The 65,107-nt window shown below is 49.6% G+C and overlaps 5 protein-coding genes and 1 long non-coding RNA gene across 11 annotated transcripts; 1 reads left to right on the top strand and 5 right to left on the bottom strand.

The window, feature by feature from the left end:
• Positions 1-7,025: 7,025 nt before the first annotated feature.
• On the bottom strand, positions 7,026-45,173 carry Hoxc4 (homeobox C4). 4 transcript variants are annotated; one of them, XM_063254872.1, is made up of 5 exons: positions 45,150-45,173; positions 44,637-44,743; positions 9,753-9,869; positions 8,675-9,634; positions 7,026-8,183 (listed from the first exon to the last, which is right to left on the bottom strand). In XM_063254872.1, exons 4-5 carry the CDS (start codon positions 9,111-9,113, stop codon positions 7,828-7,830), a joined length of 795 nt encoding a protein of 264 aa, XP_063110942.1. In that variant the 5' UTR covers positions 9,114-9,634; positions 9,753-9,869; positions 44,637-44,743; positions 45,150-45,173; the 3' UTR covers positions 7,026-7,827. The 4 variants fall into 4 exon arrangements, with proteins under 4 accessions (XP_063110942.1, XP_063110941.1, XP_063110943.1 ...); XM_063254871.1 differs by lacking the exon at positions 45,150-45,173 and having other exon boundaries at positions 44,637-44,763; XM_063254873.1 differs by lacking the exon at positions 45,150-45,173 and having other exon boundaries at positions 8,675-9,604; positions 44,637-44,763.
• Hoxc5 (homeobox C5) lies at positions 27,038-30,200 on the bottom strand. The gene is made up of 2 exons (XM_003476242.4): positions 28,800-30,200; positions 27,038-28,102 (listed from the first exon to the last, which is right to left on the bottom strand). The coding sequence occupies exons 1-2, from the start codon at positions 29,251-29,253 to the stop codon at positions 27,888-27,890; spliced, it is 669 nt and encodes a 222-aa protein (XP_003476290.1). The 5' UTR covers positions 29,254-30,200; the 3' UTR covers positions 27,038-27,887.
• Positions 31,606-44,743, bottom strand: Hoxc6 (homeobox C6). Of its 3 annotated transcripts, none has more exons than XM_063254875.1 (3): positions 44,637-44,743; positions 33,467-33,812; positions 31,606-32,743 (listed from the first exon to the last, which is right to left on the bottom strand). In XM_063254875.1, the coding sequence occupies exons 2-3, from the start codon at positions 33,618-33,620 to the stop codon at positions 32,436-32,438; spliced, it is 462 nt and encodes a 153-aa protein (XP_063110945.1). In that variant the 5' UTR covers positions 33,621-33,812; positions 44,637-44,743; the 3' UTR covers positions 31,606-32,435. The 3 variants fall into 3 exon arrangements, with proteins under 3 accessions (XP_063110945.1, XP_063110946.1, XP_003476291.1); XM_063254876.1 differs by having other exon boundaries at positions 33,467-33,629; XM_003476243.4 differs by lacking the exon at positions 44,637-44,743 and having other exon boundaries at positions 33,467-42,941.
• LOC134477324 (uncharacterized) lies at positions 43,023-46,297 on the top strand. The gene is made up of 3 exons (XR_010049299.1): positions 43,023-43,265; positions 45,142-45,250; positions 45,568-46,297. It is a non-coding gene; the product is annotated as an uncharacterized LOC134477324 (long non-coding RNA).
• A 2,827-nt stretch (positions 46,298-49,124) lies between these two features.
• On the bottom strand, positions 49,125-52,903 carry Hoxc8 (homeobox C8). Its single transcript, XM_005008372.4, has 2 exons — positions 52,138-52,903; positions 49,125-50,803 (listed from the first exon to the last, which is right to left on the bottom strand). The coding sequence occupies exons 1-2, from the start codon at positions 52,571-52,573 to the stop codon at positions 50,511-50,513; spliced, it is 729 nt and encodes a 242-aa protein (XP_005008429.3). The 5' UTR covers positions 52,574-52,903; the 3' UTR covers positions 49,125-50,510.
• A 5,404-nt stretch (positions 52,904-58,307) lies between these two features.
• On the bottom strand, positions 58,308-61,617 carry Hoxc9 (homeobox C9). Its single transcript, XM_063254870.1, has 2 exons — positions 60,968-61,617; positions 58,308-59,325 (listed from the first exon to the last, which is right to left on the bottom strand). Exons 1-2 carry the CDS (start codon positions 61,503-61,505, stop codon positions 59,081-59,083), a joined length of 783 nt encoding a protein of 260 aa, XP_063110940.1. The 5' UTR covers positions 61,506-61,617; the 3' UTR covers positions 58,308-59,080.
• Between the last annotated feature and the right edge of the window lie 3,490 nt (positions 61,618-65,107).

The raw sequence follows: 65,107 nt of genomic DNA, 5'->3' as shown, positions 1-65,107 counted from the left end.
TTTGGGAAAATTTGGGGCAGGCTCTTGGCCAACTTCTGCTCTTCTAGGAGAGAGGAGGACAGGATACCAGGATGAAGCTGAAGGGAGTGGAGTGACAGAGTCACTCTTTTCCCCAAGTGTTCACCTGAAGTCACTCAAACAAGGGCCTTGGGATTCTTCTTGACTGGACCCACAGATGTAAAGTGGGTTTTTGGTACAGACAAATCTAACAAGCAGTGTTCACGAGGTTTGGGCCTGAATTATCTGGTTGCAGACTCAACTGAATTAATTTAGAAAGAAAAGGCAGACTATGTCTACCTTGATTGGGTTTATCATACTCTCCTTCAGTCTTTGAAAACCATGAATTCCCTGGGAATACATGAAAGAAAGGAGACCATGAGGAAGTCATTTCAGGGGTTCTTTTATAGTTTTTGCAAAACACAAAAAAAGAAGTCCCCCAATGTGCAGAATATAGATGCTGCCTTAATTTCTTTAGTTTAGATTAGGAAATTCCAGGAGGCACTAGAGGCCTTTCTGATTGGTCAGAAAATGACTTTGCAATCAAGGGAGGGATAAGAAGGAGTGATAAGACATGGCCAAGCAGAGAAGTTCAGAAAGGCCATCTCTAGCTGAGTGTGGTAGTACCCACTTGTGCTACTTGAAAGACTGAGGAAGGAAGATTACAAATTCAAGACTAGCCTGGGCAACTTAACAAGATCCTGCCTCAGAAAGTAAAAAGGATGATAATGTAGTTCAATGGCAGAGCACCTCTGGGTTCAATTCCTGGTACACAAAAAATTTTTTTTAATTAAAAAAATTAGTGAGCTATCTTGTCTCTGAGGCATGTAATAGTTGCCTCAATTCCGTGGCTGAAAAAAAAAGTCCTGCAGAGGAATGAGGGCAGTTACCTTAATAATTTAGCATCAAACCCTTTAACCTTACATTCCTTGTTTTTACCTGTATTTAATAAATCAATTATCCCAGTAGAAGAAGAGACATTGGCCCTGGGGGCCAAGATGCAAACTGTGCAATTCCAGGACCCTCTCCAGCTGGGAGACTTGAATAAAAGAGACCATGTGATTGGGAGAGGGTTTCAAGGGTTGGCATCTAAGATATCTGGATATTGGTGTATCAGAATAGGCAGTGCAAGAGGCCTTTCATTTGGGGCTTTGTTTTTTGACTGCTTAAGGTGGAGGGAGGAAGAAAAAGGAGGGAAGAAGACTAAGGGGAGGGGCAGACAGGAACAGATGCTTCCAGATCTAAAGAAACAATTGGGTGGGGGGCAGGATCAAACAGAGGAAGAGAAGAGGGAGGTGGGAAAGGAATGAGAACAAAGCTACAGTGGAGACAGGAGTCTCTGCAGTGGATGAGAGATAAAGGAGAGTCTGGTGAGATGGCTGAACTAACATCTGTCCTGGCTATAAAATCTTGTTCTCTTTGCTGCCGGCCCAGGGGCCACTCCGGAGTGGTCAGATCCGCCATGAGGTAGCTAGGCCTGGGGGCCCAGCCAGGAATCTTTGAACCCCAGCTGCCCTCCAAAATTTCCACCCCCACCTTTTGGTTCTTTTTCCTCTGCTTTTACAGTTGGAGGGAAGTCTTAGGAGGGGCACTCGACCTAGGGATTGTCCAGAAGGTTATTGCAGGATGAGATGGGAAGAGGAGTAGGGACATAGGGAAATATGGAGCACAGGAGGCAGCAGAAACACTAGACACAGACCCACAAACAGACAGACAGACAGACAGCTGGAGACACCTACATTCCAGAATTGGCTGAAATCATCAGGGAGACTGAGCCGGTGAGGAGAGAGAGACTCATGTCCCCCATCATACTTGAGCCAGGTCAGGTGGATAGGGATGAGGTAGGAGGAAGTCAGCTCAAGACAAAGCAAGGAAGGTCTTCCATTCGCACCCATTTTCTCCTCTCCCCAGACTAACTAGCTGCTTTTTTGTTTTTCTCCCTAGAACTCAAGCTCTATTCCTTCTATAACCTTATTTCCCAAAATCAGTTCTAGGTTAGTGGAAAGTTTCTACATGTACAAAGTTACAGACACAGGGCTACCCGAAGAGGCAGAGTCACAAGTAAGAGCCAGGGTATTATCATGATGGGGAGACTGCACCTCAACAAGAATAAACCAGTTTGGAAGAGTTCTCTCAAGTGACTCACCTCCCACTCCTGCAATGGCTCAGTCTTGTCCCTGTCCTTTGGATTTGAGGTATTTTCCTTTTCATAAAAGCCCTAATCTTAGGCAGGCATCTGTGGGGGGAATAAATCTAGGTGACAGAGTAAGGTAATTCTACCTATGATTGGGGCATGAAGTAGGCATTCTTGGTTTAGAATCCTTTCTAGGAGGGGATGATTGCTTTGTCCCTCTGGGACCTTTCAGGGAAGTCCTGGGTGCAGCCTGGCCCTCAGGCAGGATATTTCTATTAACAACTACATCTGACTTCTTCCCCACAAAGGTCTTGAGAGGGTCCCATTTCCTGTTTTTGTAACTGGGAAAAAACTATCCTTTCAGTTCTAAGGAAAATGAAATCTAATTTGATGATAGCAATGAGAGCATTGGTCAAGGCACAATTGAGAGTCCTCTCAATTTTCAAAAAACAAACAAGAAAAATTTGGAAGGTGAATTAGGGAAAGAAAAGGCAGGTTGGGATCTAAGATTCAGACCCCCAGGCCCAGCAGAGTTCACCGCGCGGTGAACCCGCTCAGCCGGCCACGCAGCCCTCCTTCCCCACCCTGCACCCTATTGGCCCTATTGTCCGCCTTCTGAGCCCTGGGTCTTGACCCAGCGAAGACGACTAGGAGCCCAGCGCGTCATAGAATGCATGGAACACAGAGGAGCTGGGCCGCTGCCTCTCCAACCTTGTCTTTACCCAGTTGGCCCAAATTTATGATCCTGGAGACCTCTGCTCTGCAGGAGCAGAGACATCCCGCACCCACAACACGCATACACCAGACAGAAGAAAACTGCGGAGTTTGCCCCATTCTTTTGTGCTCCGGCTTTCCAAGAAGCCAGAGGTTGGGAGCCAGAACCTAAGGTTTAGGTTTGGCAATGACTCCTCCATGCTCCCTTTCAAGGTTTCTGCCCTCTGAAATTCAAATATACTTTCTTCCCCTAATCTTTGATACCATGAATAGAGAAGGTAAAAAAATGAATAACAAGTAGAGATGACAATTTCTTTGGCTTCACCCACATCTCTCAGGTAGGCTGAACAGACACTAGGAGACTCCATATTAGAGAACCGGCAATGGTTGGTAGAGACTGAAAATTTAAAACAATCCCTTGCCCTTTATTAGGCTTTATAAACCTTTGCACCCTAAAATGCACTGTGAGACCTTCCCTACCCAGCTTCATCTTTTCTTTTCTCTTGATTCATTCCTGGGCCTAGCAGGATGGAGACGCAGGAACTGGAGCTGCAGAGGCCTTTTTCCCTGTTTGCCACAGAGTGGGCTCTGCTGGATCAGTTTGCACTGTGTTGCAAGAAGCTACAGAACTGACACCAGAGAGAAGAAAAAGCCCCAAGGAGTGGAAGGACAGCCAGCTCTGAGGAGGGGCTCCTGGTATTGGTGTGCAGATGAGCAAACCTCCCCACTGGCTTAAGGCTTCTGTTTCAGTACCCCAAGTCCAAAAGGAGATGGAGCTCCCTGAGCTGAAGAAGGTCTTAAGATTTCTAAGGGAGCCTTGCAGATCTCTGGTTTAAATAAGCATCCTACCATTTTTAATTCTCAAGAGGCAGCTAAAACTTGTACATTGGAGCAGTGACACACTACAGGAGAAAAATAAAAATACAGCTAGATATGGAGTCCAGAAAAAGCAGGCCAAGAGCAGTGGTCAGTTCTATGAGAAAGTTGGTCAAAGGCAGACTTTTTTCTCCCCACCAAATTCCCCCAAATGTTTATTTTGGGCTTCTGCCCATCCAGATAAATCAAGTGAACAGATTAGGAAGTTCATAAAATTGTATTCTTAGGTAATGACATCCAGAGAAGTAATAAATATTCCCTCTCCTCTGGTGGCCACTGGAGTTGGGGAATCCTCCATTTCTTTTTCCAAACCTAAAAGTCTCTTGAGAGGTGAGCATTTGAATTACAATTGGTTCTCTAAAAGTGAGGTGCCTAGAGAAAATGCAGAAAACTCAGAGAAGTGGCTTGGCCAGTACAGCACTAAGCTCCTTCAGGGCCTAGAAAAAAGCTGACCAAAGATGGAACTGCAGCATGGCACTCTCAATCTTAGGAGCCTCTTCCAGTCAGCTTCTCCAAATCCTAGGAGAAACCATGGTTTCTGGCCTCAAGATTTACTAGACATTCTTCTCCCAAATACACAATACATACACCCGAATACAAACACACACACACACACACACACATACACCACACTAACACGGAAGACATCTCTGGAGTTCAATCTGTCAAGTAAATCCACAAAGAAAGAAAGTGGACGCATGACTGCAGAGAAAACTTTGCGGGAAACTTAGTACAAACAGCAGCAAGAGACACTGAGAAAAACAAAGTGTTCCAGTTTTTACCCCTAGTCTGTCTTCCCCAGGTACTCAGCACAGAAACTCCATTTTCCCCAAGCAGATTCTTTCCATCCACAATGGGACTCCTGACCTCTCTCCCTAACACCAGGAGTCAAGACAAAAATCAAGTGGCAGAGACAGTTTCAACTTTTGTGCTCCTCACCCCAGAGCAAATGAGTGCTAACTACTTACATGCCAAGGGAACTTGGGCATGTGGGGGTCTCCGGATTCTTGAAGAGAAGGACTTGAAAGACTGGTGTCGCCTTCACCCCTTCTTTGAAACTTAGCCATTGAAGATAGAGATACAAAGCTGCGCTAGAGGCAGCGTTCGTGTGCCCTGCCTCTCCCAGGGCTCTGGGGAAGAAATCCTCAGTCCTACAAAAGCAGTGGTATCCTATCTGGAGACCAGGGCTGAACAAGCCTGGCTTGGGAGGGTAGGAGATGGGGGTGGGGGAGAGGTCAGAGGCGCTGCTGCCGAATATAAAGGCAATGGGACAGAAAATGCTGTGTCCTCCCCGTGAACCTGGGCTGCATCCTCCCCCTCAGCCTTTCTCCACCGCTCAGCTCAACTTCAATAAAAGCCTTCCCAGTGAAGCTGCAGCAGCACCGGTTGGAGCAGTGAGACCAAAACCGCTGGCACTTGGGGCCCCCACAACACACCTCTGCCTGTGAGCTGGACCCCATTCTGGGTGGTCAGGTCCAAGGCACAGGAGAGCTTTAGTAAAAGTGGAGAAAATTGGAATCACTAGTGAGAAGGCCAGAGGCCAAAATTTTCAAAAATTCAAGTTAAAGGATTTTAATGCATTTGTCAAAAATTATGGATTTCTAATGTTTGCCTTTTGCAGACCAAGACAGAAAGAGACAACAGATACTACGTGTGTGTGACAAAAGAAATAAATACGAAGCTGATAAAGGAGAAATAAATACCCCAATCTTTGAAAAGTTGGTATTCCTGAATTAAATAGTATCTTTTAGTAAGTTCAGGAACAAAATAAATATATATAGTGATTTCCCCCACCTAGTTCTTATCTCTCCAAGTGAGCAAACTTAGGAAAGAATAGTAGATCTCAAGTCATCCCAAACTTCCTTTCCATCTCAGCTTCTTTATGGCTTACAAAGACACCGTGGTCCAGCTCTCAAACTTTCCTTCTCTTTTCCCAAGCACAGTTACACCTTCCCAGCCTTCTCCTTCCCAAAGGCAACTGGCCTCAAGATGATAGCGGTTACAGTCAAATCAGCCCCTAATTCTCATAATCTCATAAAATAACTCCAGATAATTGCTGGCCCTGCTTCTCACACTATAGGCAGCATGTTTTGCTGTCTCTAGGGCACCATTGCGGGAGAAGAAAGTAAACCTAAGGAACTAAGTGATTCTCCCAAACACATAAGCATGTTTGTACGCCCCCCCCCACACCCTACTCCAAGTATCAGTCAGCAACTAGTTTAAGAAGAAATGAATTTAAAATATATCAAGCAGGTTTTCATAACTTGGTTCCACTATTGCCTTTCACTCTAGAATGTGGGATAGAGGAAAGAGGTAAGGATGTGTACCCCAGACTGCTTCTCCCTCTCCTACTGCTGATAACTGCATTCTGAAATTTGGTTAATCTGCCTGAGAAAAGGTTCACCATCTTCTAACTAACAGCAAAAACTGAGCACGCCTAGTTTAGGGCCTGATCTGCAGGACCAGATTTATGTTGGAGCCTTTGGCTTGAAATAATTCTTCAGTTTGTCTTTCCCTTCTTTCTTCTTAGCACACAAGGACAAACACACACACACACACACACACACACACACACACACCCCTCATTCCCATATACTGGGAGGTTGTGGGAAAAGGGTTGTTCCTTGCCTCTTTCTGTTCTCAACACCTGACTGGCCCAAGATAAAAGTTTCAAGAAAATGTAAAAGTCCTTCATTATCTCTAAGCCTCGGTCTTCGGAGGCCTACCCATGGGTGGGGGATGAGGGAAGCCTCTGGCCTCCACTTCACCCTTTTCCTCAAGTTTAAACAAAAAAGAGAAGCCAATCCTGATAGGTTACTTTGCTGCTTCAGGATCATCAGTTCAAAACTTGTCGTCTTCTAAGGAGACTAGATTTCCAGGGAATGTGCATTCCAAAGAAACCCAAAAAGATGAAAACTTTTCTGCTTCCCACTCCATAAACTTGCCTTCTAGTCCTTAGATTAGGCAGACCTACTTGATAGAAGGAGGAGGAAAAAAAGAGGAAAGAGGAGCAAACAAAAAGGGACTGTTTCTAACTATAGAAAAGTGGCTCCTCCACTTCTCCTTAAGTACCATAGGTCTGGCTCTTCTGCAGACTCAAAAAGAAGAGGACAGGATAAATCAGTCACACTCTTCCATATTCCTTATCCCAACCCCCTTGGGGGTTCTTCTAAGCCACTGGAAAATTGGGAGTTGAGAGTTAAGGTTTGTGTGTTTGCTTAGAGTAAACTTTCAAAACTATAGGGAAGGGAGGATGTTAACAGGCCAGGAGGAGGGGATGAAAAGAAACCATCAGACATTGAGGTAAAACTAATTCACATCCACTGGTTTATTATTGATCACGGGGCATTTCACACGGACACTAAAATTCTTTATTGCAAGTTTTACAATAATCAAGTAAATTCAGTCCAAAAACACAATAACCATGATGGGAGGTGAGGGGAGATTCTACCTATAGACTGCCTCTGTGAACCTAAAGTTCATTTTGATTTTCTTTTGGCTCCTGAAACTGAGCAGCTCTGCGAAGCTCTTCAGAAGCATTTAGCTTTGTCTGCTGTCCTCCCCCCTCCTCCAACCCCCCCCCACAATAATACAAAAGAACTTCATAGCTTTGTTCTCCTTAAAATGACTTCCCCCTCACTAACCTCCCCTGGTGCATTTTCAATGCAAAAGGCCCAAGGAAAGAGGGGGGAAGGAGGAAGAGAATGATGAGAATTAGCTTAAAAATCTCCCTTTCCTTTTTTCTTTCCTCATTTCCCCTGAAATTTACCCAAACCAGACTATCGCACCTTGCAATATATAATTCTTTCAACATTTCTCTTAAAAAATAAATTACCCCCCAAAAAATGGCCTTTAAAAAAAACCCAGCAGGTACCATGCTAAGAAGACATCACATGCTTAAAAGGGTCCTTAACAGTGGGAAGGGAGAGAAGGGAAGGGGGCTTGTTTATCTGTTTTGTCTGTTTGCACTTGATGAGGGAGGAAGCGGGAGGAAGAGAGAAAAGAACCAAAATATATATATATATATATTAAATTCTATAAATAAGAGTCAATTTGTGTGTGAAGGAGGATGGGGTGTGGGTGGGGGCAGGGGTGTGAGTTATGTTTTATAACCTGGTAATGTCCTCTGCCCGTTGCTGCTCCGGCGGCGTGGCGCTCTGGGAGTGGTCTTCAGAAGTGCCCGGGGTGGCTGCCGAGAGGGTGCTGGGCCCAGCGCCGGCCGGGGGCGCTGACCTGACTTTGGTGTTGGGGAGTCGGTGGTCCTTCTTCCATTTCATGCGACGGTTTTGGAACCAGATTTTGATCTGCCTCTCAGAGAGGCACAGCGAGTGGGCGATCTCGATCCTTCTCCTTCGGGTCAGGTAGCGGTTGTAATGAAACTCTTTCTCTAATTCCAGGACTTGCTGCCGGGTGTAGGCTGTCCTCGAACGCTTGGGCTCCCCTCCGTTATAATTGGGGTTCACTGGGAGGATGAGGAGGGAAAAGCAAATAGTGGGGTTCAGAGGCAGCAGGCTCCCCGCCCCCCACCCTCACCCCATCCTCAGCTTTGAGGAACAGGAGGAGGGAGTGGTGGAAATAAAGTCATCAAGCTAAATGGGTTATAAAGAAGTTGAAGGAAGCTAGAGACTTTGTAGTGTAATAAGAGGGGAATCCTCATTGTAACGACACTGAATTATTTATGCGCCCTTAGAAAGCGAGCATAGTTTTCACACATACATAACAGATCGTAGCACATGGCTCGGACTGCCCAGAGTAGCTAAGCCATAAAATTTATGGGGGATGTAATTACCCATTCTCGCTCGTAAATCCAGTTCAATTGTGCTAACCCAGAGTCGCTCCTGGAGAGAGAGAGGGGGAAGGAGAGAAAGGAAGACCGGGCCGGAGGGGGCCGGGGAGGGTGGGGAGCGCCGGGGAAGAGGGGAGGGAGGGGGAGCAAAAAGCAAAGTTGCCTACCCGTGCTAACGTGAATTTTTTTCATCCATGGGTAGACTATGGGTTGCTTGCTGGCGGCGCTGGAGGGATGGTCTGGGGCTGGCTGGCTGCAGGCTGGCGGGGCTGGGGACGGGGAAGCAGAGGCGCCTGAGAGAGGCGCCGGCTCGCAGAGCGGCTGCGATTTCTCGGGGTGGTGGTGGCCCGCCTGGGCCGGCCCGTGGCCTCGCGAATTGCCCGGCCCCTGGAGACTGGTGCAGCTATACTGGCGCTCAGGGTAGCTAGGGCGCGGAGGCGGTGGTGGGTACAGCTCCTGGTGATGATGCTGGAATCCCGATTCCCTGGTCCGGCCGTAATATTCCGGACTGTGTTCAGGGATGTAGCTATTTTGCGAATATTCTTCGCATGGAGGAAATTTCGGATCGATGTAGTTAGAGTCCATCAAATACGAGCTCATGATCATTAATTTCTGGAGTGGAAAATAATTTTTCTCGCTTTGTCGTTTTTCTGCTCCATAAAGCCCTCCTACTAGCTAGCGACCCTGTAAAGTTACTTTCACCATGTGACTCCGCCGGCCAATCACACAGAGCAACCCAGTCCCCGGATAAGGAACCGAATCGCTTTATTCAAAATGTATCCAATTTTTTGTGTGTGTGGTGGTGCTGCTGCTGGGGGGAGATGATGGGGGCATGGCTGGCAGAGACTGGGGTGCCCCCCCAGTGCACACCCCGCTAGACTGACAACCCTCCCCTGCAAGAGGAGATGGGAAGCTCCTAGCTTCCCTGCCACAGCCTGGGCGCTGGAGGGCTGTCGGAAGTGTGTGCTTTAGCCCCCGCCCAGGGTCTCCTCTTCGGCCTGGAATGAACCCTTGGGCCTCGGCTCCAGAGCTTTTCCAACGGTCTCCATTCATGGTGATCGTGTTTCAGGCTGCATAGGTCAACGGGCAGCGCCCCTCTTTCGCAGGAAGAGGAAGTTGAATGAGGACTGGAGTGGAGATTGGATGGGGAGGGGCCCCAGCTAAGCTGAGAGAGCTAGAGAGCCTGGGGTGCTCCCCCCATCCAAGGATCCCAAAGTCCAGCCCCCCTGTCCCCTACACACTCACCCAACCCTCTGGCCATGGGGCAGGCGAGGCAGGGTCCCAGCTGGACCGGGCAAGTAGAGGCAGCAGGATGCAAATGATTCTGACGTCATTTCTGGAGGTCTGGGGGTTGAGCCCCCGCTGAAGAGAGACAGGAAGCGGTTGGCAAAGCAGAGTTTAGTCTTGCCCTCCCCTCTACCCACTGGCCCTCCCTGTCCCAGCCCCAAAGCAGAAGATCTCTTCTACTGCTGGCTCAGCTTTCCATTCTCCATGCTGCCTGGCCTGCTGGCTTCAGACAAGGACCTCCCAGCCTGGCTCCTAAGGAGTTCTGGCAAAGAGGAGAGCTCTCTGCCCTGAGTAGTGCCTTGTGATGTTGCCCAGCCAAGACCCTGGGAGATCGTTTTCCCATTCTTACAGAGGATGGACCTAGCCCAGAGGAAGGCTTGCTTAAGGTCAGATACTGTATCCATGTAACACGTGTGTTTACATGTAAACATATACTCCCAAGAGCCAGCTCCAGGCTGCCTTCCAAAAAGGAGGGGTGAGGTCACCAAGCTGGGGAGGCTGGGGAGGCCTTGGGGGTCTCCAGTGCCTTCCTTTCTCTCCTCTCCCTTTGCAACCCATTCACAGGCAAACCTTGATGGGGGGGTGGGGGGGCAGCTTTCCCAGTCCCCCCTCCCTCAGCTAGAGATGACCACGTCATGCTACCAATTCCAATTAACTGATCTCTCATAACTCAGAGCTGGGGAGGGTAGCAGAAGGGAAAGCCCAGGGAGGGAGCCGGGTCCCCTTGTTGTACTTGATAACAATTATAGTTTAAAATCATAGCTTGCCAGGGCTCGGCTATATTTTACTTGATAACAATAAAAGTGACACATAAAGTTAACTGTTTATGTTTTATTTATTAGACTAAATCTGCCAGCGGTGGTAGGAGCGCTTGCCTCGTCGCTACAGCTTTTATAGGGCTGTAAAACGTCATAAATCAGTCTCGTGGAATCGCCCGCACTCTTTGTGTCGGCGGCGGCGGCGGCGCAGGGCTGGCGGCCGCTGGCTGCCTGCTCCCTCCTTTCCACGAAAAGTCGTAATGTGATTTTTCCCCTCTGATTTTATTATTATGATCGCCGCCGTGATTAGTCAATCTACCTTTAATTCGCCGCCCTACACTGCCTCCTCCCAGCCCAGCCTGGTTGACACTTGAATAAGTACCTTTTAAAACGGCATAACAACTATTTGAGGGTTTAATTAGAACATCTGCAATTAAGGGAATGAGGAGGGGAACGGGAAAAAATAAAGCCCTTGTGAAAGGGAGAAGGCAGGCAGGAGGAGATTCCCAACCTTCTCTCACCACCTTTGGGATACGGAAGTGAGTCCCCACTTCCAAATTATGCTCACCCTGAGGGCTGGAATAAGAGGGAACCTGGGCCAGGGGAAATGCCCAAAGAGACCAACTCCCCACCTGCAAGCCTGCCTTCCTATCCTGCTCCAGTGCTTAGGCTTCTAGCCACCCCAGGCTCACCAGGGCCACTGCTCGGTCTCACAGGGCCCTGCCCCGCTCTCAGTACCTCCAGCAGTTGGGGGAACAGGGGTGCCCTGGAAGATAGTCATCTCTTATAGAAGGTCCCCAAATGCCCAGAGTTAGTAGACAACCCTTGCTCCCTTGGACCTGTACCCTTTTAACGTGAGAACTGGCTGTTTGGTGGGAAGAGAAACTTGTGGCTGTGAGGGAGAGCAGTTGTTTGGTTGGTGGTGGTGAGGAGGTTTTTTTGTGTCTTTGTTTTGTAATTTAATTGGTGAGGGTAGGTTATTGCAAGTTGCTGGGGGAAAGCAAGGAGAAACCAGTACCGAATCCTGAACTATAGAAGTTTGGACTGTGGCCCCAGGATGCCCCATGGGGAGGTCCAAATCTCCAAAGAACTTTGGTAAAGTGAGGATAGAGTTGGTAGAGGAGGCAAAGCTCTTCCAGACCTACCCTCAGTCTTCCTTCTGAGTCAGGCACCTGGCTTTGGCTGCCCCACTCTAGACCCACTGAGAATATTCTCTTCCACACCTGGGAAGGTGGGCTATTACCTAGCTCTTCTTCTAGACTTTATATCTGCCTTTACCAACCCTGCTCCCCATCTAAACCCTCTTTTATTAATCTTCACCTTCATGGACTTGTTAAGGTGCCTTTCCATCATACTATCCCCCATTCCAAGTTTTTGAACTCCTGCAGGTGGGTTGAAAATACCTTCTAGGGCCAGTATGAGAGAGTAGACACAGACGGTGCAGTTGCATCCCATTGAATGTCAGGTCTAGCTTTGACTACTAGGGTTAACAAATACATATGCACATATGCTATTAATATTTATTAAAATATTATGCTCCTTATACATCTATAAATATGTGGAGTTCTTGTTCCAGGCTAGTTCAAAATGAATATCCAGAAAGTGACATCTAGGAGATTCCCCTAAATGTGTCTACACTCATCTACTCATTTGCAAAAAACCCAAAACAAAAAGCCAAAAACCCAAAACAAAAAAGAAAAACCCTCTGGGCTCCTATAGCTTAACAGCAAGAAAGTTGCCTGTCATACGGATAAAATACCTTACCACACATACACATGCAAATATTTTTACCTGGATATTATTATAAACACAGAAATAAAATCCTTTCAGAGGGCTCCTGCACTTAGCAATGTCTTACTTGAGATGGGGAGAGGGTACTAAAGCGGCTCTGGCCTGTGATGAATCCTTGTATCTGGTCCTGTCTTCTTTTGTGCGTTCTCCTCCTGCCTTGCCAGCCCAAGGACTTCCACCTCTGCTCTGTCCTTCACCTTGCTCTGCTCAATTTTATTTTATATTTTTCCTGACCATCTTTCCTGCATTCAAACGCTCTCTGAATGCTGCCCCACACCCCATCTCCTTTCTAAATCTCGATCTGGTTTCTCTTTCGGAAACATGTTTCAGCACAAAGCGCTTCCCTTCTGACACCACTGAAGAAAAATATGTGTCCATTGTGTGTGAGGCCTTATTGTGCCCAGATTACCATACTGACCGTTGGATAACCCATATTCCTCCCCTCCTCAGTAACAAGCTGCTGGCTGAGATCTCAGCGGCTCCACGGATTCTGTGCTGCATTAAAATCTCACCTCTCACACTCTCTGGGTTTTCTAAGGGAGAAAAATAAATGGGAAAACCAATTCAGGATTTGGAGAGCACAGGGAAGGATATAAATAAGGATTATTCCATTTCCCACTCTCTCAAGTGCAGGGTTTTTTTTTTTTTGTACAAGCATGTGTATGTGTTTTATGTTTTGTTGTTATTGTTGTTGTTTTAGGGATTAAAACTGCAGTGTATCTCCTTTTTTCCCTCAAATAAATTGACTTTTAGATGATATGTAATCAGGCAATTCATTTCATTTTGATTTTTTCTCCCCTAGGCAATTTGAAAACCCCAAAGTAAAACAATACTTTCATACCATTTTTTCTTTTGTGTATGTATATGTGTGAACATAGATATAAGTGTGTTTTTGTCCCTTTTAATGCCAGCAGGCAGGGCTAATGTATGCAAAAGAATATGCAAATGCTTAATTGATTTTTTCTTAAATCTCTTGTCAGTAAAAGTAATGAATTGGTCTAAAATGATTTTAATAACCTGGACGTGTCACCAGAAAATACTCAACCCTTTTTTTTCCTCCTGGAATCACTTATAGTTTCAAAAAAAAGCAATCATGGAATGTTAATTTGCCCCCCTTTAAAATATTAAAGATGAATTTCTCTTGTTTGTTCAGAGACCATAGGCAAGGTCCGCTTGTGGATTTCCCCCACCTTGCCTTGCCTTCCTTGGAATTCAATTTTCCTCAAATCTTGTTTAAAGTGGCTTTTTAAAAAGTGGCTGCATTTTAATATTGGTTAGACAGAGTGACCTGCATTTCACCTCGGGTGTTTGACTTGTTCCAATAGGTCACTGCCATGGGGTTATTGATGGGGAAACTCCATTGAAATTTGTCTCTTCGCAAATGGCCTTTAGATCTTCCAGCGAGTTCAATAACTAGTTATAATGTGGAAGGGGAAAAATGAAGGCCCTGGGCTAACGAATTTGATGTTTCATTTTTATGCTGGAGAAATTGTTAGTTAGACATTGGGTTCCCCACCCCCTCCTTCGCTCATCCCAGCCTCACTTCCCCAACATTCCCATCCAGTGCTGTTGGGTTACTATCCCCTTTAAAACTTGGACTGAGGTGTCTTTTTCTTTCTTTGACACAAGCTTTCCTTCTTCTTATGAATACTGTTGTTGTTATTGTTGCTGAAAATTCTGACATGTGGATGCTGGAAGCTTGCTGTGCTAAAGGTTTGAAACCTGAAATTTCTTTTCTGGAGGAAGACTTCTTACTTTAAAAGAACCTTTCATAGCTTCAAAATAACCTAAAAATTAGGCTGGCCTTAGTTTATGGAGGGTTTCCTGGCCTGGGCTTCCAGAATTGAGGAGAGGAAAAGAGACTGCAAACACTTACTTGGAGGTCAGTGAGGGTATCTCAGGGTCCCCTAATCTGTTCTTGGCCTGCGAGCTGCCAAAGACATATGGAATTAGGTACCCAGGACCAAGGAAGGCAGAGGCTGAGAAAGGGAAAATTCACAGAGGAGGGAAGGGAAGCTTGGGTCTCCTCTAGGGTCAGAGTCACAATACACACCAGAAATGTTGGGCAACCACTTGCCCAACTCTGAACTCTGCTCCTTCACAAGGTCTCTGTCTGCTCCCAGGCAGCTCATTGCCCTACATCTGCCTTTTAGTAAACTGGAGGGAACAGAGGAAAATGGGGAGAAATGCAGGTAGCATAAGGACCCTCCTTTTTTAGAGTTCTCAAGGAGTGGGAAAGGAAGAAACAAGGAAGAGGGGAAGATATTTGTTTTGTCCTTGTAAGCCACAGCCAAGTTGGGGAGTCCTTGACTTCTCTAGAGAAGACTCTGTGAGAAGGGACTGCAGATTGCAGCCCTTACCATTACCTGCAGATCATTACCATTATTAACCTCAGTAATAAAAACACCTTCCACTCACAGAGCGACCTGTGCACCTTATTTTTTCTTCTTCCTGGAGCTGTGCCTTCTTCTTTGCCTACAAGGGTCTCCTTGCTCAGCCCAAAGTTCCCCCTTTAATTAATCAGCTCACCAGTTCATCCCCTTCTAAGCCTGGCTCACAGGTCAGAATCATTCCTGCTTGCCTAGAATCCTGGTGTGTGTGTGTGCGCGCGCGTGCGCGCGTGCGTGTGTAAAAATCAAAAGAAACCTATAAGAGCCTGAAACTAGGGTGCTCCTTCCCTCCCTCCCTCCCTCAGTCCCCTCAAACCCAGAAGCAGCATCTTGGAGCCACCTGGGTTGTAGACAAACTTGCCTCGGCATGGCAAATCCGTGGCACCACTGGGAACTGGGGAGCTGCCTTCACCTGCGACTCTCAACCCCATAAAAAAGAAGCCGTTGGAGAACCCGCTGTGGGTGCCTGGGAGGGGGCACAGGGTCTGCTCCTCCCAGCCGAGCGGGAATTCACAGCCTCTGTCACAAACTTGCCGGCAGCCCTGCCGCGCGCTCCGGCCGGCCGAGCCCGATCCCCATGCCGCTCTCCCGCCTCGGCCGGCCGCACCCTGGCCGCCTCGCCTCCTCCGCACCCGGGACCCCCAGCCTCGGGCCTCGCCCCCTCCCTGTTTTAATTACGTGATTGATTTTCGCTTGGGCCGCTTCGGGATGCCTCTGCTTCCGAATGTTTAAGTCTTTCCGTTCCCTTTTTGTATTTCAAGTCCTCTTGATGCGCTGATTCAAAGACGCCCTCGGGGCGCGCGGCCTGGGTCGAGGTCCCGGCAGCCTCGCCCTGCTCCCCCACGAAATGGCCTCGCCACGGAATCCGACACTCACGCGGCGCGGCCGGGACGGCAGCCGCCCCTCGGCGCGGGACTCCGAAACTGTGGTCCTGCCCGTTCGCTTTCTGAATTATGTCGTGCTCCATTATTCTTTGATCGAAAGAATGTCCCCTCTTTGGGTTATCACTTCATGCCTGGTCTCGGAGCTGGGCTCTGTGGCTTTTTATGTTTTTTTGTCTTCACCCAAATAAACTGTGTATTTGAAAGTGGACTGAGACCCCAGGAAAGCCGGCGCCTGGCTGCAGGCTTGCAGGCTGCACAGGCCCGGTCCCCTAGACACCTGGGCCTTGCGCTGGAGGCCAGAAGCACAGCAGAAGCAAATTTGGCCACAACTTTACGTCACTAAGGGCCAGTGGAACTGGAGGTTCCAGCGGGTCCCTACCCCGCAGGGGACAGCGGGATCCAATTTTCACCCCACAACCTCGGACAGAGGCCCCCTCACCTTGGCAGCCCCTTCAAGCACCAAGCACCTACACCCAGGAATGTGACAACGACGACAACGTTCAATCCCCTCCACAGCAGGGACAGGTGAGGCAAAGGAGGAGTTGTTTACTTTATGAAAAAAGAAAATTTGGGGTAAGGGGAGGTAGGGAAGACAAGAATAAAGAATGGGAACCCCTCCTCCCACCGTGGCTGACCTCTTTCCCTTTCGCTCATCTGGAAGGAGAAACTCTTTTCCTCCCCAAACCGCTGGTTTGATGCTTAAACTCCCATTTATTTGTACCTAATAAATACGTCTCTGCTTATTCGCTCATGTTTGTTTATTTATTTTTGATTGTTTCTAAGGAAGTAGTAATGAGTTACTAATATCTAGATATAGATGTAGACATATGTATAATATCTACTCCTCAAGGATAAGGTTGCAAAGTCCCTTTCACTGAGGAAGTTCGGCACAGCTCCTGTTAGTCACAACCTTCTCCCTGTCCCTTGTCCTACCACACCCCAATTCCTGTCCCTCAACCCCTTCCCCCATGGCAATGTTGTTGAGTAAATAAGCGTCCCCCTGTCTTGTTATTAGGATTCTGGAGACGTTGGCATCTGTAGCAATCATTAGTCAAAGCCGCAGAAGCCAAAGGAGCTGAGGAGTTGGACAGAAAAAATCTTGGAAATGATATACAGGAGCTGAGGAGGCATCAATCCCAGCCGATAAGAGCAGGGCTGCCATGAGGGAGGCAGCCAGCTTAATTGGGCCCTGGGCACCAAGAACAACTGGGAAAGGGGCACCTACCAGTTGTGCCATGACTCTGGTATCATTGGGCCCCACAGAAATAGGACTTAAACACCCTTTTCTCTAAATTTCAAAAACCCTGTTATATGTACTGGTGTGTATGTGTGTGTGTGTCTGGGTCTGTGTCTGGGTCTGGGTCTGTGTCTGTGTATGTGTGTATAGACCTACAAGCCTCTGCCCTGAGAGCCCTGGTAGTGGACTCTCCCCTTTCTTCTTCGCCCCTTCTCTTCCATGGCTGTCTTGGCAAGTACTGTCAGATGGGGAGTTTGGGCTGGGATTCCTAGAGTGCGTTTTCAGGGAGCAAGTGACTTGGTTAGACTACAGTTGGAGACAGTCTTGGAGTAGTGATAGAATCACTTACTTTAATAGGCAAAACATCCAAAATATATTTGTTTCCTGTCCCAACTCACTGGATATTTTTATAGGTCGGAGAGACAGAAGGAGACAGAGAGGTACAGTAAGTTTAATTTCTTCTAGAGGGGGATTTATGCCCCTACACACAGATTTCACATTGTGAAATCTCTCTAAATATATCTCTAAACTTCAAGTTTGTAGAAAGCCTGCAGCAACAACAATAAACATCTCCAAATAGGTAGCACCAACACATGGCTATTTTATAGGGTAGGACCCCTGAATAAATCTAGATAAAATAGAGATTGAGCAACACATGCTTAGTTCTTTCCAACTGAGAAGAAAAAAACTCAAACATTCATTTAGATGTTTAGAGAGAGCATTACCAATATACCCCAGCATATATGCAACTATTATAGAAGGATTGGTAATGTACATACAAGAACCAGAGCTCTGTTAAGTTCACTATGGATCTATAAATCTGAAGATCAATAAATCTGCATTTAAATGTGGAGCAGAAAGGGTGTGAATCATATATCCTGATATAGACATAGAATGATCTATAAAAACATTTTCACATATACAACTATAAAGCTCTCTATAAAGATGCATGTGTTTGCTTGGCATCTTAGGAATGGAGAGGATTCTCTGGTGTTTGTGGGTTTGAGGTGTTCCAGTCCAGACCCATAGCTCAGCAGGGAGTGATCTGGGGTTCTTAGGATATCTTTTGGGAGGAGAATAAAGCTCACTATTTACAAAATGGAGCCATTTAGGTAAAATATATTTGGTTTGGAAACAGTTTGGTAGACAAGGTGTGAAAAGCCTGTAAGCTTTAACAAACACTTGCACCCTTCTTTATGGTATGAAACCCAGACACAGACTGTAGTTTCCTCCATTCTCATGGAGCTAGATGAGGTTTCTTGTATACCTCACTTCTATCTCGTTTAGTTCGTGGTTTTCATAAGTTCTCTCTCTCTCTGTCTCTCTCTCTCTCTCTCTCTCTCTCTCTCTCTGTGTGTGTGTGTGTGTGTCTCTCTCTCTCTCTCTCTCTCTCACACACACACACACACACACACACACACACACACACCATTCTTGCATGTCAAGAAGCTTGGGAAAGACGTTACAAGGAGAAATCAGTCCCAGAAGACAGGAGAGCCTATAAGAATCATAATACCTACAGTCAGACTCTGAAGCTGTTTGTCTTTGAAATTAATTCCTTTCTGATTAAAGAGATGGAGGGAAAAATAAATAAATAAATAAATAAATAAGAGTTGGAGGGCCAGAGTCTGCATGGCAAAATATGAAAAATTGCACTTTTAATATCTGGAACTTGGTACAGGATCACCAACTGACTCTTCTTATTGGAGCCAGAGGACTCAGGGGGTTCTGAAAGAGCTCCTTATCCCTTAAAAAATTTCCTTAAAAAAGTCTCCTTTGGGAAGGTAGGCAGTAGTAGTTTCAGATGGGCTTGGGGAAATGCAATCCAATCTAGCTGGCCAGATTGGGGGAGAGTGATTTACAAACCAAAACCTCAGATGCTACTTCCTGAGAAGCCTCCAGATCAAAACAGCCTCCTCTAGGCGTTTATGACCCCATCTCTACTCCCAACAGGAATAGCATCCTCAATAAAACCTTGGCCCACACCCCCATTCTCTACCCAGAGGAGGGGTAAGACATACAGTCTGAAATGAGGGATCTGACCCTTTCCTTGTTCTCTTGTTCACACATGAATACACACACACACACGCACACGCACACGCACACGCACACAGAGTTTTCCTACCAGAAAGTTGACTGTATTAATGAAGAATTTTCTAGAAAAAATTTCCCCTATGTCTGAACAAAGAAGAAGTCTTAAGGGGTTTAAGAGTTTAAACCTGGAACAGCAGAAAAGTGGATTCAATCACATAAGGATCTTCCTTTCTGGCTCTCCAACTCTACACAATTCAATCTGAGCAGAACACTGAGTATTACCAAAGGCTTGGAGTCAACTATCCATAGAGGCTGCTCTAGGTTTTAAGCTCAGGGCTGAAAGAGTGAGGGTGGAGTGGAGAGGACAAAAGGCTTCTATTCTAGCCTGCACTGATGAGAAGAATGGAGTGGGACAAGACTGGGAAGTTGGTTGGAGGCTGGTTTACTGTTTGCAGCCCAGTTGTCTCATCCCTTCAAATCTCATGTGGATACCTATAGATCTCTTTTCACCTTCAAGTATCCTGGTATTCAGAGACAGTGAGTGAGAGACCAAAGATCTTTAAAGGGACAAACCAGACTGCTTCTTCTCTCTGGGGTCTGTGGCACAATAGGAAAAAATTCTAGGAAGTGAGCCCATATTTCCATTGGCCCCATTCCATTCATGGAGCCACAGAGGACAGAACTAGGAGAGTTCTACTATCTGCCCCCCATACTGCTCTCCCGCTGACTCACCAGCATGCCCTCTATACAACTCTGTTATAGCTTGTAGAGATGTTCTTAGAGTTCTGAGCAAGGTCCTGGGTGACTTGGTTCAACTCTCCTGGGTCTCACTGTATATGTATACACACACACACACACACACACACACACACACACACACACACACAAAATCCCCTTTTACCCCCCACTAAACCTCAGGAATGGGGGAAGGAGATGGATCCCAGAGTTTCATAGAGCTTAAGGACAAAGATCTCTGTCACTAAAATTCTTAGGCCCAGACCCTTCTTGGCTTTTCCTTTAACTCCATGAAAGCAGCCAGGGAGATTTTATCAGAATAGACACATCATTAAAGGTTACAAGGATCCAATAAAGGGTGTTTCTGTGTGACTTTCTTGGCCCTCTTAACAGCAGAGCCTTCTTCTTATGTGGAACCCCTAACTCTAAAAGCCCTAAATTGACACATTAATTACAAGTTTTCTTTCTTCTCCACTTCCAAAGCCTTTAGAGGCTGTAGCTGTCCCACCACATTGCAGGTTTAGAGGGATGGTGCCTGTTCTCCCAGCAAAAAAGACAGACTTAAACACAGGATAATGATATTTCAGCACTCTCACCCCCAAAATAGCTCAAAGCCAACATTGAGGGACACAGAAATACTTTACTTGGGTACTGGAAGGAATTAAGGCATTCTGAATATCTCTTCCCAGTGCCCATGTGGACAGAACCAATTCAATCCCAGCCCATCTGTCTTTCTTTCCTCACCCATGATGGGATCTGGGAAGTCCAGAGTGAAATGTCTCATCAAAAGGGAGAGTTGGTCTCAGACAGTGCTATCAACCATACCTTCCACTATCGAAAAATGAGTGTGTGCCTAAATTCTAACTCATAAAGGAGGCAATTGGAGCGGTGTGGTTGAAGGTGACTTAGGAAGTGGGGCTCAGTGATTTCTGAGAAGACCTGTTCTCTTTCTGGCTTTTCATCCTAATCCTTCCCAACTAGCCTGTGGTATTGTCCCCAAACTACTCGAATACAAACAAGCAGGTGAGTATTTACAAAGCCTAGCTCAAACCTAGCTATTTCTTTAACTACTATAGCCTATCTTAATGCCTTCACATGCAGGTTTACAGGTGTAAGCAACATAGGCCATCAGAACTCGTGCTCCTTTGGTTAAGGAGTGAAGATCAGGAGAAGGGGTAGGCAGGGACTAGGGGCATCTAACCAGAAAACTACCCTGGAAAAAGCTCTGGAGATGAAGGTGGGGGAGAGAATTCCTGGGTCTGGATTAACTGGGTTACTGGCTCAGGCCTCCCCAAGTATTCAGGATATACAAGTATTTCTGGCACACATGTAAACACTCGATGGTATCAGAAGCTTTTGCTCAGAAAAAATTTCTTTCCCATACTCAAGTAAATATAACACCAAAATCTATACTTTCAGTGGCTGTGTCTTTGATAAGTTTTTTTTTTTTTTTTGGTCTTTTTTGAAAGAGGATTTTACTCACTGTGTAACCCAGGCTGGCTTTGAACTCGCAGGGATCATCCTGCATCAGCTTCCTGAGTGCTGGGATGACAGGCGTGTGCCACTGAACATGGCCAGTCTTTGATAACTCTTGAGCAAAACACAGTATCATCACCAGTCTATCATACTACTCATATAAATGGAAGGTGAGAAAGCTGGGCATGGTGGTTCATGCCTGTAATCTCAGTACTTGGGAGGCTGAGACACAAGTTTTGCTGTGAGTTGGAGGGCAATCTGAGCAACATAGTGAGTTCAAGGCTGACCTGAACTACATAGACAGATCTTGTCTCACAAAATAAAATAAAGCAAAATTAAAAAGAAATAATTTAGAAGATGAAGAGGGTCTTGATTCTTTGTGTGTATTCTTCTCTCTCTCTTTTTTTTTTTTAAGTTTTTATCGTTACCAGGATTCGAACTCACGACTGCTTGCTTGCAAGACAGGTGCTTATGCCACTGAGCTAAATCCCCAGCTCCCTGTGTGTATTCTTCTCTTAACTGGCTCAAAATTATTTGACAAACTAGAAAGTACCAAACATGACTATTAAAAACAACTTCTACTTTGGTTTCCTTCCTGTATCATGCTTGAGACAGTTTGATAAAGCTAATGGTTCCTGAAGAATTTCCAGAAAAATAAACCAAAAGAGATCTCTAATTGCCTGGTTTGTTCCCATGAGGATCAGAATGAACACTTCTTAAAGGTAAGTATATGAGGGTACTGTCAATCAGAATTTGAATTCAAGGCTGACATTCACATTTGCACTGTAGCCTAATTTAGAGTTCACCTCTTAAAAGTGCAGAGAATTGGACAGGATTGCAGAGGCAAACATGAGAATACTCTAGATGATGTTCCTATAAGTTCAGATCCCTGTACAATTGAGATTGACCTTGATATACAACTTTGTTGGAAAACAAGGCCACAAGCCAAAAATGACTCACAGCTGGTTCAAGGGAAGAGGGAGGGGGCTAGAATATGCTCAATATCACCCACTCTGAATCTGAGGTAGGGCAATAGGGTGGACCCAGGAGGTAAAGGGCTACAGAGAAGGGAGGAAAAAAGAAGAATAAAATAGAAGGGAAAATCAAGACACAGAGACCCAAACAATTTTTGCTGATTGGTTGATGGGAGTCATGTGACCTTATATACAGAGCATTCCTGATTGGTTGTTTGACTTCTAAATTAAAAACCTAGGAGTAAAATTAAGATTTCTGGGTAGGCTGGGGCACAGTTGGCACCTGATTGTCTGCCCATTCCCCTCTTCTGAAGATTAGGTGGTGGTGATGATCAAGAATCTCATGCCCCTTTTGTATTTGTCCTGTCCCCAGGTGAAACCTGGAAAACAGTAAAAAATTGACCTGACTGCAAGGCAAATCATTTGAGAGGAAGGAAGCTCTATTGTCCCAGGAAGAGAAGGTGGTATTTAAAAGGAACTTTTAAGCCCAAAGAAAAGAGAGGGACCAGGAATTCATTGAATGCCTCAAGAGACACTGTGAGAATTTGTAAAACACACTCACACAGCCTCCACACAGAGAGAAAGGAAATGGGACTGAGGTTTGGCTGGGGTCAGCAAGAGCGAGCATGGTGGAGTCTTGCTAGGGTGTGGGACTTTGGCTCTGACTAATTCTTGGTTAAAGACCACCTGATTTTGCTAGGGCCCTGGAGAGGCTAGAGGAAGTAGAAGAGTGAAGTTATAGACCAAAGGAAATGCCCATCTCCTTGATGCTTGGATTGATAGGAAAGTTTCTAGAACTCTTTATAAGATCACAGACTGGTGGCTGAAAGAGAGCTGAGGAGGGCAGGTAAAGGTGTGTGTGGGGGAACCTGAGAGTTAATTTTTTGAATGGGTTCTTGGAGAAAATCAACAGGGACTAGGGCTTCTGAGGGAAATGAGGAAGTCTGGGGGAGGGGGAGGGAGGCCAAATCTTGCCAGGGGACTGAGGCTCTGAGATCAGGCATCAGTGGGCACCTACATTCCTTACAAAGGAGTTTGGCTTAAGTGCCCTTTATCTTTTTTTGGGCCTCTATCTTTCCTGAGTGGGTCGCATCTATCTTTCTCTACTTGATTCTGTTTTCTTCTTTGGTGCTTGGGTTTCAGAGGCCTGAGTGAAGCTTCTAGGATGACATCTTCATTCCTCAATGTGCACCTTTCCACAAATCATACACCAAGACCTTCTTACCCCAAGACCCTCTTATCCCAAGGAAGCCTCCTCTTCAGAAAAATTTCCCCTTCACTCCCTCCCCCCCTCCAGCCCTGCTGAATCCCTCCCAGTTCCCAGGAGCCTGAATTCACCTGTTAGTTTCCTGGCTTATCTCCCTGTGAAGGTGATGCACAAAGGGAGTGTGCACTCAGAGGTGTGGAGGTCACATGCCTCCCACGATCAATGCCCCTCCTATGCTTACCTAGAAACCCAAAAAGAGCTCCCCCAACTGCTTCCCCTTACAGTGCCCGCATTGAACCCTGCTAACTCCATCCCTTAGAGGCCACACGGTTCTCTGCTTGGGGAGCTTTTCTAGCCTAGCAAAGACACTCTCTCCCGCCATGTCCAATACACAGAACATCATACTCACAGAAAGAGTCCTGTAGGCCTCCTGGGGCCTACTTTTACCTGAGATAAGGAAGACTCCAGCAGCTAGAGGGAGAGGGAAGCAAAAACCACACTGGCCTCTGACAGACTAAGACCTCAGATTTTGCATACTAGGAAACTACACACCAAAGCCAACTTAATAGTGAAGAGGGAGGAGATTAATTTGGAGCCAGTCCAGGCAGCAGACTGTGGACTCTGTAGTTCCAGAGCTCTCCTTCCCTGTCTTTCTCCTCAGCTTCCTCCCCTACCTGGACTCTGGGCCACTGGCCAAGGGCCGAATTGTTCCCCTCCCTGAAACAGGGACCCCAGAGGCACTTTGCACTGGTCTAGAGTTTACACGTTTTTACAAACACCAAACATGTATGTCCCTGCCTCAGGCTTTCTTCCCACGGAGAGAATGTCTCCCAGAGTTCTAAAGAGCCCAGGCTTCCTCCTCCTCAAGCTGACTTGCAGCTGGAGGGAATGAGGAGGAAAAAGAGAGGGGAGGCTTGGTCTGAGGAGTCAGTTCCCCCATCTTCCTGCTTCTCAGCAGCTTTCTCTCTTCTCCCACCGCTGAATGGGGAGGCCTGGAGAAGCCTTCCTCTTTCACCTTAATGAGTGGGAATTACCTTCTTTCAAGAGGTGGGAAGGGAGTTAGGCAAATGGAAAGAAAGGTCTCAGAAGGGGAGAGAATTAACTTACAGCGTTCGTTCGTTTGCCTGGGATTCATTTTCGAAGATGTAACCTCTCTCACCATCATCCCCAGCGCCGTAATCCCCTCTAACTGCCAGGCCTTCTGTCCTAGCATTAAACCTCACCAGCAGCTGCGTGGCTGGACAGTTAAGATTATATATGATGTAAATATATTGTGGGTTTGTCAGCTCTCCCTACACCATAAAACTTGGTTTAATGACATCACGTGGTCCCCCAAGAGCCACTCACAGGCTTGCCTTCAGGCCATTCACATAAATAACCTCCAAAAGTTTCAAACTCCTAAATTCACATAGAAGCTATGCCTATTTCTCTAATGCTCAGTTACAGTAAAAAGCCCTCGTGCTGCTCCTTTGCCCCACCCCTACATCCCCTTACAGGGTGGGGAGGAAGGAGAGGATGGATCTTTATTTATTTACTTACTTATTTCCATAAGGACCTGTCGCCTTCAAGGTTGTGTTATTTTTTCTATTTTTTTTCCTCCTCTCTCCTCTAATTGCTCAGAGTGGGCCGTGTCCCCTCTTCCCACTCCCCCGGGAAGGTAAGTCATGCTTCATCCCCTTCTTTCTTGCTGCCAGAGTGGGTGGGTTCCAGGGCGAAGTGGAGAGGCAAGGTCCCAGGTCTCCTTTGGGACCCAAAAGCCCCTCCACTTACTGCCCCAGTGCAATGCCAAACTCTGGTTCTTGGAAATTGTGCCAAGAGGCTGGCTGGTGGGACAACTACCCCTAGATACTAAGCAGAAGCTTCCATTCAGGGAGAGATCAAGGGGCTGGGCCTCACCCACTCCCAGCGCAGGGGAGTATTTCTGAGGCCTCTGGCGTGGGTGCCGCTGCAGGTTCCACTGAAGCTCAGTGGAGGCCGAGCTTGGGCGGGCATAGGCCTGCACACTGTGACAGGAGGGAGGAGAGCAGGAAGGCACAGCAGTGTTTTCCCCAAGCGTGACCCAGCTGAGTCAGTTTTTCAGCAACTCTGGGGAAGGAGAGGCCCAAATCCTGCTAGGGGAAAGCAGTCAGTGCCCAGCGGGGGCTGCTTCACTGGCCTGGCAGGTCTGGTCGGCATTGCTCCTTCCTGGGTAAAAGCCCTTGGTTCTCTTCCTTGGTCTGGCCCCTGGGGAAGAAGCAGACTTGGGAGGCTGGAGCCAGTGCATGTGGTGACACAGCCCCTTTCTTATTTAACTGTTACCCACTGGAGACGCCAGTGCTTCTTCATGCTTCACTGCTTACCCAATAGTTTTACTCAGCATGGAGAAAAAATTAAAATAACTCCCTGAAGAAAATTACACATTTTATTTCAGGGAGGGAGGGGGAGAGAGATTGAAAGTTGGTGCCGGTGGGATGGACTGACCAGCTTTGTGCAAGTTGAAGAGAGACATTACCCATGCCCTAAACTGGCCAGAGTCCAATGTGAAAGGGTGAGGGTGGTAGTCATGAGTGCAGCTCAATAAACATTTGCTGAGATCGCCTATGTGCTAAGTATGGGGCAAGAAAAGGCTCTTGGGTCTTCTAAAAAATGATAGGCAGATGGGTAGCTTAGGCAGCAGGATAAGGACAAAGTTAGCCCTTATAATAAATCCAAGGAACATCAGCATTAATAATCATAAATACTCTCCCTGCCCCTCCCCAGAACTACTCTGCTCCCTTCCTCTCTTGGCTGCTGGAGCAGCTCCTAGCCCAGCAATAGACCCCCATCCCAACAGTGTGGGGGGCCTAGGCTAGGCTCCAGGAAATCATCCCTTTGTGGGAGGAGGCAGAGGAAATGCAGTAAAGTTTTATGGACCCTTCCCACATTTGTTTCTCCTACAAAGTGCTTCCTCCCTCAGCCCATCCCAGCAGCAGGAGCTGAGCAGAGCAGAGTGGGCCTAGGCCAGCCTTAAGGTACCACCTGAATTAGCTGCCTTTCTTTATTCCCTGTAAGTCACCCTCTCTCTCCAAACAAAATCTCAGAGATTGAGATAAATGATGGCGAACAGACATGACTCTGGCCCTGATCTATACAGTTCCCAACCCAGTTAATTTTCCTAGCTCTAGGAAACAGTCTGAACATTTCTGGCCATGCAAGTACATCTAACATATTGCTCTCCCTGCTTCCTTCTCCCCTGATATCTTAGAAAGCTGAAGTAAAACTTGCCAACTCCTTCAGCATGATACCTCTCTACCAAGCAGTACAACTTTCTCTAGGGGGTCCTTCTATGGCTAAATGGGTTTCTAGATTGTGGCTTCACACTCCCTCTGCCCAGTAAAGCCCCTTCAAGGACCACCTTGGAGACCCAGGAGAGATTTTCAGAGGCCCAAAGGGCTCAGTCTGAGCATGCACCATGCACGGCGGAGCCACTGGTCCCTGCCCGTTAGATGTGGCATGGAGTGAAGCTACTGCCAGTGTAGAAACTTCAGTACAGATGGAAAAGCAAATACAAGAGGCCTGTGCCTTTCTCTTTCTCCAGAAGTCATTTTTGGAGCCAAGAATCAGAAAAGGAACTCAGTTTCAACTCCTTCTCTTGCAGCCCCTAGAAACAACTTAAAACATTTCTTTTAAAGGAGAGGTTTAAAGATTTTGGGCCTTATGCTATACTTTACAACCCATTTAGACACTTTTACGCAAACATGCCCTAAACAGACAGGAGCCGCCGAATCTTTAATTCTGTTCTCTCTTTGTCTTTATTTAATATGACAAAATATAGTTTCAGGAAGGACCTGGAGTCAATAAATAGTTGGGGAACAGCGATGGGGTAGCAGGGCAAGAAAGTCATGGCAGGAACTGGGACAGCAAGGAGCCTCTAGGACCACTCACCAGGGTCCAAATGGCAGAAAGCCCCAATAGTTGAGCTAGCTAGCGGCTGGGGCTGCGGGCCTGAGAGGGCATGCAGCAGGCGAGGGCTGGGGAGGTTCCCCGACTTTGGGGTAGGGGAAGAAAATGTGGAGAGGATAGGGCAACCTATCAGTCTTCTCCCCCTTTCATATGCAAACATTAATAAGTGAAGACTAAACTTAGTCACCATGAAGAAGTACCCCAGGCTGACAATGGACTCTGTCAGTAACAAGCACCTGCCAGCCTGAGGTCTGGGGTCCTCTGGTTCACCTAGCTGGAAACAAAAGAGGAAAGGAGGTTGGGGTGAGGGGCCTGCAGCAGACTGGGCCCACTTTAATTCAGGTGGGCCTCGCAGGGGTTTGGGGACCAGAGAGGTGGTCCAGGTTGAGTTTAGTTTAGCACTAGCCTATGAAATGACTCTGCAGAGATAGCCCTGGGCCCTAGATGCCCTGCAGAGCTAAATGAACTTTGCTGAGCCGAAGGGAGACAGGCAGAGCAGGCAGCCCCTGGGAAACCCAGTCAGTGGGGATGCAGAATACCAAGGAAGAGCGCTTATGTCTGTGAGGCTCAGAAGCCAAAGCTCCAGCTCCTGCCCCCCACCCCAAAACACACAGAGAAAAACCGGAAAAGGAAAGTTGCAGGGACCAAGCCGGTTGGGGTGCTCTCCGCGGGCTTTCCCGCTGCCTCTAAAGAGCCTCTTTGCTTTTCATTTTGGAATCTTTCTTCCACTTCATCCTGCGGTTCTGGAACCAAATCTTGATCTGTCTCTCGTTGAGACATAAGTTGTTGGCGATCTCTATGCGCCTACGGCGAGTGAGGTAGCGGTTAAAGTGGAATTCTTTCTCGAGTTCCAGAGTCTGGTAGCGCGTGTAACTGGTTCGGGACCGCTTGCCATCCGTCTCTGGAACATAAATCCCCCCACGCCAGGAAGGGGTGAATAGTGTGCAGTGCCCCAGCGCCCCATCCCTGTCCCCAGCCCCCACCCGCAGCCGGAGAGAGAGGCAGCGCCGCGAGCCAGGCCCGGCGGGCCGCAGCGGACAGGCCCGGCCCAGCCGAGCCCCGGGAAAGGCGCCTCCGCCCGGGCAGGAAACTTTCCACCGCGGCCTTCACTCCGCAGCCGGAGGGCTGAGGGGGGTGTGGGGGGAAGAGGGAGACCCAGGCTCGGACCGAACAATAAGCACTCTCGAGATCCGAGCACCGGGGACCCCCCTCCCGCCCCTCCCGAGTCGCTGGGATCCTCCGGAGCCGCGAGCGCCGGCCGAGCCGGCTCCGCAGGGGAGGGAGGAGGGAGCCGCGGGGGGATCCCCGCTCTGGAGCCCCGCGCTCCTCACCCTTCAGATCCCTCTATTTTTTTAACTCCCTCCCTCTCCCCCAAAAATTGAATATTGCCTTTTATACACGTTTTGTTCCTATGATCCAATTATGTCGTCGTAAATTTGGGCGCACACAGCCTCTAAGCCTTTTAGTGGACAGTTTTACGAGCCATTGATGCCTGGATCGTAAAATTTATGGCCGCAGGTTTTTTTTCTTTATTTGCCCCGCATGGCCTATAAAACCCAGGCGGACCCGAGCGCGCAAAATGAAGTCCTAAAGTTTACCGTGGCTCATGTGCAGTTTGGTCATCCACGGGTAAATCTGTGGCGGGGCCGGTGGCTGGCTCAGTCCGGCGGGTTGCCCTGTCTGCGCCTGCTCCTCTTTGATCTCCCCTCTGCTCTTAGCTCGCTCCTCCAGCGCCGGGCGAGCCGCCTTCTGACTGTACATCCCGGGGTTCAGAGGAGCCGCTTCGTCTCTGCCCAGAGCGTGTCCCGGAGCGGCCGCAGCGCTGCAGGCGGGGCGGTCCGGGTGAGCCCGGGGGTTGGCAGCCATGTCTACCCCGTGGAGAGAGTTGGAAGGCGCAGGCGGTGGGAAAGTGATGCTTAAATCCAATCCGCCGTAGCAGTACCTGGATGCCTGCACCTCTGAGGCCGATCCATAGTTCCCACAAGTTTGCATGTTATAGGCAGGGATATTGGGGCTCTGCTTATAGAATGAATTGGTTACGTAGGAGCTCATGGCGGGGAGGGCCCAAAAAAAATTTCTGCACCCTTTTTGATTAAGGGTGATTTGTGACTCTTTGAAGTTGAGGGGTTTTTGTTCTCCAAAGTGCACAATTTATAGGTGGAGATATCTCTTTCTTTATCCTATGCGCTCTTCCCAAATAAGGGAGCCTTAAATAGAGTCACGTGACTCGAGCGGCCACTCATAAATTTGGCTTGATGACCTCCGGGAGGTTAGTGATGGAAGCCGGAGAAACGCATCTTGATATGTTGGCAAAGCCTAACCAAGGGGGAGAGGGAGTCAGAGACAGAGAAAAAGAGGGAAGGGGGAGAAAAAAAAAAATGGTTCTTGGAATTGGGGGGTAGGCGGGACAACGAGCCCACAGCGACACCTGGTGTCTACTTGTAGGAATTGCATCATGATGCTGCTGCTCGCCTTTTGGTGGCTGGATTTTCTATCGCGTGGAGAAAGTAGTTGCTGCTGCAAAGATTTCCTGGGCAGGCCCTTGCAATTCTACTTAAATTGGAGAAGAGATGAGGTCTCACTTACGATGTACAGCGGTGATTTTTGTAATGTATAGCCCGTTCTACCTAATTCCTAAGTCTGCTAAACTTCAAAAATGGCTGAGTGAAAAGGTAGCCGGGGCCTAGGTTGGAGAACCAAGTGGATTTCTCTCAGGTTCCTCAAACCAAAGGTTGAGATCCCTTGCCTCAGAGGCCCCCAACACTGCTGAAGAAGTGAATGTCAGCATGGGAAAGTGGACCTCAGCCTCTGAAGAGGCAGACAGGATACCCAAGAAGGGGGGGGGGGGCTCCTGGGTGAGCACACTTAGATAAGCAAGACAGGAGGCTGACAGTGCTGCGGACTCTGGGATAAGCCTAGAGGTGAGCAGCCAGAATGATCTGGTTATATTTCACCATGCCAGGAACCTTTGAATGGCAACAGGCAATTTTCAAGTGTGTGTGTGTGTGTGTGTGTGTGTGTGTGTGTGTGTACATGTGTATGGATGTGCATGTGTTTATGCATTTGCATGTGTGTGTATGGATGTGCATGTTTGTGTTGAGGAGAACCAGACACAATGGGATGGCAGACTGCTCTGCATCCTTGTGTGTGATCCTCATGTTGTACAGATGGCAGATACCTCAGACAGAAAATAGATGTTACCTGAGGCCATAGAGAGGCAAGATTCAAGCCTCCACAAATATTACTAGAGCAAGGCAGAGGAAAAGGCCTGTTTTCAGTCTTTAGGGAAAAGACCCCTAGGCCAGGTTTCCCAGGAACCTGAATCCAGAAGGCCCATTATAGAGTAATTTCTAAGATTTTTGGAAGCATGGAGACGACCTGATTGGTGGCTGGGCAGGACAGGCGGCTGTGCAACCATGGCAGCCTTTGGTTAGTTAGGTCCTCTGTGCCCTTTTTGATCCTCTCCTACTCTCAAGGTTTACTCTTTCCTGGTTGCTTGTCTCCCTACACATCTCTGCCTCTGCCAAGAGAAGCCCCCTCTCTCTGGTGGAGGTGCTTGAGGGGGCGCTGGTGGGGATCTGGAGAGTCTGGAAAATTCTGGCAGATTTTTTTCTCTCAGGGAAGATCCCTTCACCACCTCTCCCTTAGGCCCACTCAGGTTTCTCTGCCTGGGCTTGGGAGCCAGAAATGGTTAAGGGTGATGTGCTCCCCTCACCCGCCAGGTTTGAGGAAAGAAGAGGAAGGAATCAGACAGGCTGGAGCTGCAAAGAAGAAGGAATTTTGTCCCGGCCACCTCTGGAGTCCCAGCGCAGGCGAGAGCTCAGTTTCCAGGCTTTCTCCTTCCTGATGTCCTTGACTCTTACAATCCCTGCCGAAGGACTCGAATCGCTCGGTCTTCTGTTCCCCTCCGCTCTCCTCTCCGCCTCCACCACATTTCGCAACAGCGGGCTCGGCGCGGGCTGGGTGGGGAGGGCTTGCTAGAGCGGCGTCCCCTTCCCCAAGCTCCTGGTGGTGGGCGAGGGCGACCGCGGTGCGCGGATAGTGCTTTTTCTGGCCTTTCGGGGCTCTGGCTTCACAAGCCCAGGAAGCTAGACTATCAGTGACAAGAAGAAAGGCCCGCGTGGAGCTTGGAGTCCGACCTGATCCAGGCACCCCCCCCCCGCCCCCAACGAAATCCTAAGCGGCCTTTTTTGCGGGTGTGGGCTGCTCGGCGTAGGGAGCCCTGAGAGGCCTCCCAGCCCCCCAGCGCGATCACAGGAAGAGCCCGAGGCCGGGAGTCTGCTCCAGGCCCCCGGAGAAGGCGAGTGCAGAGGCCTGGGGTTTTGCTCGGCGGGCGGGCAGACGAGCGAGCGCTTGGAGCCTGCTCCAAGCCGGCGGGCGAGCGAATTGACAGAAATGCGGATATACACTTTTAAAAATAATATCAGTTTTATTAAATATTCGAGAACGGATCCAGAGGTCGGATTTGTACAGGAGGGTAACACGAGGGGACTTATTTATTTATTCATTTATTTTCTCCTACTTGGCTAAACAAATGTCATTCACTTTTTTCTTTTTGTAATTTTCCCTCTTTTTTTTTTCCTTTTTAAAATGAGATTGGAACACTGACGGTGCTAAACATAAATATAAATACAGAGACCACAAATACAGCTAAAAATATTCACACAGAAACGGTCACAGTTTGTAATATGCCATAATGACTCCCAGGAATCTTTAAATACAATTTGCCTGGTCTGGGCATTTGCTGGGGCAGAGGGGCTGGGCGAGGGCTGTGGGGAGGCCCTGGGGGTTCTGTGGGGCCAAGGTGCCCCTCCTTAGGCCTCCCACCCTCCCAGGCTGCCAGGCCAGGCTCTGAGGCCCTAGAGTGGAGGCCTCAGGCCCGGAGCCGGCTCTCTGGGCGAGGGCAGGGGGGTTCGAGGTGGGGCACGACCTCATTTGGAGGAAAATCTGTGGGGTCTGAAGCGAGGTTCAGGGAATGTGCCCCCCAGGCCCGGGCGGGGGGAAAGGGCCTGCAGACAGACCGAGAAAGAGCTAAAAGGAGGAGGCGCATGGTGAGGAGTTGTGCGGAGAGGGAGGGGGTCCAGAGCTGACTTTCAGGTCCACTTTTGACTTCCTAATTTTGTTTTTAGGGAGTCAAAACACATCAGTTGTGCCAGTGATAAATACAGAGTGTGTGATCAGGGGAGAGCTGGGATGAGCGAGGGGGGAGAGAGGGGTGGCAAGGACTGTCCTGGTCACTCTTTCTGCTTCTCCTCTTCTGTCTCTTCCCGCTTTTCCTCTTTTCCACCAAGGCTATCGGCGGCGGCCCCTCCGCCACCCCCCGAGAGTGTGGACGTGAGATTAGATTCTTTTTTCCACTTCATCCGGCGGTTCTGGAACCAGATTTTGATTTGTCGTTCGGTCAGGCAGAGTGCGTTGGCGATCTCGATGCGCCGGCGCCGCGTTAGGTAACGATTGAAGTGAAATTCCTTCTCGAGTTCCAGGGTCTGGTACCGCGAGTAGATCTGGCGGCCGCGCCTCCGGTCCGCTCCATAGCCAACCCCTAGAGATCCGGGCACAAAACACACTAAAAACGATCAGCAAAGCGTCCTTCGAAGACCACTATGCCTAGCAAAGTCCTGACTTCCCAACTTGGCCAGCGGATCGCAGCCCCCTCAAGCTCCAGCCTTCTAAAGCCTTTTGCTCTGCCCCACCCCCACTGGGGTTACAGCCAGGACCCCAACTTATATAGTCCTCCCATAGGAGGTAGATATATGTCCCAAAGAACCGCCAGAAGGTGGGCAGGGCAATAAAGAGGCAAAAAGCTGCTAGTCTAAAAGCTGATGAAAACTCAAATAGTGAGGATAAGGGCCCATTTCCCAAGACTGAGCTCCCCCCACCCCTCTAAGCACCCTACCTCTTTGGAAACTTCTCCCCACTTTTCCATTCTGTCCTCTCCCTGTACGTTCTTCTCAGCCTAACTCGACTTTGGGGGACTCCCTACCCTCTCCTCCCTCCCCTCACCCCCCTGCCCTGTTCTTGCCCCCTCAGCTCGCAGTGGAGTCCTCCAGTCCGCCAGGGGCCGAGGGGGCCAGGCCCCTGTGAGCCAGAGTGGGAGGCAAGCAGAGGGGGCAGAAGAGGGGGCCCTGTCTCGGCGTCGGCGAGGAGACGAGCGTGATTGTTTTTATGGGGCCATAAAAAACTCTCTCCGCCCGTTCTTCTAGGGAAGCCGGTCATAAAGCCAGTTCAGTTTATTTAATTTATATCTCGGAGCTGTAAAACTCACCACTGTGCGAATTCATTCGCTGCATCCAGGGGTAAATCTGGATACTGGCTTTCTGGTCCTGGGGCGCAGTCCTGCCCTGCTCAGAACTAAAATCCTGAGCGATTGAGGTCTGTGTGTTATGTCCTAAGGTGTTTTGTCTGCAGTTTGAGAGCATGTCTTTCTCCTGGTAAAAGGAATTAGATCCATAGTCATACGGCCCCCGGCTGGAACTGAACACGACATTCTCCTGTGGCGAATAAAAGGGAGTCGAGTAGATCCGGTTCTGGGCAACGGCTGCTCCATAGGTCGAGAAATGCCTCACTGGATCATAAGCGGTGGAATTGAGGGCGACGTTGGGGAGGACGTCCTGGCCCCCGGCGAGGTGGCAGGATAAGGAAGGGTTAGTGAAGTAGGAATTCATCCCTTTGCCTTTACCTGGTCGGGCTATGATTTCTTTAATATTTATTTCTGTCTCCAGTTTGTACTCGGAACTAGATGGTTATAGGGACGGCTCCAATCCAGGACAGACAAAATGACAAAGTCAGCTGACCCCCTTCCAGCCAATCACAAGCCAGATGTCAAGAAGGGGGAAAAAAATCGCTTCTGCTTCTGTTGATTCCCTAGTTGAGACTAAGTGTGTGCTTTGAAAGTAAGACTTGGATTTCTTTTTGAAATATATGTGTAAAGGAACTGGTTTGGGGGTAAAACAGGGGTGTCTGTCCTTTAGTAGAGCCTTGGGCCCACAGAAAGAGAGATGTACTCCTGGAAATCTCTCAACCCAAGCTAATTTTGTTCAGTTGTTGCCAGAGCCTGGGTGGAAGAAATACCTGTATTTTCAATCTAATTTCATCTTTAATATCAGCTCCATTTAAAACTACATCCTGATTTCTTCATGGGAAGATCTCCTTCCTAGCTCAGGGAGTTCTCAAATACTATAGCAAATCCTGGTTTGACACCCCATAGAGTGAGTCTCCATCACTGAACTGAGGTATTTTTTCTAATAATTACAAAAATCAAAAGGAGAAAGAAGTTTCATAAAGCATGGCTCCCAGAGGAAAGAGAGTGTGACTGAGTCAAGTTTAGAGGATATATGGGAAGCCATGAAGTTTAAGGGGCGAGGGCGAGACTGTAGTGTACGGTGGCATAGCTGAAGTGGGCGAAGGGAGCATCTCTGTCCTTTTCTGTCTCCCAGCCCCTTTCTGCCTCCTCCTCCTCCTCCTCCTCCTCAGGACACTCTTTTTGGGAAAACTCTTAGAGCATTTTTGTCTAAAGGGGAAAATGTATACAAATACATTAAACAAGAGAGAAAAAGGGGCAGAGAGAAGAAAGGGAGGAGAAAGAAAACTCCGAGAGTCTTTTTAGAGACATCAACTCCTGTTTATGTTGGTGAAAATTTATGATTTGGAGCTAGCCATGACCGGTGGGCTAATTCACACAGGATCCAGCCAGAGAGGACTGGTAGGGTTCTGATGGACAGTGAGCTTCGTGCAGGCTCAAGCTTCTGCAGAGGTCAGAACCCTTCTATCTCCTCTGGATTCACTGCCCTGCCAGGGGAGGCGCCCCTGGACCTGAGTTCTGAGGCTTGAGGATTCTGGAAAAGGGCTCCAGGGGAGTTCTTGTCCAAGTGCCAGCCACCCCTGGACTCTCAGTAGCCTCTAGCCCAGTTTTTCTCATCTTGGGGCTAAAATAGGGGAGAAAATGTTAGGAAAAGGCAGCTGGGTCTGTCCTAAGTTTCAGAGGGTGCTGCAGTGGGCAAACTGAAATAGCTGAAGGTATATAAATGGAGTTTTTCCCCAGATCCAAACTTAATTTGATATCATGACACAGGCAGAAAATGCTTTCAGTTGACATGTGTGCACAAGTAGCAATGAAAGCTCATATTTTTCCCCTCACTTTTTTGGGAGGTGTGTGTGTGTGCTGACTATAATAAGAACCCGGATGTCGCCTGGATTTTATGATCTTTTCCTTCTGTGTAACAAAGCGGAGTAATCAATGGGTAGCAATAAAGCCATAAACGGGACTACGCTGGGAAAAAAACCTCGTTTATTCATCTTCTATAACGTTAAGGTTTCCCTGGAGTGTCGCTAGGGGGGAAAAATAAAGTTTCAAACCCAAAAGCAGACAGTGTGTGCAGGAGCTGGTGCAGACATGTTAGTTAATACATGAAACCTCGTTAGGGGGTGGAAGAGTCTTTCTGCCAGTTTGTGTTTCCTTTTTAAAATCGGAGCCCTTCCCTCTTCCTTTAGAAAGAAAGGAAATTGGTTGGCATTTAGAATGTTAAAGGAAAGATCCTTATAAAGGATCTTTCCTTTGGACTACACTTTCTTCTTCATGAGGTGATAAAGTTGCAAGGCTAGAGGAGGGTACTCACATTAAAAAGAAATTTTTAAGAGGAGCTATTTCTTTTGGGGATGACATGGCAGGTATAACAAACATAACGCCACTGTGAGTTAATTTTTGCTCTTGAATCCAGCTGTCCTCAAATTCATAGCATGCCTGGGCAGAGGTTTCCAACAGCTGGTTGGGGCTCCAGTCCCCCTGGAGGACAAGAGGTAGAGGGAGAGGAAAAACAAGGAGGGGAGTACCCTGGGGCTGAGCTAAGGAACAAGTCAGTGCACCCCTGGACAAAAGTAGCCTCTCTCATAGTTCTCAACCCTTTTCTGCCCTGAAGGTAGCTGTGTAACAAGTAGAAGAGGCCAGAAGAAACAGTTACCCCCCCCTCATTTGGAGCAAGATTGCTAGAGGGATAAATCATGTCAGTGGTATTTCTTTCAAGATATTAAATTGTTGCAATGTACAACAAATTGAATGATGGAAGATAGGATGCCTTAATGAGGTTTTGCTTTCAATGAGTGTTGATTTCCTATGTATTTTAAAATGGCTTTTATGGATACCTTGAAAGAAAAGAAGTGGCTTGTTGGGAAGCTTGTGTGCTTCAGCCCCCCAGCAAGGATGCCTGAGTTTCTCTGAGCCCCTCCTTAACCAGATCTGAAGAGGAAAGGGGCCCCAAAGTTGCGTACACTCTCTTTTGGGGCCTAAAGGTGGTGGGCTTCGGGGGTGGGCGACCTGAAGAGCAGAATGTAAGTCTCAGGCCCGGAAAGTTAAGTGTTTTATTACGTCCCTAAACAGAGGGCAGAGACTGAAAGGTCTCGCCGATTTATAATGAACAGAAACCAGCTGCTGGGAGAAAAAAGCAGAAATGCTGGAAGGGGGAGTGGAGGGGAAACAGAAATACAAATACATTTCCCACTGCTTAAATACTTATGGAAAAATTAATTTCCGACACATTCTCCTCTGTCACCTTACGTTCCTGGGGAAAGAAGCCTCCTTTCAGTCAGATCTTTAATTATGCAGCTGAAATTTTGTCGGAGGATTCGCTCCAAGGGGGGAGAGCAGGTCAAATGAGTCCGATCTTTCCTCCACTAGACATTATTTTCCTTTTTAATTCCATGTTCATTTTAATTCTTTTGGCAAAGAATGGCTATGGGGGGCAGCTGGGACTTGGATTTTTCTAGATATATTTATATTTTCCTGTGAAATTTGTCTGAAAACAATTATGGAAATTCATCAGCAGAAGCAAGAACAGATGTTTTATTAAAACTGCAGTTGAGCTCTGTAAATATGCAGAAGTCTTGGGGAGGAGGGAGTGAACTCTCTCTTTGTTTCTATAAAACAAGCCAAGAGAAATGAGAGAACACCCCCATCAGGCCAGCAGTACTCTGAGCTGCTCTGCGCCACCCCCCCCCAGGCCTTCCACATTAGGGAGCCTGGTGTCAAGAGCAGGTTTTGCTTTTGGAACTGTAATTAGTAAATTCAAAAATGAAGAAAAGGAATAAAGAAGGCAAGTTTGCTCAGTCACTGCCCAGTCCTCCTCTCACCGATCTAAACACATGCTTTTCATGAGCACTAATTATAGGAGAGGAATTTACTGCCTGTGCCTAGGGCCTGAGTGGGGTGCAGCCACTGGCCAGGAGTCCCCCCAAGGCTAAAGGTAGCACTGGAACTGGGCATTTGGGGATTTCCTAGGGTGCATTAAGCGCTGCTTTTTCAGCCAGCCTTGCCTGGCTCAAGAACAGGGAAACACTAGGGAGTTTCTGGGCTCCGGACTGCAGAGGGGATGGCTGGGACTTGATCTCCTCCATGAAGAGGTTCTTGGGCAGGCCTTCCCTTGCTTGCCTTGGCACTTCACTCTGCTCTGGGAAATATATCAATTTAATTTCGTGGGGCAAGTCACTTGGAAGTGAGCAGGATGAGATCCACAATTTTTATTTGGTGGACAACCTTGTGTCTGTCTCTCTGTCTCTCCAGATCTCTAACTCTGCCAGGACGTTTGTGACTCACCCTTGCACTGCTACACGTATTCCATTCCTGGCCGCTGGCGGGAGGCAGGCAACTAACTACAGCTTGGCGCCTCCGGAAGCTGCTTAGGGACCCCAACCCTGGAGCTGCAAGACTCAGTGCTCCATGGGCAAGGCAGTTGGCTGCCTAGAAGCTACTGCATCTTGCCAGAATGCCCAACACCACCCCTAATTTTCCAGAGCCTGAGAAAAGCAGTTGCTCTGTCAGTTTCTTTTATACCACTGGGCAAAGGCCAAAATCCCTCTTACAGAGAAAACCGAGTTTCAATAATTGCTCAGCTCACCTCAAAAGAGCTCTGTTTGGTTAAGGCTTTGCTGTTCTAGAGTGAATGCTTAGCGGGTCCTACTGGTTTATGATTACATTTTTTATTTAAAATTAAAAAATAAACCTACCCCAAATGGCTGGTGTTTTGTGTACCAGCTCCTTTGATCTCCTTAGAATGGAGTGAAAGGATTGCAGAGAGCTTCACAGTCTGCCAGGGAACTGCTTAGGGACTCCAAAGATGGCTAATCCAAGGGGCTCCCAGTTTTTCATAGATGTGGGGAAATTTTCTGGGCAGTGCTCCCTTCATATACAGACTGCATTCCACACAGGAACACTCTTCCTTTCAAAGTTCAGGCTTGAAGACACTTGGGAAAAAGTGAAATTTGACACATTCAACCCGGAAACAGATGCCATTTGTGGGTGCTGATATTCTGTGCACAAGATTTAGGCTAACCAGCTGAAGGGAACTGGGGGTCCGTTGGGAGGGGAGGAGGAGGAGGAAGGGGCCAGATGGGGCATTTCAAACTGCTTAGAGCTGCCCCAAACACCTCAGAGGCCTGCACTAGTGACTCCTTTTTTGAGCTAAGAAGAGGTTGAAAGACTGCTGGAGTTACTTTTGCTTTATTGCAATTCAACGGAGAAAAAGGGTATATGGAGGGACTTTACTAACTCATGACATATTTTCTCTCCTTTTTCTTTCTGTATTTTTGCCTGGGTTTTCCTTTCTGGCACCCTACTTACTGCTGCTAAGATCAGCAAACACAACCTCTCACACTGGTATTCTGTCTGGCATCTCAACTCCTGGCTTCTCTCCATGAAGATTAAAAAATAAAATAGATCTCAAGTATCTCTGCTCCATTACACCCAGAAAGCCCTTTTCTGAGCCCTCTTCTGTCTCCATCTCGAAAAAATCCTAACTTTGGGGGGCCTAGCTCTCAAGTCTTCCACCTTTATGCCAAGCAGATGAGTATCAGCTGAGGAGGCGGCCTGTGGAAAGTTTGGGAACCCTGGATCTCATCCCTGTTGGGGACTAGGAAGGACCTCAGCCACCTTAGGATACTTCAGGAAGGCAAAGCAACTCTCTCTATTTGGCTAAGGAGGCAAAGTTAAAATTCACATTATTTAGAATAGCCTTGGACCTCAGGAGGTTATCAGAAGAGGAAAGAGGGGCAGAAACTGTGTACTGCCATGCACTAGACCAAAGGATCTCCAGTTTCTGGGTTTTCTTATGCTCCTCAATGCAGAACATTGCTTGGGCCCATTCTGGAGGTTTATAAGAATTGTAAAAATCAAGGACCTGGCATTTATGACATCATAGTGAATTGTCATAGGGAAATTGTAAATGTCATAGATGTTATGTATAGCAGGAGAAGCTTTGTGTGTGGATACACATATCCTCTTTTCACTTTTTTTCTCCTTTCTTTTTCTTCCTGATCTAAATTTTCCCACTTGAAAATAAAATGTTATTATGCTCTGGAACAGTAAGCCAACAATAAAACATCATCCTTATTTCCCTACAAATAATTTTATCCTTTATTGTTTGTAATCTAAAAGGACCATTTAACCTATGCTGGTGAAAAGAGAGGAAATGGGGAAGAGGAAGTTAATTTCAGAAACAAGAGTATTTCTTACTTTGATGATATTCTTAGATTTGACAGCCAGGAGCAAAATTAAAGGCGAACCAGTCTCATTGACTCTACACCTGGGGTGACTGGAGATTTACAGGATCTTTAGGGAAAGGGCAATTTAATTTTGTAAGATTTGTTTAAATTTGCTGCTATTTGGGGAGGAGGTTGAAGAAAATGAAGGTAGAAGATCAACGTGCTTTATCTAGCTTTATGAATCCTCCAACATTAACCTGATTTAAAACCAACAACCATGTCTCCGGGAATCTCCCGCCGAAAGGATTGGAGGAGTCTAATGAGGAGGGCTCAAGTTCCTCAATGATTCTGGCCCCCTTACCCAAGCAGTTACCAGGGAAAAGGAAGAAAAACTAGAGGCAAGAGGAGGTCTGCTCATAAGTCTCTCTACCATTAGGATACCCAGAGGTTTATGGTGTCCCCATAATTCCCTTGACCCTATAAACAGTTGCCCTATTTTAGGACAATTTCTGCTTCCTCCTCTCGGAAAGTAAAAATGAAGGAGCTGGAATGGGCAGGAGGGGTGCTAGCAGGGGTTGGGAATTCAGGATCGCCCAGCACTTTGTTCTCCAAGGCAAATTTGCTGGTTTGGCGGGTTTCAGACGCAGGGTGGCAGCAGACAAAACAAGTAAACAAGTCACAGACACAATAAACAGAGGCGGCTGCAGCACCGTGGCAGAGGCCCTGGGCTGGGTAAAGGGCTCCATTCTGGGGTAATGTCACCCCAGTGCCCCAATGGGGTGGTCACAGTCAAAAGCCCAAGGCAGCCCTCAGTGACAGCAGAAGGAAGGTAGAAGAAAACTGCATTCTTGGGCACAGCTTCTCTGGACATGAAATTCCTGGGAGGGACTTGAGTGCTTTGGGAGTGGATGGGGAAAACCCCCTAGCCCTGTTCCTGCCCTTACTTTCTTTTATAGGGCTTTCCATTGACATTTATTTCCCCTCCGTTCTGTTTTCCTGGCCCTGGAAGCAAGAAAGGATGAGAAAGGAGGCCGGTTAATTCCCGGCAGCCGTACATACTTAGTTCCCCAGGCCCCAGCCAGGAAAGCCCAGCTTGGAGGCTCCCAAAGAGCCTCCACCAGCTTTCTCAGCTGGCCTGGCCTTGACAGCAGCTCAGGCAGCAGACCGAATTCAAATGCAGTGACACAAGTAACCAGAGTTGGATATCTAGGGGATCTAGAGAACTTCTAATTGGCCCTTAAGACACAGGCAAGTCTGAAGTACGATGAATAGGCAGAGAGTTTAGGGAGAGGGAGAGATGTTCACCTTATCAGTTCTGGCTTGCCTTCTTCATTCACCAGCGTCTCTAAGCACCCTGGCTAAAGCCATTCCAGACCACTACTGAAGGCTACTTTACTAAACCACTCTAATCCCTTCACAGCCCCAGGGAAACTTTCAGAGTCAGACTCTATCCCTGGCTGTTCAGAACAGCTTACAGGCCCGTGACACCCATGAACAAGCTGATAAATCTCATTTTCAAGATGCCTGAGCTTTCCTTCTAAGACAGTCTGAAATTTGAGGAGTACATAGAAAGATGAGGAGGGAAAGCAGACAGGATTTAGTGTTCTCCCAAACCTTGAACAGTAAAAGCAGTAATGCCCGAGAAAGAAAGCCCTTCTAGCATCCACTGGTTACTGGAACCCCGCATACGCCGATTCCAGCGCACATACACACACATTTCCAGCAGAAGAGCACAGAGGGCATCCTTAGTGCACCTAGAGCTCTCATGAGCTCACTCTCAAATAGTAAGGACTAACAAAATTTTGCATGCACATAAAACGGTGTTTGAACAAATATAGGCATGGTAATATACAATTAGGCACTGAAGAAACATGAGTATATAGTCATGCATAAATCTAAGTCGCCAGTATATTTGAGCCTGTATATAATACATGCATAAAGCCACAGAGCTTGGTTTCAGAACACAGCAGCCAACCCAACAAGGTCGCCTTCTTCAAACAAGGTCGCATTCTGCATTCTCCGTGGGGGTCACAACTGTCAGACCAAGAAGGGAAAGGGTTTGCTCTGCCCATTTCTCTTTAGCTAGGAACTGGTGCATGAAATAGAGTGGATGGCCGGAATGACAAAGCCCTACAAAGGGCACATCTGAGGGTGTCCAAAAAGTGGGCTCAGAGGGAACACTGGGGCCCTGGGCTCTGGGGAAAGTTGCCAGGCCTCGCTGATCCACAGATCTGTGTTTCTGCCCAGTCTCTTGGTCTGGGTGTGCAGAGTCCTTGAGCCAGAGTCTATTCTCAGCCACCCTGGCTATTATTAGATAATCACAGAAAAGCTCTCCTGCAGTGAGGACCACACCAACAGAGGATCTGGAGTTGAGGGTTGCCACTGGTGACCCCTCTTGTGTTTCTGCTTGAGTGTCAGAGGAGAGGGAAAAGGGGAAGAAAACAGTAACTCGGAAGCACAGGACTGTTTTATCCCCTGGGCAGACAGAGCAAGTGGAAAACCACTACTATGTGTTCTCTACATCCCTGTCTCATGAGGAGTATCAGGCACAGAGAAAGGTGGGGGCCGAAGAAAAGGACAGGAAATCGATAAAAATACAACACTACCTCAAAGTGATGCTGTTAGCTGATAACCTCGCACCCTAGCACCCAGACATCTCTTGGGTTAGCACATTACACTACATCCCCTTGGGCCTAGAAAAATACCCCAGTCTCGCCCAGGCCCGCCCCTCCGATGGGAGGGGGGCCCTCCAATATCCCAGGTGAATCATACTGGCCCAAATAGTCCTCTCCGGAAACGGTTTTCTTTAGGGGACGAACAAAGGAGACATGTGCCCCCCTACAACACCCTCGACACTGCCGCGATCCACAGGGGCGTGGGTGGACAAAATACAGACGAAAGAGAAATCGAGGCCTCACCGGTCGGCGGTTCCCACAATACTCCAGAAGAAAAGCTCCCATTTTCGGGCCTCCTGGGCCCCTCCAAGTCCCACAGTACTCCCCTTGCCCTTTTCAGATCCCACGGCCTCCGGTCTAGGCCCGCCACAGCTTGGTTCCCCGAGGCGTCAGCCCTCTGGCCGCGCCGCAGCAGCCAGCCTGAGAGCGGCGGCCGAGCAGGCGGCGAGCTAGGCCCATTTGGGAAGAGCCAAGCGTTTTTCTCGATCATAAACAAGGAACGCGAAATTAGCCCCTCGGCAGACGCCTCTGCCCATACACCAGTGCTGGGGGGGTGGGTAGGAAGGGGGAGAGAAAATGCCATTTCTTCCCTCGGGAGAATACCTCAGAGGCCTTTATGTCGGCTGCGAAAGGGGACTTTTGGGGGGGGGGGGCAAGAGAGGAAGGGAAAGGGATTGTAGGGGGAGGGGAGAGAAGATTCACTGCCAGCTCGGGCCCAAGGGGTTTGATTTGAATGCAGTCGAATTATAGTTTTAACAATTTGATAAAAATGGGTTTCTCCTCCCTAGCCACCTCCTCCCCAGGCGATGAGCTGGGGGTTTAAACAGGAAATTGAGGAGTGCTCCCCTCCCCCACGCGGGCTTAGCTCGGAGTCTCAGTCGCGCTCAGAAGAGGATGGGGTGCTGTTGGTTCGTATTGAAGGTAAGCTTGGCCCTCAGACTATCCGATCTTGCCAGAAATAGGCCCTCTCCCCATCGCTGGGGTGTTTGCCTGGATTGTAAGCATTTTCGTGTGCATTGCTCTTTACAAACCGAAACTCACGTATAGAGCTGCATCCGACCAGGCCGGCGAGGAGCAGGGCGGGGTCATACATCTAATGGCAACATATTCAGGGCCAGGTACATTTGGAAGAAATTAAGCCACTGTGTTATGAAACCAGATGTGTCAGGTTAAGACTACACAACACACCATTAGCACCAATTATTAAGGAAGATCCTGAGCACCCAGGTCTCTCTCAGGCCACCCAATTCAGACGCTGCTCTTGCAAGAGCCTGTTGCCCCGTGAGTCTTAGCTGCAGCCACAGCACCCAGAGGACCTGGCCTCTCCCCGCCCAGCCTGGGGCCTTCCCCATTCCCACTTCTGTCCTGGATAGGGCAGATCCTAGCCTACAGTCGCCAAAGAAGGCGGGTGAAACAGTTCACTAGGCATCCCTGGTGGAGTGACCGCGGTTGCGGGTGGAGGTCCCCGGCCTCCGGAAAGGAAAGCGGATAGGCCTCTTGTCTCCGAGCACCAGCACAAGATGGCTTTTGAGTACTGCATCCCCCCACCCCCACCCTCCACCCGCAGTGCAGGGCACCTCCCACCCTTCCCTTCACCGGGGTGGGGGCGGGAGCAGAGGGTGGGCAGACGCTTTCCCCACGGCTGACGCGCACCAGCTACCAGCCTCCCCCCTAATTGCCAATTAACAGGCCCAGCCGCCCGCCGGCCGCCAAGCTACACCCGCTTCCTGCTCCGCGGCGCGGCCCTGGGCCCACAACTGCGCATGTGTGAGCTCTCGGGAACGCGCTCTCCAGGAGGGAGGGAGCTGCCCGACAGGGAGGGGGCTCAGGAAAGTTTGTTTGGGGGTCGGGGGGCTGACGTCGCTCAGGGGGGCAATGAGCAAAGCCTACAGGTTCTCTCTCTGGCCCTGAAGTTTGAGCTTTTAGCCAGCCCCTCCTTGGGGTCTCAGTCCCATTAACCAAGAGTAGACAGATCTAGAATAAACAGGTACAGACACAGCGGGCACCGGGCAGACCCTGGGCTTTCGCCCACAGGCAAGGTCCTCTAGTCTCTCGATCCCCAACTTCGGCGCACAGTGACATCAGGACAACAGTTCACCCCACTACCAGTTACCAATATTCCACTTTAGCCCCCCCCCCCACTTTTCCTCCCCATAATTATCCACGAGCCCACCTTCTAGTCAGCCCCCCTCCCCTCTCTAACCAAGACAAGCCGCTGCTGTACTTATCTTGAAACCGCCACCCAGCTACGGACCATTAGTTACATATTTGAACCAATAAGGAAACACTTACCGGGCGCTGCTGTCACTCTCCCTCTCTCCCTCTCTCTCTGCCTCTCTCTTTCCCACTCTGTCTCTCTCGTCTTCCCTCATTCTGTGCCGCTGCCGAGCCTGTCTCAGCTGCACATACACACATATACTTTATGTAAATGTAAAAATAAAAAAGAATAATGCAGATCCTCAAAAAACCAAATAAAATTAAGGAGAGTTGCGCGAAGGGGACCGAGGGAGAGCTGGATTGAGAGAAGGGGTGGAGGCATCTGCAGCTCCCTATCTCAACCCCTGCTCCCGCATTCCTCCTGCCCCTTGGGGGCCAGAGGACCGGGGGGAGAGAGGGAGAGGCCCTCAACTCCTGCTTTCCCCTCCCATCCCCGCCCTCTCCAGGTGCCCCCAGTTTCCGGCAACTCCACCTGGAAGGAAAAAAAATTAAATGGGGGGAAATAATTATTAATCAGATTAATAAAAAAATACTAATAATGAAGGGAGCGACCCGCGCAGGTTTCCCTGGCAATGGTTAGGCTCTTACAGGGAGGACTGTTCTGCGGAGCGCTCCGAACGGACAAACCACAATAAAAAGTTCACGTTCATGGATGGAATCCACATGACTTCTTGTGGCCAATCCAACTTGTGAGTCGATCGTAAACTTTTATTACTCAGCTGTAAATTTTCTGCAAACAACCGGGAATGCGATGCATTTGTGTAGCGTGTGCAAATGGGCGCCGCGGTGGCCATGTTTACCCAATTCTCTAGGAAAGGGAGCATCCCCCACCCCGTCCCACCCCCGCCCGCCACCCACTCCCCAAGGGCTCGCTGCTCCAGGCAAGCGCCGAAAGGGCGGGGGGGGGGGGAATGCATGGGAGGAAAGAAGAAAGGGTTCGGGTGCTGGGAGTAGGCTGTCTCCTTTTACTGTGCCGAATTTTAAATATTTTCCTTCATAAACGCAGGTAATAAGGTTGGATCTAGGGGAATCAACGCTTTGCGAAGATTTGTAACCTGAGGAATGAAGTTAAAGGCCCGAAAAGCGTTACTCTTACCATCCCTACCGCTCTCCCTCCACGCCTGGAGAGAACAACATCCTTTCTATTTTCCTTCTCTGGTGTCTTTCATTAACCCTCATCCCACCCAGGACAGAAACAGAAGTGGCAAACCTGGCAGCCTCTCAACCAAGGCTACCCAGGACGTGATGAAAAGAGCTGACAGGACTAGACCAGCCCTGGGCAGTTCTGGCAGCAGAAGGGCTGAGAATCTGGGGTGTCCTCCAGAACCCTCCAAGCACCTCTCATCCCAAGGTCTCTTTCTCGGACAGAATGGCATTAGCTCCCCTAAAGATCATTGCTAGTATGATCTCCACGCCTCCAAGGTTCTAATGGCAGCTTACAATCCTTTTAGACATAAAAGCAAAATTAAAGGCCATTCTTTTGGTCTGCATTTCCTATTTCTTTGGGGTGCAAGGCAGTTTGAAACCTTTCCTCTCTTGTCTGGTTTCCCACACCCACCTGCCTTTTTCAGAAAATTTTCCTGGTTTGGTGTCTAGACATCTGGGATATGTTTCTGAGGCCCTAAAAGAACCTTTTTACTGCCCTGAACTCTATCTTCTGAATAAAAATTCCAGCCATCCCCGCTTTATTTCTCCAGACCCCTAATTTTGGTAGTGAGCTCCATGTGGGGAGTCCAGAATAAATACTATTTGCTGGAGGTTGGCAGCTCAGCCACTCTCCCCACTTGCTGGAGATCTGAAGCCCAGCAGCTCTCTTGATCGGGCATTGAGAGCTGGCACGAAAGTCAATGCTGGGTGCCCCCACCCCAGCCAACAGCGAATTCTTCACCACTTCCCCAAACTTCAGCAGTAAGCAAAACAATTCCCTCAGCCGGAAGCAGAGACCTCGTTTCTTTTACAAACCCACCCATAAATTTTATAACAGGTAGTTAAAAATTACGACAAGGAAGCTCTGGCCCAGCTTTTCACAATGGGCAGCGGGGAGAATGGAATAGCACTGCACTGCGGGCAGCTCACCGGAAATTTTACTTCTAGACTATGGCACAACCTGTCCTGAGTTCTCTCTATCTGGGGTTGGGGGCGACTTTCCCAGCCACCAGGAAGTCACTAGGGCATCTCATTTGGGGAAGATGAGAAGGGGGTGGTGAACCTAACCTTTCATTCAAGGGTTCCCCCCAAAGAGCTCTTCAGAAGCTCACTACATCCTGAGCCCCCCCTCAAGATTTCTTCAACATCAGCACCTTTCTTGGCCTCTAAAATAAGAGATCCAAAGGGAAAGAAAATGCCGAGAATATATATATATATATATATATATATATATATATATGCCAGAGAAACGAATTTCCCCCAACTTAATACTTAATAGCTACATTATCCTGTCTCTACCGTTGAGATTAGAATAATAAATTCAAAGCGAAATGAGCGAGATGCTACAACTCAGCATTTTGAAAGATACTATTTTTCACAAATCACAAATAGCATTCGGAAGCCACTTTGATTGGCTAATAAAAAAAAGTAAAGAATGGGGAAAAGTCCTATCTACAGCAGAATGGTACCCGTTCCAGTAATGGGACGGCGGGACAGGAACATTTTGGGAGGACGCGTTTCTAAAGGGAGCGCATCCCGTTCGCAATTACCGTTCCCCCATAAAACGGGATTTTTACCTCTTTTTCTTTCCAAACGAGAAAACAGAGGCGGTGGGCAGGAGGAGCGAAGGAGCTGGTGCTGCATGAGGGGGTGGCTGGGGTTCCATTGGTCTGACCCTCCAGTTACCCGACATTTCCAAAGAAGCCGGGCGCCAGATGTACCCCGCCCTGCGACGCGACGCGGGCTTGGGGCCACGGACATTGCTAAGCAGGGCCTGGGATGAATGGGGCGCTGGGCGTGGGGAAAACGTGACGAGGCCGTTCGGAACCACTTAACGGAGGGTTCATCCCGCTTGGCTAATGGGCCAGGTGTTTCTATTAATAGCAATCACAATTCCACGTTTGAAAATGAAAGGGCCCTCTCGGTCCTCCCTCGGAGGGGATGTCTATAAGAAGGCCCGAGGAGCGAGGAGCAAAATATCTTTCGGGGGGCCTCTATATCTGGTAACCGTGTCTCTCACTGCTAATGGGGTTACCAGGCTGTCTCCTCAACTTGCACCCCCACGGGGACTTAAGGTTCGGGTAGATTTCCCCAGAGCTCCTGCTGGAAACTACCCTCAAAGGATTAGCTTCCAAGCTGCAGCCTCTCTCAAGCTGCAGGAGTCCCCTGTGAGCCTCCATTAGACTAAGTCCAGTACTTGGGACCACTTTCTATGGGAGTCAGGGACTGAAGCCAGGCCAAACAGACCAAACAAGGTCTGGCCTGGGCCCACATCTGGGAGAGAGAGGGAGAGGGAGAGAGAAGAGAAAATATGAATAGGGGTCTGGTTTTGGAAACCAGAAGATCCCCTCCTCTTCCTTTTCTCCAGTCTGCTGGCTGAGTCAGAAGATTTGTATCTGTGGAATTTGAGATTATTTGACCAGAATCTTATTGGCATAAACAGAGGTCTCTGTATAGGACTTCCAGAAAGAAAAGACCCCTTTACCTTCTGGATCCCTGAGCCTTCCACTCTGTATTTTAGGGATTGACATTCCAGTGGGAGACTCCCTGTACTCCTCTGTGGCCATGGTGGGGGACAGTCCAGTCTACTCAACAGCCCACTCCCCAAGCCAGTGGGCCATACCAAGTGACCTGGCAAGCTGCCCAATTGTCCAGGTGAAGCCTGGAGTAGGCTTGAGTCAGCCAAAACAGACTGGAGTGGATGCAAGGAGGCTGAGTGGCAGGGATGAGGTCCTGGGCTGACAATCTGAATTCCAAGATGTGGACCCAGGCTGGTTAGTCCAGCTCACCATTTCCTTTTCCACCCCCATCCCCATCGGGGTGAAACCTCCTTAGCCCTGTCACTTCAGGGCTCTTCTCACTAGGCATCTTCCAGCCAAGCCTTCCTGGTAGGTCAGCTGCCTTGAGCCTCAAACTCCTACCCACCTTGTTCATTATTCCAGTGCTGGGTGTCAAGAGCTGGCCACAAAGAACAAGAGTATAAAGAACCCCATCGCCTCATCCTCAGCCCTAGTCCCTGGAAGAAAAGGTTTAGCTTTGGAGGGGCATGGGACAGATTCTTTGTCTGGGCCCAGCCCAGAGCTGAGCAGAGGATGAATAAATGAGACCCTTCTTCCTAATGGGGTCCTAGCACCTAGAAACCCACTTTGTTTGGAGCCAAGGTTTCCCCAAGAGCATATGTTATACCCTTCCTGCCAATGGAGGTTCTCCTTCCCCTTCTTCTCAACCCCACCCTTGTCACCTGCCCTCCCAGCCTCGCCTGTCCTCGCTACCCCCAGCTGCTCCCACATGAGTTCCCCCACACCAAAGCCTGGTCTGTGGAGGCCTTTTTCAGAAAGTTGGGAAAGGGGATGCAGAGGGAAGGGGTAGAGAAAGGGAGAAAGCTGTAGAGAAAAAGCAAGTCATTCCACCTTCAAATATTTTTCTCCTTTTTTTTAATTATGACTCACGTATACAATACAAAGTACTTGGACCAGGAACAGGGCTGTCAGGACACAAAATCTACATTCATAGCTGGACATAAAGACAAATGACCAAAAATTATTATTATAGATATATTTTTAACATTTTTTCTTTCAAGCACGTTGCATAAACAGAGAATTCAAGACAGAGTTAACTATACATTCAGTGCAATTTAGTTCTACTCTACTGGGGTTATAAGCACAATAAAAGCGCACAGGACTGGCGGGCTGGGCTAGGCAGTCTCAGTTGTTGGGTTTTTCTTAGTGAAATAAGCAGCAACAAACGACAACAAAATTGCATTACGAATACTCTCAAAGCAGGATTTTTTTCTATAGGTAGTGATAAAATACGTTGGAGGTTTCATTCTTTTCTTCCTTTTTTTTCTTTTTTAATTTTTTCTCTTTTTTTCTCCTATAACAGGATTTAAAATTTTTTCTTTTTCTTTTCCAAGTTTATTGCAGGTTCCCTTTAGGTAGTATGTTAAAGATTCATTATGGATATTATTATTATTTTCATGATTATGGTGATTTCTGAGCGCTAACACTAATGCAGCTCAGAGAAAGCCGGGCCCAAAGAACAGAAATCAAACAGCAAACAGCGAAGGCGAAGGCAAGAGAAAGGCGTGGGCCCGAGTGAGTGACTGTGGATGGCTAGGTAGGATTTTAGAGGCAGGCGACAGCAGGCCCCATTCACCCATTAGCAAGGGGGAAGGTATCTGTCAGCTTCCTAGAGAAAGTCAAGGGGCTTTCCAAACTGGGAGCCCCGCGGAGGGGAGGGGGCGGGCATATTCTTTGCTCTCTCTTCCTTGTTTCTTTTAATTTCTTCCCTTCCTTTCCCTTTCTTTCAGTTTTTCTTTCCTTTCTTTTTTAAAAATAAATTTAGTGCACTAATCATAGCATTAAAAACAAAGTCAAGAGTCCTCTTTGCACTTTAAGGGATTTCCCTCTAAAATAAATATCAGAGAAACAGGGAGGTTTCTCAGGGAGCTTGGTGGCCAGGGGCAGAGAGAGGTGAGGAGGCCAGGTCTCAGGACTTGAGTCCAGGAAGGACTCAGGAGGTGGCAGTGGGGACAAGTGTCTGTGTTGGGGCAAGGAGTGGGACACAGTCCGAACTTTCCTCTGGGTCTCGGTCTCCCCCCTCCAGCCCCAAACAAATAAAGCGCAAGGGAAGTCCAAAGGTAATAAAACCGCACTGCAAGTATCTGACAGGTAGTTAGAGTTGTGAGTGTCATTCTATTCTCTATAAAAGCAAATGACAGTCGTAAACTTCTCAATGTATCTGCTACCATAAAACGAAACTTCAAGGGAGTTGCTAAAGGGGGCGATTTTCTCTTTTTTTTGCCTAGTCCTTGTTTTCTTCCTTTTCCTCCTCTTCTTTCTCCTCTTCCTCATTCCCTTCTTCCTCTACCTTCTCCTCATCTCGGGCCCCAGGCAGTTTATCCTTGTTGTTCTCCTTTTTCCACTTCATCCTTCGGTTCTGGAACCAGATCTTCACTTGTCTCTCGGTTAGTCCCAGGGCGTGAGAGACTTCAATCCGGCGCTTTCGTGTCAAATAAGGATTAAAGAGAAACTCCTTTTCTAGTTCCAAGGTCTGATACCGGCTGTAAGTTTGCCTTCCGCTGCGTCGCCCCGGAGCTGGACAGAACAGAACCCCAGTCTGGTTATGTCTGGGTGGGAGGGCTGGTTTCCTCCAGCCATTCTTTCTCCCCTAAAGTTCACCCTCTGGTCTCCCCAGTTCTCTTCCCTCCGTAGGAGGCAAAAACCTAAGGCAAGCAAGGGCAGAAAAGTTTGGGGGATTGTTTTGGTCTGGTTTCATCTTGGGAGGTAGGTGGAGGGTAGGGACTCTTGACTAGGATTGTGTGAACACTGGGGGCTTGAGGGGGCCGGGGAAGCCCTGCAGAGTTGTCCAGGCCTGCAGTCTCAGGAAACTGGCCCTTGCAGCTTTGTTTACAAGTGCAGAATGGCATTTAGTGAACAGGGCTGGGGACAGAATCTGTTTCCAAAAGAAAGGAAAACGGGCTGGGAGTAGAGGGCTCTGCCCACTGCCCCCTCCTGCCTTTGCTCTCTGCCTAATGCTTTTCCAATAAGAAAAATAATTGATCTCCTGGAATGTATCAGTGCTCCGCCTGATTGCTAACTGGAGACCAGCAAATAAATCAGGGGCTGTCCCTGGCGGAACTTGTCGCTTTATCACTCCCCCTGTACTTCGAAATTGGGCCATGAGGGGCCACCCTTAGAGGGGCTCTTGGCCTGAGCCAGTGTTAGGTCTCAGGGAGACCCTACAAGCCCTTGATTGGAGGGGAGCCTGGCTTGGTGCTCTGGACCCCCAGACACTCCTAATTTGTATGATCTTCTTTTGAGCACTGTGTTTTCTTCCTCTTAGGCTCCTGTCTTCTCTCCAACTGAGGGGAAGTATAGAAAAGTTGGGGTAGTGACCCCTTGGGCTAGTTCTCTGAGAGCAGGCAATGGGGACCTAGAGAGCCAGAGCTTATGTCCTTGGGATCCCGACATGTCTCTGGCTAAGAGAGAAAAACTGGGGTCTCCCTTAAACCCAAGACAGCCTGGTCGCTGTCCTGGACCACAGACTCTGCCTTTGGAGAAGCTGGTTATCAGCTCCAAGGACCTCAGGGTATCCTACCAGCCACCTCCCCAACTTTGACTTTAGAGATGGGGACAGGCAAGACAGACAGACAGACATGGAGGAAACGACTTTTAACCCTTTGAATCCCCACATCATCTTTCCTCCACCTTTACCCCAGTCCCCAAAATGTACAAGACACCCCCCTGCCCCACCCCCAGCCAAGACTTCCCAACCTCGAGAAACCCACCCAGGCGAGGGGGAGAGTGGGTGGGGCAGGAGAGACCCCAAAGCCAGGAGGGAAAGCCAGGGCAGACAAAAAGGAGGCGAGGGAGGGGGGGAAGACCCCAGAGCGCGGGAGACCGAGGGGGAAAGAGAAAAGGCTTCTCACCGTGGGGTCTCATCCATGGAAACATGAGGCTGGGAGACGAGTTTTGATTTAAGTGGCCTTGTCCTTCGCTACTGTTAGTGTTGGCGGAGGATTTACAGTCGGGATATTGCACCACGCTCGCCTCTTGCTGAGCCCCATAAAGGGACTGTCTGGGGAGCGCCTCGTAGCCATAGAATTTGGAGGCGTCTCCGTGGCAGCTAAGAGAGCACGGGTTCTGCTGGTAGCCCGAGTTGGAGATGCCGGAGGTGCCGTGGTGGAAGAAGTCTTGGACGTGGTGCGAGGCGTGCTGGAAGCCGGGCGCCGAGCCGCCGGGCCCATACACCAGCGCATGGCTCCTGCCCACGCTCTGCGGGAACCGGCAGTCGTAATAGGCCGGTTCCAGGGACTCGCCGCCTTTGTATTTGGAGAACAGGGGGTTGACGAAGTAGGAGCTCATGCTGGGCACATGAAACCCCGCGGCCCCCTCCCTCTGGCTCGCGGCTCCCGCCTGGGACCCCCAAACTCCCCTCCCCCCGGGACCGAACCCCAGGCCGGCGGGCTCCCCGGCTGGGCAGGGCTGGGCTGCTGGGCCGGGGGCTGGGCAGGTGGGGGCGCCGCGTGCCGGGCTCCGGGGCTGGCGCGGGCGGCGGCGGGCGGCGAGCGGCGCGGCGGCGGCGGCGGCGCTCCTCACTGTCGGTAGGTAGAGCTCGCGCTCTCTCACTTAGCTCTTTCCTTTAACAGCCCAGGCGAATTCCTCAGACTCCCGGCGGTGGCGGCGCTTACACGCGATTCGCGTTCATCAATCCACGACATGAAGACAGGCGAGAGAGAGAGAGAGAGAGAGAGAGAGAGAGAGAGAGAGAGAGAGAGAGCTGGCTGGCGGGGGTTGAGGGGTTCAGGGCTGGGGGGACCTGGAGGAAGGGGAGGGAGGAGAGGGGGAGGGATGGGGGTGTGGTGTGTGCAGGGGGTGGCGAGCCAGCCCCAGCTAATAGTCTGGTAGCATTCAGATTTGAAGGTGCCTCTTTGCCCTGCTTCTCTTTTTCTTCCTCTCTCTGAGAAGTACCTGAATCAGCAGGTCAACTCAGGTTACCTCAACAGGTATAAGACCCCCTGTGGGGGTTCAGTGTCACAAGCCCACTGCAGAGCTCCAAATTCCAAAAGATGGGCTCTCTACCAGGTCCTTAAGACTGGGGGCTTTGGGGAGAACAAGCACACTAGTCCCCCAGACACTTCAAGGTTCAGACCCCTCAGCCTCTGACCCCTCCCTGGGGTCGGAACCTGCCGTTTTCCTTAGATCTTCAAGACTCTCACACTTGGCTGCTTATGGGTTAAGAAGACCAGAGAGGCGGGAGCCCTCCAAATACCCTGGCAAGACCACACCACCTTTCCTTCAGACCCTAGCCCCTACCTGGAGCAGGAGGCTCAGGAGATGGCCACAAGCTCTGGGGGGGGGGTGTCTAACAGCAGAGGTATTTGGGGGAACTTAGAAAGAAAGGACAGCTCAGTGTCCCTGGCTTCTGTCTGAATTGATCCAGGACATTCTTCCTTAGGAGGCCATTTGTTTCTTGTTTGGAAGGGACTGCAGAAGGCCTCTTACGTGTCCCCATATACCCTCACCCATAGGAAATGCCAACTCAGCCTGGAGGGGCCCTGTGACTTCTCTGCCACCCCCTCCTTCCCGAGGCAAGCTGCCCAGGTCAGGATGTGGTTGGAAACTGTCAACAGATACTTTTAAAATATTTACCCACACTTTCTCTGGAGGGTTCCCCTCATCCTCAACACTGGACAAATTCAAGTTCTAATGGATACAAGAACCTTAGTCCATCAGCACCCTTCCCTGGCCATAAGTATACGGCCATATGGATCTAACACAGAGAAAAAGGGAAAAAGTGAGAGAGCCATGTATATGTGTGCTGTGTGCAGACAAACGAAGATGAATAAGAATGATTTTCTCCTACTCTTCCTCCACAGTATCTAAGGTTGTTACACACAAGACAACCCTAGAACACACTCAGGACATGGACACACACACACACACACACACACACGTGCCACCTTCTCACCCTGAGACACATCCAGTGCATGCTCACCATAAACTAGCATACACATTCCTGAAAGTGTCCTTGTTACCTCACAAACACTGCACACACACATGCACATGAGTCACACATGCACAGAAGCCTGACAAACTTGGATGCATCTTTAGGTCACTGCATCATGAAAAAAAAATGATACCTATTTTCCTCCACATCCTGAGGTTTCAGCATTGGATGAGGAAGGAGGTGGTTAGAAAACCAGATCTTTTCCTTTCTCATTCTCATCCGGAGCCCAGCTCTGGGGATGGAGGCAAAAATGACAGTGCAGAGCAGGATGGTTTATCAAGAATGAACCCTCCCTCTCCAGGCCCTTTATTATCTAAGTAATTGCCAGAGAAATGGTCACTTTCAGCCAAATTCCCAAAGGAGATTTACTGGTACCTCAGCAAAGAGCTTTCCAGGATCTCTTGCATTTGGGGAACTCATTCTATCTGAGTTAGACTGTCCAGACTCTTAGATACCAGGACTCTGACCCTGAAGGAGTGAGAAGAGGATGAGAGGAGCATGCCAGGGTCACAGACCTCTCTAAGCTCCAAAACACTGGGGGATACAGCAGCGGCAGGGCATCTCCATCATTAGGACCAGAGATGCTGCATCCGTGGCTCCAGCCCTGCTTTTCTGAAGCCTGCTTTTCTGGTGCCTGAGCTGAACAGGGTGGGCTCTCAGCTCCCAGCATCTGGGTCACTTGGGACTGCCATAAATACTTTCTCTTCTCTGCCTGGAAAGAGGAGGCCCAGAGGGCCAGATCAGCTCTTGGGCCTGTGCCTTATCTTTTAGGGGGTGGGGGGGGGGATATTTCGACATTTTATGGTCCAGCGAAAACCCTGCCACAGAGCTATTCTTCTGGGCTTTTGTGTCTTGGAATTCGACTGTCCCGAGTGTGCCTCCACCACCGCCTGTCCAGAGAACAAATCAGCCCCACGACCTCTGGGCAGACTTGGTTTCTCTCTTTAGGGAGATCTTTTGCCTTAATTTTTTTCTCTTTCTTTTATAGTATCTGGTTTATTTCATTCCCTGAGGCTGGAAATAAAGGAACCGCAAGCAGACATCCTTGCGCGGGCCATCTCTGTCCCTCTCCCCGAGCCCCGCACGGCCCTCTTAGGTACCACGGATTTATGTTCGTTTGTCCGGGTCATTCTGCCTTTTTGTGTTAATTACGCTCTGCCTGCTTCGCACTTATCTCTTCTGCAAAGTGATCATTTTTGATGCCTGCCCTTCTGTGCTTCCCCAGCCCGCTGCCCCAGCGAAGGCCCATCTCCCGCTGCCACTCGCGAATTATTTACACCTCGCAGGTGAGAGGATTGATTTGCTCAGAGCCAATGGGGCAGGGATGGGCAGAGACTCGGGGCCTTCTCAGCAAGGCTCTAGTCCGGGACTCAAATGTCAGTGCGTCGGGGCCTGCCCGGGTAACGCCGCCTCTAACATTGAGCAACAGCGCCACCTCGCGTTCACTTGCACCAATGCAGTCAGGCCTGGAAAAAACCAACAGAGGTCGCAGGCTTGGCCCAAAGGTGGGAAATAGGAGGAAGGAGCCTCCAATTGGGTGCTGAGGAGAGGGATTCCCCGGAAGGGAGTTGCCCTGCGACGCTGTTTTGTTTTGTTTCCTAAATTGTTGAAATAAACCTTGTGACAGGTTCCATACTCTCCCTCTTTTTGTTACCTCTCTTCCTGCACTGAGAGACCTTGTGCAAAGAACTGCAGTGATTTCCGCACCTCCGTTCAGGCGCATTTCTGGCCTCGGAACACCCCCGCGCACGCGGATACCAGGCTGAAGCTCCCACGACCGGCCACTGCCAGAGGCGCACACCCTAAATTCCTGGTCCCTCTTACTCTGATGCTGGCCCCTCGCTGCCTATTCCACCGCTGCCTGCAGACTTTGGGGTGGGTCTCTGACTTCTCTCCAGGCGCTGTGCCCGTGGTTTGTAACCCATCCCTCGCGCGCGCTCTCTCCACCTCTCCCTCCCAGCCAGTGAGGTCCTGTTTTCCGTGGGCCATAGACAAAACATTCCTATAATCCGATTTCAAAGGAAAGAGTGTCCACCTTATTTAAACCATAAAACAATTAAGCCCAGACGTCTAGCCAGCTCCGCGCTGCTGTTTTGTTCAGCCCTATTCAGAACGCAGAGCAGAGAGACAAACAGCGCCATAAAAGTGGCATTTCGGGGCTGCGGAAATGTACCTATCCGCTGCCTTCCCAAGTGGAACAACCTTTAGGGTTTTGTGATTCTGACAAAAGAGCAGAGGAGAGGTGGGAGGGGCAGATTAGGACAAGAAGGCATTTGCTAGCCCCTCTCTCCCACCAGATTTCATTTCTTTCCCTACATGTGTGTCGTGTTGTTTTAATTCATAAGTGACAATGAATAAAAATCCAGTCCAATCCTGACCTGCACTCAAGACGCTAGTCTGTGACTGAACAGTGGCGAGGCGAGAGGCCAGTGGGCCTGCTCTGAATCCCACCTCTGTCCTAGGGTCTTCAGGCCCTGCTTTCTGCCCGAAGCAAAGAGGGCTCGGCCCAGCCGGGCTGCAGGGGCAGGCCGCACTGACCGACGCGGAAGGGAGGCGACAGGGCTCTGGAGCAGGGGCAGAGTAGAAACCCGGAAACATCGCCAAGCTTGGGCAGGGAGAGAAGCCCACATCTTAGGTCCAAAGGAAGGGTTGGGTGGCTACTGACTTCTATCAAGAGCAGAACTGGGGCCAGGATTCCAGAACAGCAGAAGGACCAAACAGGCGCAAGGAAGAGACAAAACTGTAGGCAGAGCACCTTGCCAAAAGACCAAGAAAACAATGCTTCCGGAATTGGGGAAGAGGTCTTCTAGGCGGGAAAGAGGACCGAATACTTCAATGACTGACACACAGTTGCGACTTGACTGCCCTCCAAAGTAACCAAACAAAAATTACACCCCTCCCACCTCCCTCTAGACCCCCAAATTGTAATTTTAAGGGGAGGAAAGAGTAGCAGATTCAAATAACGACTGGTTTCCACAAGCAACCCAACAATTCTGCAAGGTGTTGCTTTGGGGGATGCAGCACATGGGCTGGGATCCCCAATTATTTTCTTTTAAGGTGGTATCTTCTGAGTATTGAGAGCAACACCCTGCACCTTTGACAGAATGCGCAGCCTGAGATATTAAAGGGCTATATTTCAAGCAGTCTGATTTTAATAGTTTCCAGATTGGGGGATTTCTGAGAAAGGGGGTGCTGGCCGAAGCATACCCAGCAGCTTGGGTCTGCTTCTTATTAGCAGATAAAAACTGCTGGTTCTAGGGGAGGCTCTATGGCAGTGCAGTGAACCGGTCCTATCAGAATTGCATGCACATCCATACTTTTGTGCTTGGGGTCCCACAACCACCAGGGAGCACCCCACTCCTGGCTAATCACTAGCCAGGTTCTTTGGGTCTTAGCCCCACCATCCTCTAGTAGCACTATAGCTGCTTAGCACAATCCTGATCACCTCCAGATCAACATTCAGCAGAGGGCAAGAGACTGAGAACAGAGAACTAGAAAGAGAGATGAGAACGCACTGAGAAGTAGAAATTAAATCTAATTCTGACTGCATTGGCTTTGTCATCTTCCTTCCTGTCTCTTTCCATCCCTTCCTCCTCTCCTTCCTTTTCTCTACTTACTTCCCTTCTCTCTTCCTCCTTCTCTTTTCCTCTCTCTGTCTTTTAAGGAAGTCCCCCAGCCCCCCAGTGTGTCCTGCTCCCTGAGGCCTGCTTGGCCTTCTTCCTAGTGGAATATCCTGCCAGCTTTCTTTCCCAGCTATCCCTCAAAGCACCAATGCAGCCAGACAAGAATTCAGCCTGGGCCCTCACCCAGCACCCAACTTTCATCTTCACCTATCTCCTTTCTCCAATCTCATGTACTCATAAATTATTACAATTAATTACAGCCAGGGAAAGCCATTCATGCCATGCCCCCCTCCCTCCATCTCAACACCAGGAAACTTGTAGGCAGTCAGCCGGGGCAGGCACAAGCTGGGCCTCAACCTCAGCAGCCTCCACGCCTCCCCTGGAGCCCCCACCCCCACCCTGCCCTGCCTGGAGAGAAGTGGCAGGCATTTGCCCTGACGAGGTAGAGAGAGAGCCCCTTCTCTGATTCCAGTCTCCCCTCAAGGGGAGCACTTGCCTCCTCCACGATAGCAGCATAGCAGCGTGGGGAGCCACAGGGAGGAGAAATAATGAGAGCTGGATGCGATTGTGTTTTTGGTTTTTTAAGTGACTTCGATATATTAACACAGAGCTGTTCTACCAAAACAAACAGAAGCACGTTACAGGACGGACGCTGGGAACTGACGCTGGGGGTGAGAGGGAACACTGCTATGTACACGCCCGAGGCGCCGGCCTGCGCCGCCCGACCCAGCCCTTGGCTTAGTCCGGGCCCACGTCCCTCAGCTCCTGGGCTAGGAATCATCATGTGTATGTGTGTCTTTTTTGTACAAAATCTGCACGCAGAGCGCCCAAGGCCTGGGAAGGGATGGCCCAGACCGTATACAATACAGGAAAAAAATTAGAAATATAGCAATTCAAGTACTGGCTTCTCTGAAGAAAGGAGAAAAAAAATCACATTTGTGGTGTGTCATTTATTTCAGGTGCGTTGGGGGAAGAGAATGCAGTTTCTCTCCTGCCTCCTCCTCGATGGGTAGAACTAACTCTAAAACACCAATTTCTCAACACTTAACCCTCCCAAATCGCAAGAGTTTTCCTTTTCCCCTTCCTTTTTTTTTCTCTCTCTCTCTCTTTAAGCAGATTGGCTTTTTTCTATCTTGCTCCTTCTTTTTCTTTCGTGCTTTCTCCCGCCTGGGTTGGGATATTTTTGTGGGGTTTTTGTTTTTCCCTTGGCTGTGCCGAGGCAGCAGGCTGGGGCAGGGTTTAGGATTGCTCCTTGTCGGTTTTCTCTTTATTCATCTTTTTCATCTTCATCCTCCGGTTCTGAAACCAGATTTTGACCTGCCGCTCGGTGAGATTGAGAACCCGAGCCACCTCATACCGACGGTCCCTGGTTAAATACATATTGAAGAGAAACTCCTTCTCCAGTTCCAGCGTCTGGTACTTGGTGTAGGGGCAGCGCTTCTTCCTCGTGGAGCGGGCGTGGATCCAGTTGGCCACGGGGTTGCCTGGAGGGCCAAACACAGGCAGGGGTCAGTGGCGCCCCTTTCCAGTCCAGGGCCTCTACCAGCCCACCCCCAGGCTTAGCTAGGCTCCCCAAACCCAATAATTGAACCTGAATTTGGACACATTTTGCTTCAGGAATTTTCTCTCCTCTTCCTTTTGCATTCTACCCCCTCCCCATTTCCCCTTCCTCTTCAGTTTCCAGCACCTAAAACTGTAGGAAATCCGAAGCTCTCAAAGCCCCTACAGTCTGGTCCTCAGCTTCAAGAGCAGTAACTCGAGAATATCCTCATAAAAAGTCCAAATTCCCAACCGTTTCATAGGCCCATAAACGCTTCTCTCTCTTGTTTTTTATTTTTATAGCAAGGTCTCTCTCCTCCCCACCTCCCTCCTCCTCTGCCCCCTCCCATCCTCCCAGCCCACAACCAAGTCCTGAAATTTCAGCAGACCTACTTCCTGACCCTGAGGGCCCCCAAGTCCTTCACCACGCTCCCCAGTGCAGTCTCTGTTTAGAGTTCAACCCTGCTGAGGCGAATTCTGAGGGTGCTGCTGGGATGGGGAAAGTCCTCTCCTCAGAGAGCTGCTGGCCTTGGGGACAGGCTCCCCCATAGCTTAGCTTTTCTTGGTCTCCAGTGCCACCCCCTCCTTCCAGCCCCAGGACAGGCTCTGCAGGAACCCAAGCTTCCAATCTCAGGTTTATGGGAGTAGCTGAGGGCAGAGAGAAAAGTCTTCACAGGGGTATAATTAGGCCCTGGCCCCTTACAGGAGGAAAAAATTTCCTGCAGTCCCCTTCCTGGGACTCCCCCATTTACTTCCTAACACCCAGAAGGCTGCACCTTCTTTCCTGCTAAGTCTCCTCTCCCCTGTCTCTGGCCCTACAGCTCCACCTGCCCCCACCTCCCCCAGGCAGCTCTTTGCAGCCCTCAGAAGGCTCCTGTCTCCCTGACTGAAGTGTGTGTAGAGTTCTCTAATCTGGGGAGATGCTTTCCCCACTCCACATCTTTGACCACATTCTCACCCCTTCCTCCTGCAGACCCTCAGAAGAAGGTTCTCAAGTTTAAGGAGACTCAGACCCGCTTCTCTCTGGAAGTACTGATCTCTCCAAGTTCCCAGGCTGTGAAATCTCCCAGACCCCTCGCCAGGGCTCCTGGGAGAAAAGTCAGTGGATTTTCTCTTCAGTGAATCCCTTTTGGGGCAAGGACCTCTATGCTGCTGGGGAGGCATGGGTGACATTCCTCCTTGGGGCGTTTCATGTCTGCCCCCATGTCCTCCTCACCTCTTCTAGCCCATCTCAAGCCCTAAAATGAACCTCGCCCCCACCCCAGCCCCTGTCCACATTTCTTCGAAAGTGGCCACTGAGCCAAAAAGCCTGGGAGGGGAGGGAGCAGGAGTCTCTTTGCAAGCCAGCCCCTAGGAAAGGCGTCCTCTCGGCCCTCTCCCAACCGGGCTCCCTGGGCCCCCTTCTCAGACCTTCCTGCCCCTGCAAGCTCCCCAAGGTAATTCGCTTTTATTGAGTCCTCACCCCCTCACCCTCATCCCTCTCCCGCGCTCCCTGAGCTGCTCCGAGGGGCTGTAATCTGGCTCCCCCCCGCCTGTCTTCCCCTCCCCTCCCGCGCCGGTTGTAAAGGAAAATTGCTCCCAACTTACTGGGGTCCAGGTCGGCCTTCTCCTCTTTGTGCTTGCTGCCGGCGAGGGCGTCCGCCTCGGGCGAGGGCAGTGTCTGCGGGGCGCGGTCGCGCAGCTCCCCGGGCGAGCCGTACATGTAGTCCGGGTAGCTGCGGCCATCGCCCGGGCCGCAGTCAGCGCGGCGCCCGGGGTAGGCGTCCGGCTTGAGGGCGTAGTGACGGCCCCCGGCCGGGAAGCTGGGGAAGGAGACGGCGCCGGACAGCGGCTCGAGCCAAGTCCGCATGTAGCGCGTGTCGGCGCCGAGGTGGGGCTGGGGGCCGTACGGGTGATAGACCACGGACGACTGCGAGGGCACCGGCGCCCACGACGTGCTGAACACTGCGGGCTTGGGCGCGAAGCTACAGGACGGAAAATCGCTACAGTCCGGCACCAAGCCGCTGGGTCTGGCGGCGGCGGGGTGAGCCCCCGTGGCCGGAAACCTGGACGCTAGGAGGTCTTCATTGTCGTGAGAGATGAGCGAGTCCACGTAATAGTTACTGATGGGCCCCGTCGCCGACATCGTAACAGGGTTTTACATACATAAGATTATTGTATGAACTGTATATGTACTTTTTATCTGCTCACAGAACAATCAAGGCAGGTAATTATTTTTCCAGCCTTTTCCCGGCAGCTCATTGGCTCCCCAGCCCCCACGTGATCGTATTTACCCAAAAATACGGCGCGGATCAATGCGCAGGGGCTTTTTTTTCCCCTTGCTTTTTTTCCCCCTCTCCCACCCCCTTCTCTCTGCTGATCCCCGCGACCTGCGTTTTCCTGGGGGTCCGCAACTCTGGACCCAAGGCGCGGGTCAGCCCCTCAGGACGGCTCCTATCTCATCAGGGAACCCCCCTTGCCCATGTCCACTCATCAGCAGCTGCCTCCCCCCTGCTAGGAGGATGTTTTAATGGGGTGAAAATGCCAGTCCCCGAAGCCAGGGTTCCCGGACCCCCGGGGCTGCCCTGGGCGCGGGAGCCCTATAGGGGCGGGGAGGCCGCCGAGGTAGGTGGAGGAACTATTTCTTGACGTAATCCGTCTCTGTCGGCCCCGACGCTCCCGCAGTCTTTGAGCGAGCCGAGATCAGCAGATCAGCGATTGTCAGTTCGGAACGTGGCTTTTAAAAATGCGTTTTTAAATAGTGTGTATGTATGTATTTCTTTCAGGAGCAGCAGCAGCGAGGGAGGGAAGGTGGGAGGGGACTGAAGAAGCTGGGGTGGAGGGAGGGAAGGAGGGAAACGGGAGCGTCCTTCTGCCACTGGCCAACTCAGCCCCCCAAATCTGGGGTAGGGGAGGCTTGGAGAAGGTGGACTATGAGCAGGAGGGGGTAGAACTTCGGGATCTCAAACACCTTCATCATCAGCCTCAGGAGTCTTCGCTTTGGCACAGATACACAAGCGTCTTTATTTTAAATTTATTGTCTGTATCTATTTATGTTTCTTTGCCAGCTTGAAGAAGTGGAGGAGAGATCTACACAACTTAAGTGGGGCATGCCCATTCCATCAGCCTGTTTATTTTCCTTTGCCCCCAGCTCCATCTCTTCGACACCCTCCCCCCCAAAAAGAAGTGGCTCCCTGGTTCTGTCTGCAGAGAGCTTGGGTGAGAGCGGGCAAGGCGAGAGAGCGACCTCGGTCGTGGGCAAGTAGCTTGTTTTTACGTCCTTCAATAAAATTTTTATGAGGATCATTTGATTGTTCATAAATGTGTCTTTCATTAAATAAAACTGTAGGCTGTTTTTGGAACGGGAAAAAAAGCAAGGGAGGACTAGGAGAGAACATTTTCTTTGGGGTCGGATGTAGGAATTCTGAGGGGGCAGTGTGGTTGTAAGAGAATATCAGACAACTTGGATTCCTCCCTTATAACTTAGTTGCTATCCTCCTCTTCCTTGAATTTGGGGTTCGTTGAACAGCCTTTGGCTGTTCCTTAAGACTGTCCCATTGTGGTTTAGCAAATAGGGGTGGGGGCTTTAGACAAGTAGAAAACTCTCAGTGTAGATGCAGGAGAGGGGAGAAGGATGTCTTTGGGAGAAGGAGTGGGGGGCACAGGTGACATCCCCAGAGACAAGGTGCACCTAGACAGGGCACAGTGAGTTTGAAGGGAGGGTGCAATTTCAGGGTCAGAGAGAAGAGTTCCAGTCTGCACATGGGGAAATTGCCAGGAGCTGAAGCTGTGATGTAGGCTGTGAAGGCAGCTAGCAAGGAAGGAGGCTTTCCAGACCCAGCCAAGCCTGCTCTTCCCCTCTCCGGTCCCCAGGAGGGGACCAAACGCCCGAGATGGGAGTGGGGGCTAATTTTCAGCCTCTTCTGTATCTATCTTCTCTAGGGTGGAGAAGGGCTGCAGAGTGTAGTACATGTGTTGGAGGGGGGAGGCAAGTTGGGAGGAGGGTACAGCTGCAGCCAGCAGCACTAACCCCAGCTCCAAGCGCCCCCTCCCTAGTCTCTGCTCCTCCCCCTCTCTGGTTCTTTCCTTTTCGGTCTAGCAGGGCTGAGATTTCGACTCAAGGAGGGGATGAGGGAGAGGTAACCCAGGGCCTCAGCCCTGTCTCCCTTCAGTTTCAACTGTCTTATCCTCTCTCAGGCTGGACTAGCTGGGAAAGCCAAATTACAACAAGAAACAGAAAATTTCTTTGGCCTTGATGGAGTAGGGTTAGCTGTCAATCAAAAAATCTCCCTCACTAGTTCAAGGAAAAGACAGAGGATTCCAGTCCTTCTGCAGAGGCTTTCTCCAAATCCCCCATGCAGTCAGCACCTCCCCCAGCCCTGGGTGGCTGGGGACCCAGCCTGGCTCTTAGGCGGCTGCTGGCAGTGAGAAGCAGAGATACTTAGCCTTCAGCAGGGCCCGGGGCCAGACTGCAAACAAGAGGACATCAGAGGACACAGCCTGAGAGAGACCAAGCCCCAGAGGGCCTGAGACAGACCAACTGAAACACAGCGCCAGGCCTGAGGAAGGAAAAAAGGCAACAGAGGATGAGGATGAGGATAACACCAGGGGAGAAAAGGAAGAATTTAAAGAAAAGAAGGAAGGCACAATGAAAAGAGATAGGACAGCTGGGAAAGGAAGGCATGCAGAGAGCGAGGAGGAGGAAGAGCAGCGATACACAGATACAGAGGCAGGATGGGCAGGGTGCGAGCTAGCGGAGCAGCCGTGGCATTGTGCAGTCGCTTGCTGCTTGCTTGCCGGGCCTTTGCCGCGGGTCCAGCTCGGGCGCGGCAGCCACTTCTGTCTGGACACAAAGGAGGAAGAGGCCTCTTCCCCTGCCCCTCCTGGGGGAGCTGCTCTGGTGGGTACACTAGGCCTCTGGGATGCAGAATCCCATGTTGGCCCAAGCAGCTGCCCAGGCAGCTGAGGACTGAATCAAGCTCTAGTCAAGGAGCAGGGAAGAAACAGAAGAGGAAAGAGGTTTTGTGTCTTTACCAGGTTACAGGGCCTGTGTGCCTCAGTCTCAGCTACCCTAGAGAAAACAGTCCTTAAAGATCCTGTCCTATGGGCTTCTGCTATTTGAGAGAGACCCTCAAGTAGACTTGGTGACTGTAAAGACATGTCTCTTCTCTCCTGTCCCCTTTGAACACGGCCTTCTTTTCAACTCCTGAGCTGCCTGTGAACCAGGCCTGCTACCCTGCGGAGGCACCGGCAGTGGGCTGTCAGGATCACTGTGCCGAGAGATCCCTGTTACCACCAAATCCTCCAGGAAAGAACCAAGAGGGGAATCATCTTCCCTTCCTTTTGGAAGCAGGCACTCTGGACCCTCCCCACTCAGGCACAGGCACAGCTGTGGATCAGGAAGCAGGCCTCACCCACAGCCCCCTCCTGGCCAATGCCTCATTTTCCCTACGCCTCACAGAGAGGGGCAGCTGTGGGGAGGGCAGCTTGGGAGACTCTTAGAGTCTGGTCCACAGGCTCCACAACTGCATGGGGGGTGTACCCCCCCTTTCTTCACGTTTAGAAGCAGAATGGCAGGTCAAGAGGATCTGAAGCAGGCTTTCAGGTTCCCTTCAATACAGATTTGTTAGGTATAGCGCAAAAGGATAAAGGGGCTAAAAGGGAAGAGCTCATCTTCTTGAGTAACTCCTGCTGAATCTCCTACCCTACTCCAGAAGTCCTCATCTTCGTCACGCCTTCAACTTTCCT

This window comes from Cavia porcellus, unplaced genomic scaffold (genome assembly GCF_034190915.1).
Source record: "Cavia porcellus strain 051 isolate PalLab524CR breed Dunkin Hartley unplaced genomic scaffold, mCavPor4.1 scaffold_8, whole genome shotgun sequence".
Taxonomy (NCBI): Eukaryota; Metazoa; Chordata; class Mammalia; order Rodentia; family Caviidae; genus Cavia; species Cavia porcellus.
The sequence above is the reverse complement of the archived record's forward strand: the minus strand, read 5'-3'. Positions and strand labels throughout refer to the sequence as shown.

Excerpts from the sequence above, each read along its gene's own strand:
- Hoxc9 (XM_063254870.1), bottom strand. The coding sequence starts at position 61,505 with ATGTCGGCGACGGGGCCCATCAGTAACTATTACGTGGACTCGCTCATC. Across the intron at positions 59,326-60,967 it reads GAAGGCCGACCTGGACCCCA|GCAACCCCGTGGCCAACTGG; the intron begins GTAAGTTGGGAG and ends TTGGCCCTCCAG.
- Hoxc5 (XM_003476242.4), bottom strand. The coding sequence starts at position 29,253 with ATGAGCTCCTACGTAACCAATTCATTCTATAAGCAGAGCCCCAATATC. Across the intron at positions 28,103-28,799 it reads CAAACTGCACATGAGCCACG|AGACGGATGGCAAGCGGTCC; the intron begins GTAAACTTTAGG and ends TTTATGTTCCAG.
- Hoxc6 (XM_003476243.4), bottom strand. The coding sequence starts at position 33,866 with ATGAATTCCTACTTCACTAACCCTTCCTTATCCTGCCACCTCGCCGGG. Across the intron at positions 32,744-33,466 it reads GCGAATGAATTCGCACAGTG|GGGTTGGCTATGGAGCGGAC; the intron begins GTGAGTTTTACA and ends CCGGATCTCTAG.
- Hoxc8 (XM_005008372.4), bottom strand. The coding sequence starts at position 52,573 with ATGAGCTCCTACTTCGTCAACCCCCTGTTCTCCAAATACAAAGGCGGC. Across the intron at positions 50,804-52,137 it reads TCCATGGATGAGACCCCACG|CTCCGGGGCGACGCAGCGGA; the intron begins GTGAGAAGCCTT and ends TGTTCTGTCCAG.
- Hoxc4 (XM_063254872.1), bottom strand. The coding sequence starts at position 9,113 with ATGATCATGAGCTCGTATTTGATGGACTCTAACTACATCGATCCGAAA. Across the intron at positions 8,184-8,674 it reads AAAAATTCACGTTAGCACGG|TGAACCCCAATTATAACGGA; the intron begins GTAGGCAACTTT and ends TCATCCTCCCAG.